The sequence below is a fragment of the Olea europaea genome, unplaced genomic scaffold (assembly GCF_002742605.1).
Source record: "Olea europaea var. sylvestris unplaced genomic scaffold, O_europaea_v1 scaffold279, whole genome shotgun sequence".
NCBI classification, from domain to species: Eukaryota; Viridiplantae; Streptophyta; class Magnoliopsida; order Lamiales; family Oleaceae; genus Olea; species Olea europaea.
Window position 1 is genome coordinate 229,281 of NW_019246376.1, and position 72,089 is coordinate 301,369.

The window sequence follows — 72,089 nt, forward strand, 5'->3', positions numbered from 1 at the left end:
TGCCTGGAGGCTTTTGACTAACATGTCATCCACGTAGACCTCCATGGTTTTCCCAATGAGTTTGGCAAACATCATGTTTACCAGCCTCTGATATATAGCTTCGGCATTCTTCAATCCGAAGAGCATAACTTTGTAGCAGTACAGATCTCTGTCCGTAATAAACGACATAGCTTCCTCATCAGGTCGGAACATGGGTATCTGGTTGTACCTTGAGTATGCATCCATGAAACTCGGCAGTTCGTGTCCAGCAGTGGAATCCACAAGTTGGTCTATCCTTAGAAGTGGGAAGCTATCTTTAGGGCATGCCTTATTCAAGTTTGTGAAGTCTACGCACACCCTCCACTTTTCGCTGGGCTTTTTCACCAAGACCGGGTTGGATATTTACTTTGGGTAGATGACTTCCTTTATGAAATCGCTGCGGCTAAGTTTGTTTACTTCGTCTTTCAGTGCCTCGTACCTCTCTGGATTGAGGGCACGTCTCTTCTGTCGATGGGGGGCACAAGAGGGGTTGATGTTAAGATGGTGGCAACTGATCCTTGGATCTATTCCCACCATGTCTTCATGCTTCCAAGCGATGACATCCAAGTTCCTTTTCAGGAAGCTTATCATCTCTTCTTTTGCTTCGGGGGACAGTGCATTCCCTATACGCAAGACCCGACTGAGGTCTTCTGGTTGGCGGAGAAAGTTTCCAATTCTTCCATTAGGGTTGCATTTGGTTTAGAGTTAATTATTCAGGGATCTAACTCATCAAGAGGGTGTCCTTGTTCAGGGGCCTCTTCCATGTCGACGTCTTCTTCTTATTCAAAGGTATGCCTTTGTTCAGGGGCATCGAGCATTTCCACGTCTGTACTGGTTTCAGTGGGAACCTCAATTAAAATTACATTAACAGTTCGGGGCTCTGACTTTCGCAGCGAGTTTAAGTAGCATGCCCTGGAGCCCATCTGATCGCCTCGGACCGTTGCAATCCCATAGTGTGCTGCGGGTCCTCGACCTACCTGCCTCTGAGGCGGAGGGAGTCCCTCCGTGGCATAGTTTCAGTGATCAATAATTTCTTCACTCACGATTTCAACTCTCATCATTTCCATGAGTTCGTCATAGGTGGAAGGATTCTTGCTGCGCACGTCCCTCCAGAATAAAGTTTCATGTTGAGGCCTTCTTTTAGGGCTGAAAGGGCTTCTCTGTCAGTGACCTGTTCGCAGTATGTGATTTTGTCCGTAAACCTGGCGAAATAGCTTTTCAGCGTCTCTCCAGGGGATTGCCTCATATCTTGCAGGCGTTGCACTGGGGCCTCTCCTCCTCTTTGCGAGAAATACTGATTCAAGAATGCCTTCTTCAAATCTGGCCAACTTCTAATGCATAGGGGGAAGCCTGTTGTTCCACACTTCGGCGGCTCCACCTAGTGTTAAATGGAAGGCTCTGCATTTCAAAGCAGGCGAGGCTTCCCTGAAACTTATTTGTGTCATATACTTGGTGAGGTGCTTCTCCAGGTCCCCCTTTCGTTCATACTTGGGGATCTTAGGGGGCATGAAATTTGCTGGTATTGGGAAGCTTCGAATCTCTTTTGAGAAAGGGAGGTTATCATCATCATCGTCAATCTCATAAGACCGACAGGGCCCATCTGACCCTTCATCATCTTGCATGTTCTGGGGAGGTGGAGGTGCTTCTCTTCGACTCCCCCAATCGACTAGGTTCCTCCTGTCCCTTCTATTTCTAGGAGCAGGAGGAGCCTGTTCTTGTTCCTGATCTGGACGAACTGATCTTCTCACTGGGCGGACCCTATTGCTAGGATCCTCCCCTATCTGGTCAAAGACGCTTACCGACCTCTATTCCTCATATTCTTGAGGGAAATTGTCCCCCAAGTGTGGTTCTGATGGCTGGTTCCCTTGCACATAAGATGTGGCTTCGGCGTCCATTTCTCTTTCGAGGGGGCGTTCTCTGTGCTGACTGGTGTGGCCTCAGGAACAAGATACTGGGGCTTCCTGTACTGGGTAAGATCCTTGGGGCATTTGAGAGCCTTGGTGACCTCGGGTTTGCATGAGAAGTTCATGCATTACCATATTCTGAGCTGCGATATCTCTTATGCCCGCAGCTATTTGAGTCATTCTTTCAATGAGCATGGCTGTTCTTTTACCTCGGCGACGTCGGTGATGGGGTCTCTGGTGAGTAACATTGTTATGGAGCACCTCCTCTTCAGAGGCCTCTCTCATGGGGTTGTCGTCTTCATGGCTATAACTCATCCTATCTCCTTTTTCAAGGGTGGTGGGAACTTGGATTATAACTTGACTTTGTTCTTTTTCAAGAACGTGCATTTTTCAGGGTTAGTCGCTAGTTTTTCGGTGATTTCTCCGGTGGAGAATGTAGAATTTTGAACGAGAAGTGGTTCCCACAGACGGCACCAATCTGTTGACCTCGAAAATTGGATTTTCTACGTGACCAACCGAGAGCTACTCCACATATTCCTAAGTGTTGTCCACTCAAATATTCACTCGTCCATATATTCCTAAGTGTTGTCCACTCGGATATTCACCCGTCCCACATGGGACGACACATTGGGAGATGGTTAAAACTTTATAAACCACTTCGGGTGGGTGTCTAGCAGATCGTAGTGTATGGTGGTGGACATTCCGAGGTGGTTCAGATAGGGACGTAACAAGTGACGTGGTCAAATGTAGTGATTATCTAACACTGAATGATAAAAGTGATAATGATGGCGATGGTGGACATAGTCCAAAAAAATTGTGTTATACAATGTTTTACAAGTAGGGACGACTACGATAAAGTTGGAAGATAAGATTCGTGGGGGTAAATTACACAAAAATTTTAATTGTGGGGCAAAATTGAAAACTACAAGGACGTCTTTGAAAATCTTGAAAAAAAAATTGGCAAAATATTGAATTTTCAAATATAGCTTCCATTTGGCCCCCTTTTTTTAAAATTAAAATTAGTGGAATAGTATTTTTTGAAAAATGAGTGATTTAAAAAGAAAGAAAATTTTTCGATTTACGTGTAATATTATTTTATGAAAGATTGTTTGATTGAAATAAGAGAAAAAAAATGAAATTTAATTTAACGATGGTCAAAACGAGGCCATACTGTGGGGCAAGTAGCTTCCCACCATAAATATGTCCCTAGTGACAATGATGATGGTGGAAACAAGTGGTGAAAATGTATGCACTATAATATCACAGTTATATATATATATATACCAACAAATGATGTGATAAGATTTAAATGGATCAAAATTTTATCAATCAAATAAATTTCCAGCATACATCTTGACAAATCATCATTATGCTAAATATTATGAAAATAGTTATCTACAAAAACTATTTTCCTCACGTCAATTGGAAGGCCATACTGTGGGGCAAGTAGCTTCCCACCATAAATATGTCCCTAGTGACAATGATGATGGTGGAAACAAATGGGGAGAATGTATGCACTATAATATCACAGTTATATATATATATATACCAACAAATGATGTGATAAGATTTAAATGGATCAAAATTTTATCAATCAAATAAATTTCCAGCATACATCTTGACAAATCATCATTATGCTAAATATTATGAAAATAGTTATCTACAAAAACTATTTTCCTCACGTCAATTGGAATCTATTATATGGGAGTTTTAGGAATGGATAATACTACTTAGTACATTAAGCCCCCGTTTGATTCTCATTAATTGGTCACAAAAAATAAAAAATATGATCATTATTTATCACATTAAGTCACCATATTTGATTTTCTATCTCTTATGTAGGTTCTGTAACGATTATATTTTTCATTCCCATTCTCACAAAAATGAGTACCAAACAGGGCCTAAGTGTTGTCCACTCGGATATTCACCCGTCCCCCTCCATGTGAGAGCGTGAATATCCCGATATACATGTAGCATCACCTTCTAGTAATAATATTCCCTCATAGTTAGGTGTGGGCAAAACTCGACCCAACCCAAGTGACCCGACCGGGTTGGGTCAATTTTTTGTTATTTTTTGGCGGTTTTAGGTACATGGGTTGAGTAGGCGGGTCGAGTTGCGATTTTACAAGGCAAAACCGACCCGACCCGCACACATTAAAAAAAAAAAGAAGAAGGAAAAACGCCTAAAATGAGAAAAGAAGCCCTAAAAGTTCTCACTTCTCACTCTCGTCTTCCTCATCATGCCGTCTCCCGTCATGTTCTCTCAAATCATCAATGGCAGATTTTGGTCTTCCAGTTGCATGTCTTCACACTCCAGTGCTACACATCTTCTCCTGTAATTTTTTTCTCTACTTTTCATATTTTGCTCAACTCTTGAGCCATTGTCTTGTCCACGAAATTGCTGCCTGCTGCAATATTTGAAACTTAAACTGCCTTAGCCTTCACCCTTCAGGTCCTGTAATAGTTAGATTTCAGAGCTCGTCTAGTCTTGTTATTTTTCTTAAACTTTATCAATTAATTATTCGTTGTGTTTTTTATTTTTTTGGGGTTTATTAATAGATTCAAAATCTGTTGTGGCCTGCGTGAATTCACAATACTTTAGCCATTATTCACCGGCATATTAACTTTAGGCTTGTCTCACTAATTTTTATTTTTATTTTTGGTACTAATGTTGTTGTAGACATGCTGCTGTTACGACAAATATCTCAGGAAATACCTACATGGGCTGCATTTCGTGCTGGTGCAATATTGGAGGTAAGGGTCCCTGCATGCATTTTACTTTGTTACTGTCATTCTAGAGTGTTTCTGCAAGATGAGTGGCGGAAGTATAGATTGGCAGACGTATATCTCACTAATTTTACTTGGTTATATATCTCAGGAAATTCCTACATTGGTTGCATCTAGTATGTCTTTTAAAACAAATGTAGGTATAAGAAGTATAGAGTGGCAGAAGATACCCAAATGACCTATATTCAGTATTTTTGCAAGATCACCTCTTCGACTAGAAAACAATTGCACATAAAATTAGTAGTACTAGAAAATGTGTTAGTTTTTCACTAGCAAATCGGCACAGTAAGCCTTGGTTTTTTGTGTCTATATTATGTGTTGATTTTTCACCTATATGTCATGTAAAACAACGCGAATCAGTTATGTTTTTACGTCTTATGTAATAAATTACAATTTGCTCAAACCGACCGACCCGACCCGACCGACACTTGATTGGGTTGGGTTGGGTTGATTTTTGCCCAAACCGATCATGTTTGGTTGGGTTGGGTTGGGGTTGGGGCAAAAACCGACCCAACCCAACCCTACTCATAGTAAGTCTCACATCATATAAATTCTTAAAAGTGCTCCAAATTCACATACTTGGTATGCCATTTTAGGTTTTAACAGTAATATTTTGACACAATAAAAATGAGAACATTGTATATTAAAAAAAAAAAAAAAGCCTTGAACCCTATCATTTAATAATTCATTTTTTTCATACTCATTTCCAACCTCATATTTTTGCTAATAAAATAATTTACACATAAACCTAAAAAATTTGTTCCTATTTTTTAATCACACATTTTCAAAAAATCATTATTACATTACTCATTATAACCCTTGTTTGACCCCCATTCGTGTAAAAAAAAAATAAAATGTATTTTTAAATAGTGTATTAATGGAAAACATGTGATTAAAAAATGAAAAAGAATTTGAACTTACGTGTAATATTATTTTAATGAAAAATATGTGGTTGAAAATAATGGAACTCAAATAAGGCATAATATAAAAAATGGGGCTCAAACCATTATACTCTCTGAGGGGTTTAAAGTGTTAATGGGCCAACAAACACTTTCGAGACCAAAAATTCCTAGTTAGGGTTTGTTTGGTCAAGAATAATTTTACATGCCATTAAGACTTCTAGGATTTTGTTTATAGTCAATTTTAATTATAAGTAAAAAAAAAGGAAGCGGAAAAAAGAAGCATAAAATAAGTAGAGGCCTGCTAATGCAAAGTGATCAACCCCAGTAGCCAATATTGGAGTCAAATAGACAATCGCAAATCGAGATTTTACTCAAGGTAGGATTGTCATAGATTTTACTCATTAGTTTCAAGTAAAGGCTCTATAAGAATTCAGACCTTTACTATAATCCTTTTAAATGTTGTTAGATCTAACAACACATATTTATATAACTTATTTAGAGGGGGTTTGAGCCCAATTTTTATGAAAAAAATGCATTTTAAAATCGTAGATTAATGGAAAATGTGTAATTGAAAAATAAGGTTTTTTTTTTTATTTATGTGTAATATTATTTAAATGAATTTTATATAGTTGAAAAGAAGGAAGAGAAAATTATATTTTTAGAGGAATGAGAATCAAACAAGGATTTAACATGAACTATAAACAACACCATAACCCAAAAAATAAATAAATAATAATAATAAAATCTTTTCCATTGTATAATCAAATACAATTTAACTTTGCCTCTATTCGAGCCATGTTTTGGTAGAAAAATGTATTTTATAATAGTGATTTTTTGAAAAATATGTTATTAGAAAAAAAGAAAAAATTTCGATTTACGTATTAATTATTTTATGTATACTAATCTTTGACACGTGCATTGCACGAGTTTTGTATTTATTATATTTTTATTAGCGTCAAAATTGTAGATTTTTTACTTATAAGTAACTTCTTACATTTTACAAATATTTTTTGTCTGTATTTTTATTTGTTAATAACTTCTTACATAAAAGTGATTGTTGAAAATAAAATAGTGATAGAAAAAAATATCAACAAATAAAAATATTACTAATAAACAAATTCAAAGAAAAAATTAGTTTTCATGCTTGGAAGTCTCAATCCTCCGTAATACGGAGACTTGATCTCTCCATAATAAGAGACTTGATTTCTCATAACAATCCTCCGTATCACGGAGGAAAATCCTCCGTGATACGGAGGCTTGATCTCTCCATAACAAGCCTCCGTGTTATAGAGAAAAATCTTCTGTGATACGGAGGCTTGATCTCATGGAGAGATCAAGTCTCGATAATAAATATGGAGAGATTCCTTTGATATTTTTTTATTTAAATGATATTTTATTTATAGATCATCTATTTAACATATAAGTTAATATTTAATTTTAAAAATTAAATATATCTAAATATTTACTCCAAATTTTTAAGTTAATATATTGTTAAGTTACAAGTAATTTTTACAATTATAATTTTTTTTTTACTTTTAAATAACTTTAAGCGAATTTTTTTTACATATATTTATGGAATTCACACTTTTACTCTTGAATTAACCCCCTCAATTAATTATTATTTAAACGGTTCGTAAACATTTTGATTGATATTATTCTTTGATCATCCAAATGATTATATTATACTGTTTACGTACATATATAAAAATAATATTTTTATTTATTAACAAATGAATATATTTATTTTTTGAAAAATGAGTTGTTATTATCATTTCATTTTTATCATAAAATGATTTTAATCTTAATATGTTAAATTGTATTTCAAAATTACATAATCTATCAAATATAATTTTTAAAATTAATTTTTATAAAGTAATATATTTTTATGATTTTTTTTTTTTTAGTAAAGTAATAGCCTCCACTACATGGAGGCATTATAGAGCCTTCGTGTAACGGAGGCTCCATAATGGAGGCTCATGTCTTGAGCCTCCAAAATGAATCAGCATGATGCCTCCGTAATTATGGAGGCTCATACTTGAGCCTTCATAATTTGTTATGCATATAATATTAAAAAATTAATTATTTTTTATTTTATAATTGTATTTTCGAAAAAAAAAAGTGGTTATGAAATTACTAATTTTTAAATGTGTTTTTTTGTTGAAAATAAAAATAATTTTCATATTATTTGTAAAAAAAAAATTTATTGTAATTTCATTAGCGTAATAAGAAGCTTTATTATGCATTTTTATTTTTTGCATTTTGTGAAAAATTTTGTTTATGGTGATTGACAAATATTTTTCCAAACACACATCATGCCAACAACATTTAAAAATAATAATTTTAGTATATATTAAAAAAAAATTACGGAGGCAAAGCCTCCATAATACGGAGGCTTTTCCGAGGGCTTGCTTCCGTATCTACGGAGGACAACGTGCGTAAAAGGTATATAATAACCATTTGGATGACAAAAAAATAATATCCATCAAAATGTTTACGAACCGTTTAAATAATAATTTAATGAGGGGGTTAATTCAATAGCAAAAGTGTGAATTCTATAAATATATGATTGAAAATATGTTTGAAAAAAAATAAATTTTAAAAAATGAAGACCAAACATGTTAACAAATAAATATATTTGTTTTTATTACCATTTCATTTTTATCATGTAATGATTCTAATATTAATATGTTAAATTGTACTTCAAAATTACATAATCTATCAAATATAATTTTTTAAATTAATTTTTATAAAGTAGTATATTTTTATGATTTTTTTTTTGAAGTTAACATATAATAGTACTAAAAAATATAAAATAATTAAATTTTTATTAATTTTAAAAAATAAAATGTTTTGGAGGTTCAACATGGAAGCCTCTATGTTAATTATGGAGGTCTCATGGCCTCCAGAATTATGGAGGCCTCCATGTTACGGAGGCTTCCAGAATTACGGAGGTTCATGCGGTCTTAACACGAGCCTCTATTTACTTTAATAAAAAAATTACTTTACTAACAAAAAAAATTCATAAAAATATATTACTTTATAAAAATTAATTTTAAAAATTATATTTTATAAATTATGTAATTTTGAAGTACAATCTAACATATTAAAATTAGAATCATTTCATTATAAAAATGAAATGGTAATAAAAACTTATTTTTCGAAAAATAAATATAATTGTTAACATGTTTGGTCTTAATTTTTTAAAATTTATTTTTTTAAACATATTTTCAATCATATATTTATGGAATTCAAACTTTTGCTCTTGAATTAGTGTGGAGAAATAGAGAGGCATGACTGTAGCGTGTAAAAATGGAGAAAGAGTAAATAGGGTTCCTCCATGCTGCGTAAATTGAGGAAAAACAACAAAGTCACTGTATCTAACACGTAAGATAAGCGACGTCGTTGCTTTCTCTAAAAAAAAAAAGTTACAGTGAGACAAAATGGAAGAATCTACTGTTCTTTCTACAGTACTGAATATTGCTCTTTTTATACACACACACACACACAAAGAGTGAAACTTGAATTGCGCAATTGACCTAAATCAAACCTCGCATTTTCTCGTGACACCCGACCTGACCCAGTTTATTTCTCCTCATGAATCCATGATGTACTCTAATAAACTCAAAAAAGGTATTCCAAGAAAAAACAAAGTTTGTGTATATATATAGATGAAGAGTGAAACTTAAATTGAGCAATCGACCTAAATCAAACCTCGCATTTTCTCGTGACACCCGACCCAGTTTATATTGGAAAAATTGGGTTTTAATTAGTTGGTTTGATCAATTTTTGATTAATTAATTTAGTGGGTCCCGTTAATCGGATATAAGATTTTTTTGGCCGAATGTGTTCTACTCCATGAGTAGTAATATATGGTATATTTATTTTCTCAAAACCAATTTAGGGTGAATGAGAAATTAAGACCAAAAGATGCTCACTTGATATTAAAATAAAATATGTGGGAAATTGGAAAATATCAATCTCACATAGGAAAACTAGAAGAATATAAACCACCTTATATAGCTCAAGTTTGGGACTTGGGTTTGGACCCCAAGGAGTACCAATAGTCTTTGAGGGGGAGAGAACCTACATGCTAGTAGGTTAAGCCAAAGCCTACACACGCGCGCCGCCGCTGTCCGACCGGCCGGCACAGCACGATCGTGGGTCTTGGGCTTGGGCCAAGCTGATATATATTTTTTGGTAAAATAACATTTGAATTATATTATTTTATTATCAATATAATAATAATATATTTTATGTTATTATTTTTTTCTTCCCCGAATTTTCTGTATGTGAGACGTGGTGCGATACTTCTAGAATTTGGTGGGTTGTGACGGTTGACTGTTCAAGTGGCGGTTGACTGTCCAAACTGTTTGTGTTTTTTGAACACAACTTTTCGGCAGTTATGTCTGCTAGGACACAACCTTTCAACATTTATATATAGATCCCCATACCGCGATTTTAATTCATACCAAAATCAGAATTGATTTTCTACTCTCTCGAAATTATCCATTTGTCCCCGCATCATTTCTGCTTTTATAATTCAGTCCTCAAAAACTATTTTTCGTGCATTTTAGTCATCCAGTGTGTGTGGAGAGATCTAAACTTTACTGGTTCGTCGGGTCTTATAATTTGGAGGAGTACTATTACAAGACGAGGTCGTTGTATCTTAGGAAACGAGTGCTGCAATACCGTCAGTACCAGTGCGGGGTATTATCGTTTTAAGGAGAAAGAGGGGAACTCTTGCCTCGACCATTCAAAACCATCCAAAACGTCGTTACTCTGCCCAAATATACATTACAGTGATACTATTATTTGCATATATTTTTCAACAATCTTAAAACGATAATGGCAAGTAGTAGTACGTCTGTCGTACCCCTAACAATGCTCACGGGGAGAAATCAGAAAAATTAACGGGAGTGGATTTTAAGAGATGGCAATAGAAAATGTTGTTCTATCTCAAGACTCTAAATCTGGTCAAAATTTTGAGAGAAGATGCTCCTACTGTTGAGGAGAAGGAAACAGATTCTCAAAAACGAGCAGCATTCGATGCTTGAGTCATAGTGACTTCTTGTACAGAAATTACATCCTCAATTGCCTTGACAACACACTATACAACGTATACTGTTCCATCAAAATGACTAAATTACTATGGGAGTCATTGGAAAAGAAGTACAAAACAGAAGATGCCGAATTGAAGAAATTCGTTGTAGGCAAATTCCTGGACTTCAAAAATGGTAGATTCTAAAACAGTAATGACTCAAGTCCAAGAGATACAACTTATCTTGCACGATATATATGCAGAAGGCATGAAGCTCTATGAACCATTTCAGGTAGCTGCAATTATCGAAAAATTACCACCAATGTGGAAAGATTTCAAGAACTACCTGAAATATAAACGCAAGGAAATAAGACTTGAAGATTTGATTGCTAGATTAAGAATTGAGAAAGACAATCGAAATGCTGAAAATAAGTCTGGAAAACAACAAATGGAGGCTAAAGTCAATTTGTTCGAGCCAAATACTAGTAAGAAAAGGAAGTACCCGAATAATGGCAACCAAAAGAGCAAGGCCAAGAAATTCAAAGGAGATTGCTATAACTGTGGTAAGCCTAGTCATATTGCAAAGGACTGCCGGCAGAAAAAGTAAAACAAAAAGGACCAAGTGCACTTGACTGAAGAAGACAGACTATCTAACGGAATGTCTGAACTAATGTTCTCGGCTGTTGTATTTGAAACAAATATGGTGGATAATCTGAGAGAATGGTTCGTTGATAATGGCGCTACTCGTCACGTTTGTGCGGATAAGGAGATATTTCATCTTACACTCCTATCAATGAACGACAACTCTTCATGGGCAATTCAGCAACATCAAAAGTTATTGGTCTAGGTAAAATAGTGCTGAAGATGACATCAGGGAAAGAAGTAACACTCATCAATGTGCTGCATGTTCCCGATATTCGCAAAAACTTGGTATCCGGAGCTTTGTTAAGCAAGAATGGGTCTAGGCTGGTATTTGAATCTAACAAGTTTGTACTCACCAAAAATGGTATGTTTGTAGGCAAATGGTACTTAGCCAATGGGCTATTCAAATTGAATGTAATGCCTGTACTCCGTGATTTTGATATTAATAAAAATAAATCTTCTACTTACTTGATTGAGTCTTCTAACTTATGGCATGATAGGTTAGGACATGTAAATGTTAATACTTTACGAAGATTAGTAAGTTTAGATTTATTGCTTTCTATGTCCTTTGATCAAAATCATCGATGCGAAACATGTGTAGAGGCTAAATTAGCGAAAACACCATTTCATTCAGTTGAAAGGAACTAGAATCCTCTAGAACTAATTCACAATGATATTTGTGATTTAAAGTTTGTACAAACTAGAGGAGGTAAAAGGTATTTTATTACTTTTATAGATGATTGCACAAGGTATTGTTATGTCTTTTTGCTAAGGAGCAAAGATGAGGCTTTAGAAATATTTAAACAGTACAAAAATGAGGCTGAGAATCAACTATGCAAACGAATAAAAATAGTTCGTAGTGATAGATGTGGGGAATATGGAGCACCGTTTGATGAATTTTGTTCAGATTCTGGGATTATTCATCAAATTACAGCTCCTTATTTACCTCAATCAAACGGTATTGCGGAACGCAAAAATCGTATTCTAAAAGAGATGATGAACGCTATGTTGGTTAGTTTTGATTTACCACAAAATTTGTGGGGGAGAAGCAATTCTCTCAACTAACCACATTCTAAATAAAGTACCACACAAAGGTAGGAACGGAACTCCTTATGAGGTATGAAAATGTCATAAACCTTCGTACAAATACTTAAAAGTGTAGGGGTGTTTGGCTAAGGTACAAATACCAAAGCCTAAACAAGTTAAAATAGGGCCTAAAACCATCGATTGCATATTCATTGGATATGCTAATAACAGTAGTGCTTATCGGTTCCTCATACATAAGTCTGACATTCCGGATATACATGAAAATACCATCATTGAGTCTAGGAATGCTGTATTTTTTGAGGACAAGTTTCCTTATAAAGATAGGAAAGAAATAAGCCCCCAAGAATGAACTTATGATTCTGCAATTAGTAATCATCAAAGTAATGAAGAACCAAGACGCAGCAAAAAAATCAAAACATCTACATCTGTTGGTCCAGATTTTTTAACTTATATGTTAGAAAATGAACCTAGGACATTTAATGAAGCAATGTCTAGTCCAGAAACTCCATTATAGAAATAGGCTATTAATAATGAAATTGATTCTATTATGCAGAATCATATCTGGGAATTGGTAGATCTCCCACCTGGTAATAAACCATTAGGTTGTAAATGGATTTTCAAAAGAAAATTAAAAACTGATGGATCAGTTGATAAATATAAGACCAGATTGGTAGCTAAAGGATTTAAACAAAGGGAAGGCCTTGATTTTTTCGATACATACTCACCTGTAACAAGGATAACATCAATTAGAGTATTAATTGCAATCGCAGCATTGCATAATTTGGAAATCCATCAGATGGACGTCAAAATAGCTTTCTTAAATGGTGAGTTAGAAAAAGAAATTTACATGAAACAACCCGAATGGTTAATCACTCCGGACAGGAGAAAAATGTGTGTAGACTGTCAAGTCATTATATGGACTAAAACAAGCGCCAAAATAATGACATGCAAAATTTGACAAAACTATGTTGTCAAATGGTTTTAAGATTAACGAATATGATAAATGTGTTTATATTAAAACCACACCTAATGCATATGTAATTGTATGTCTATACGTTGATAACATGCTAATTGTGGGTAGTAGTTATGATATGATAACAAATACCAAGAAAATGTCGACAAAATATTTTGACATGAAAGATATGGGTATTGCAGATATAATATTAGGAATTAAAATTTTTAAAACATCTGAGGGACTTGTGATGTCTCAATCTCACTATATTGAGACTGTACTTAAAAAGTTTAATATGTATGATAACAGTCCAGTTAAAACACCAATAGACTTAAGTCTACATTTGGCCAAACATTAAGGCGAACCCGTATCTCAATTATAATATTCTGGATAATAGGCAGTCTAATGTACATTACCAACTGCATTCGTTCGGATATTGCATATGCAGTAAACAAATTTAGTAGATATACAAGTAACCCAAATAATGACCATTGGAAAGCACTGTTAAGGGTTGTTAGATATCTACGATACACCTCAAATGTTGGATTACATTATACAAGATATCTAGCTGTATTAGAAGGATACAATGATGTTAATTGGATATCAGATACAAAAGACTCAAAATTCACTAGTGGGTATGTTTTTACCATTAGTGGTGCGGTTGTATCTTGGAAATCCTCTAAACAAACATGTATAGCTCGATTTACAATGGAATCTGAATTCGTAGCTTTAGATAAAGTTGGAGAGGAAGCAGAATGGCTTTGAAATTTTTTAGAAGATATTCCATGTTGGCCTAAGCCTGTGCCTGCAATTAGTATACATTGTGATAGTCAGTCAGCTATCGGTAGAGCACAAAGTAGTATGTATAATGGTAAGTCTCGACATATTCGTTGAATACATAATACAGTTAAGCAGTTGATCTCAAATGGTGTTATTTCCATGATTATGTAAAGTCTAGAGAAAATTTTGCAAATCCGCTTACCAAAGGCTTACCAAGAGATCAAGTATACTGCCTATCAAGGGGAATGGGCTTAAAGCCTACTACATAAGAATCTTTGTAATGGTAACCTAACCTTGCTGACTGGAAATCCCAAAATCTTGGTTCAATAGGACAGCTAAGTTATGAAGATTCAAATAAGCACTTCGAAGTTAACTCCTACCCATTCCTATGATAAGGAAGTGCTATCTGCAAAAAGTTTTAAGTTAAGTTATACTTTTAATGATTCCTATATCTTGGGCTACCTAAGTGGAGCATGGCAGGTACTCTTAATAGGAGATCACCTTTACAAGTATGAAATGTGGCCGCTTCTATAAGAATGTTTCAAAGGCTTGAATTCTCTAAAGCACTTATGAAATCCAAGAGTTGTTCAGAGCCAAAATGAACACAACAGTGAGAACTCGAAAATGTTAGGAAGGTTATTGTGTTGATACTATTGTCTTGGTTTACAAAAACGGCTGACAGTTCAAGACACCGCGTTCACTGATTAGCCAAGTAAATCCGATAGTATTCTACTACGGAAGGTTCAAACCCATAACGTACCTATCCAGATGTGATAACATTCTGCCTGATTTCTCTATAGGGTCTGCATAGTCTATTGCATTAATTTCCATTCATGTGGGGGATTGTTGAAAAAATTAGGTTTTAATTAGTTGGTTTCACCAACTTTTGACCAATTAATTTAGTGGGTCCCATTAATCGGATATAAGATTTCTTTGGTCGAATGTGTTCTACTCCATGAGTAGATATTATGGTATATTTATTTTCTCAAAACCAATTTAGGGTGAATGAGAAATTAGGGCTAAAATATACTCACTTGATGTTAAAATAAAATAGGTGAGAAATTGAAAAATACCAATCCTACATAGGAAAACTAGAAGAATATAAACCACCTTATATAGCTCAAGTTTGAGACTTGGGTTTAGGACCCAAGGGGTACCAATAGTCTTTGAGGGGGTGAGAACCTACATGCTAGTAGGTTAAGCCAAAGCTCACACGTGCGCGCCGCCGTCGCCGTCCATCCGACCCGTCGGCACGACATGGTCGTGGGTCTTGGGCTTGGGTCAAGCTGATATATTTTTTTTTTGTAAAATAACATTTGAATTATATTATTTTATTATTAATATAATAATAATATATTTTATGTTAATATTTTTTTCTTCCCCGAATTTTCTGTGTGTGACACGTGGTGCGGTGCTTTTAGAATTTGGCGGGTCGTGACGGTTGACACTTTAAGTGGCGGTTGACTGTCCAAACTGTTTGTGTGTTTTGGACACAACTTTTCGGCAGTTGTGTCTGTTAAGACACAACCTTTCAACATTTATATATAGGCCCCATACCCCAGTTTTAATTCATACCAAAATCAGAATTGATTTTCTACTCTCCCGAAATTATCCCTTTGTCCCTGCATCATTTTGCTTTTATAATTCAGTTCTCGAAAATTATTTTTCGTGCATTTTAATCATCCAGTGTGTGTGGAGAGATCTAAACTTTATGGGTTCGTTGGGTTTTGTAATTTGGAGTACTACTATTACAAGACGAGGTCGTTGTATCTTGATAAACGAGTGCTGCAATACCGTCAGTACCAGTGTGGGATATTATCGTTTTAAGAAGAAAGAGTCGAACTCTTATTTCGACCATTCAAAATCATCCAAACGTCGTTACTCTGTCCAAATATATATTACGATGACACTATTATTTGCCTATATTTTCCAACAGTTTATTTCTCCTCAAGAATCCATGATGGACTCTAATAAACTCAAAAAGTATACTACAAGAAAAAACAAAGTAAGAGAATTTCTAGTGCAACAGCGAAACACACATAATCATGTTGACACACACACAATTGGCCTTCCTTCCAAGCAAATAAAAGCTACCTATCTGGCCCTTAAACTTTCCTCTCTTCTTCAACACAACTCCAACTCAATTCAATTCAATGGCAAACAATTTATTACTTATTTTCTGTCTCCTCTTCTCCGATACGATTCAACTCGGTTCAACATTGCCGGAACAACCGAGTCAAATCAACTCCAACTCTATCCTTGTGGCACTCTTGGACTCCCGCTACACCGAACTTGCGGAGCTCGTGGAGAAGGCCCTTCTTCTACCAACACTAGAACAGGCTGTTTACACCGGTAATCTTACTATTTTTGCCCCTCAAAATGAAGCCCTCGAGCGCGAACTCGACCCAGAATTTAAGCGGTTCCTGCTCGAACCAGGCAATATCAAGTTCCTTCAGACCCTCCTCCTCCATCACATCCTCCCCATTAAGCTCACTCAGGGAAGTTGGCCCACAGAACCCACCGAGTCAACTCGGCACTCTGCCCTTTCTAACGATCTTGTTGAATTTTCATGTAGTTTCAGTTCAAACCATTCGCAGGTTACTAATAAATATGTTGGTGCTGTGAAGGTTGTACATCCAGGCTCCATAGTTCGTCCTGATGGAATCATTCATGGAATAGAAAAAGTAATAATCCCAAAATCCGTAGAGCACGCATTCAATAACAGACGCAGCCTCAGATCAATTTCTGCCTTTAAACCAGAAGGAGCCCCAGAAATTGATCCGAGAACCCACAAAATGTTGTCAGAGAAAAAGGCAAATTCGGTACCAATCGATGCTCATGCACACTCCAAATTATCAATATACGAGGCCATGGCTCCAGCACCATCCTTAGCTCCGGCTCCGGCCCCTGGTCCAGGTGGGCCCCATCACCATTTCGACGGCGAGAGACAGGTGAAGGATTTCATTCAGTCACTCCTCCACTACGGCGGGTACAATGAAATGGCCGACATTTTGGTTAATTTGACAAATCTCGCTACAGAAATGGGGAAATTAATCAGCGAAGGCTATGTTTTGACAGTTTTAGCTCCAAATGATGAGGCCATGGCAAAACTCACCACCGAACAATTGAGCGAACCTGGTGCTCCTGAACAGATAATCTATTATCATATTGTGCCGGAGTATCAGACAGAGGAGAGTATGTACAATGCGGTGAGAAGATTCGGGAAAGTGGCATATGATACGTTGCATGTCCCACATAAGATTTTGGCTAAAGAAGCTGATGGGTCGGTGAAATTTGGCGATGGCGAGGACGCAGCTTACTTGTTTGATCCAGATATTTACACAGATGGGCGAATTTCAGTTCAGGGGATTGATGGGGTGTTGATTCCACCGGAGGAAAAGAAGAAAGCGAAAATTGCGAATCAAAATGTTAAGAAATTCAACAAACCAAGAAGAGGTACGTTGAACTTTCTATGATTATTTTTTTTTCTAGATTTTTCCGGTGGTGGAGGTAATGGTGGCCGGAAGGTTGTAATTGTGGCGGCGGTGGAGCCGTGAGGTGATGAATCGTGTGACGTGTGACGGTGTCGGTGGGCGAGGGTAGAATTGTCTATATTTGCTTTATTACGTGTTTGTTGCTGCATCACCTGGTTCATTTGTTGGGACATACAGTTGATGATGTAATAAGAAAATTTTAAAAATATAATTCATGAATAAATCAATATAGAGATTTGAGAAAATTTGTCAATTGAAACATTAGCCCATGGGGATTAAACTTGGGTTTTATAAAGATTTTGATTGATAGAAATTGACGACACTTGTGGTTGAAAAGTTATAGATCCTATAAAATACGTGGTTAAAATTAATTATTGACTTTAATTTAGATTAAAATTTGAATTTTAATTTATGCTAAATGAGATCTAAAAGTATTGTATGCCTTGTGACAAAAATCTTTATACCTCAAGATAGAATCCAAGAAATATTGGACGGCGAGTATTGTTATTCACCAATGTCTAGTGAAGTATGTTTGTAGGGACACTAAATAGTCAAACCGACTCGTAGGACCAAGAGACTAGCATACTTGGCCCATGTGGCGTCGGCTCAATCCCCATATAAATCTTATGGCATAGGCTCAGTTCAGCTTACCAAGTTGAAAAAGGAGACCTGGTTAACCTAGGCTAATTTAAATTCACGCTCAAGCCACTAGCGGTCTGAGCTCTCTCAAGCTAGCGATCCCTCCTTTAATGACCCAAGTAAAAGGTGGAAATTTTTGTATTTTCTTTTTTCATTTAAAGTGTCTTAATATATGTATAAAGTATTTGATTTAACCTCATAAGTCCATTTTCAAGATACTCTCTTTTTAAAGACCATATTCTATTATTTGAAGAGCATTTATAAATTTAAAGAATTAAAATTTTGAAATACTCCATCAAACTCTTTATATTTAACACTTATTTTTATTAATCGAAAAAAAATTTATTATTTTTCTCTATATTTTATTTTAACTAGATTTTTTTTAAATTATTTTATTATTTTCTGACATTAAAAATTGAAACACTTCGAATACATTTAAAAGAGTGGGTTTTTTGAGAGCCAAACTCATTTAGTAAATTATAATGTTAATTTAAAAACCCTTTTAGAGCATGATTTAAGATTTGACTCTTTAAAATAGAAAGCATTTCATGTTTAAATAGTCTATTGGATATGCTCTTATAAATGAAACTCACACACCCCGTAGACCTTGTAACTAGTCAAGGAATGGGGGTATGAAGTAGGAAATGGTTGGTTCAACCTTCGGGTTTGGTTATGTTCAGCATTAGTTAGAGTCTCTCTCTTTGGCGTCAGTGTGAACTTTTTACAGTATAGAATATGGTACTCCAAATATAGAATTGACAAAGGGATGGAACAATAGAAATTCCAACCACCCTAAACAATTAGAAAATTGGTTCTGGAATCTAATTGTCCAACCAAATCGCAAACATTAGTATCTCTCAAGCTGTCCTACTCTCTTACCGACGTGCATGTCTACAATCGTATTTATTTGTTAATACCATCACTGTATATGTTGACCACACAAATGTAGGGTACAATGCAATTTCTTTAATGATATTAATCTTTTTATATATACATATAGTATTTGCATGCCTGCAATAATTCTTTGGTCCATGTCCAATTATTAGACCCAAACATTGAGTCAGAAACAACACGTTTCAGAACAAGTTGGATATAAATAACTAGTAGATCTCAAACTAAAATCTTTCTCAATTCTGGCTTACAGATAACCGTCCGATCGACTGACTCTACAATGATGAATGAATCAAGGAAATTTACTTTGTATTTTGTTGCTAGTTGTGCTTATTTTAACATGTTTTCATTAAATACATGACCCATAATGGTTAATATTTTACAAGATCTCTTCGCCTTATTTTATTGGAGGCCAAGTTTTCATGAACTGGCAGTAGTTATGACATTATTCCGAGGCATTTTTTATTTACTTGGTTGCATAAATTAGTGTTGACTCATATATATATGCACTCTTGGTACTCTTAATATGCAGGGAAATTGCTCGAAGTAGCGTGCAGTTTGCTCAGGGTGTTCGGCCAAGATTCCCAGTTAATCAAATGCCAGGAAAAGTAAGCTGGCGTTCACTAAGAGCAAAAGGTAAAAAATTTACATCTTGATTTTTAGCATACAGACCCGAACTAAATTCGAATTTTCATCTGTTCGTGCGATGTTAAAACAAAACATTTATATGGTTGGATGCTTTGTCTAATTGTGTTGCTGATGCAGTCATGCAGCAATGTCATGTGAACATTATCACTCTTAATTTGCTCTCAGTATCACCGTGAACACGTACAGGTTGTGCTTGGTTTATGAACAATCACTTCATCTAAAAGTTTAAGCTAGTTAAAAAAGGGGGGACACTTATATTTTAAAACTTAATTTTCAACACGGCCCCTCACGTTGCTTCCATGTTATTTTTCATCAAAATCACAATTTCGTTAATGGGCGGTAACGAAGTAAGACTCATACCATCTTTGATAACATGCTGTACCACTTCACCCAAACTTATCTTCGACATTATACCAAAATAGCTTATCCTTTTGAATGCTCTATTCTCCACATTCATCTCATTTCTGTGAAAATTCATGAAGTTTGTTTAATCAATTATGGCTTGATCATAAACTTCTATTTATTGCAGGCAGATCAATAATGTACACAATCCTACTTCAATAATTGCTTTCTTCTTGATAAACCAGACAGAGCTGTGGATTTTGCGATGGAAAAAGATAAAGAAAAAGACTCGGCCATTGTAGTTGCACAACGTATTGGCAGCCTGTATTTTGTGTATAGTCAATAATGCCGGTGAGGGATTCATGTTGTGTGTTTCAGATGAACAGGGGAATTACATGGTGGTGGTACCTAAACCAAACTCATAAAAAGTTTTGAGAAATTCACTGGGAATAATCAATAATTAAATATCCTTTTTTATGAATAGGGGCAGTCAAATGATGTTATTAAAGCACGTGCTTCCAATATAAAAACATAAATATGATATTCCAAATAGTTATAAAAATGAAAATTGTATCAAATGGTAAGGTTTCATGGCTTAAAAAATATTTAAAAAACACATATATATCATGATTGTTTCTTAAAAATAAAAATAAATAAATAAATTCTTTTCGGAAAAGGGGAACTTGAAACAAAGTCAACCTCTTATCAATTATTAATGTTCTGTCCAATAGATGTATGTATCTTTTTCTAGCATAAACCAGATGGATGCTTGATTTTATTGGTCTTGAACATTGGTTCGGTTTCCATAACGTTATTCATCTTTCATCTTACTCATGCGTTTATCCCTTTTTTTAGAATAAATCTGATTGATGATCGATTTTTTCGGTGTAAATCATTCGTTCAGTTTTAGTAACATTATTTCTTTTTAAAGTTATAAGAAATTTTTTCTTATATATTAGTATGACTCATCGAAAACAGTTTTTAATTATTGGACGATATAAAACTATCAAAAACAAATATTAATTAATTAATGTAATATTTCAAATAACCTAAAAGAAAAATGACTCGTTTCTTGAAATTATTCAAATTATTTTCAATCATGCATTATCTCATAAAATAATTTTATACATAAATTATTTTTTTCTTATTTTTAACTACATATTGTTCAAAAATTATTATTTTAAAACATATTTTCTTCCAAAAATGAGGGTTAAACAAAGGCTAAATAAATAGTTCTTGTGAATTTTACTATATATAGTTTTGACTTTGACATTTAGGCCCCGTTTAGTATACATTAATGTAATAATGAGAACTAAAAATATAATCGTTATGAGCCTCACACAAGAGATAAAAAGTTAAATATGGCGGCTTAATGTAATAAATAACGATTATATTTTTTATTTTAATGGACAAATAATGAGAAACAAACGGGAGCTTAAACAAGCGCTTTAATTGAGCTTCAGTTATGGAAAAAATTATAAATTATTTAATTTATAAATAAATAAAAATAAGCTACAGATCATGAATATTATATGTAAATCAATTAAAATGTATGATTGAAAATAAAATTCGATAATTTATAATTAATTTACGAAATTTGTCAAAAAGGTTGAAAAGAAATTATAATCTTTAACTAATACAAGCATTAAACAATCTTTGCACTCGGGGCATAGCCTAGTGGTGCAAAGGGATAGGAGTGAGGTTATCACACGCTTTGTTGGCAATCGCAGTGTGAGGTTCGATTCCCGAAATATGGAATTGGATTCCTTGTAGGCGCAGTGTACAGGTAGTTCTTGTTCTCTGACCTGTTGAGGTACATTCCTTGATTTACTTTCTTTACAAAGCTCTAAGCACGGGACGGTGAGGGCCTCAAGGTTGGAGTTCAATTTTATTTATTTTTATTAAGTATAAAACAATCTTTCAAGCTCACACGTTACTCCCCAAAAAAGTTAGAAAGAGGGGTGCTTTTACACAGTATCCAATTTGAGGGCAGAAACTTTATAATTGCACAATTGAAGACTTTATACATTCGCTGCGGGAAGGGAAGGCAAAAACGATGAAGATCATTCGTAGAAACCTCGCACCCGATGGCCCGGGCAGTGTAAAAGTGATTTTTCCCCTGTAGTTCCTTCAAGAAAACTTCAGTTTCCAATTAATAATTTTTTTGGTTGAAATAGCAATAATTTATTTTTTCTCTTATGTTTTGGTGTCTGGGTTTTGCCGCAGATGGTCCCAGAAGAAGCAGATGATTTGTGGATGGCTTATAATCTGATTGCCGAGGGTGATACCGTCTTAGCTGTCACCGTCAGGTACCTTTTACTTTCAATTTAAGATTTTTCCTTCTAATCGTTATACGAATTGGTTTATTCCATGAATTTTGCTGTTTTTATTTGGGACGTATATGGCTTTGCTCGAATCATTGTGTACATTTTTTTGTGTTGTATTGAAAACGTTTCGAAATTGGACAAGAAGGGCCTATTAGCGCTGATTTTTGTATTTCATATAGGGAATTTTTGGCTAAACTTCAACTTGATCTTGTGAATAGAGCATCTAATTGTGGGACCTGAATATGTTGTCTTTGAAATTCGTTGTAGGAAAGTTTTAAGAGAAGCTGCTTCTGGAGGAAGAGATGCAGAAAGAGTAAAACTGAAATTGGAAATCAAAGTAGAGGTCAGATATTTTCAAGAACTTCAATAGTTTTTTTAGCCTAGTGTTGCAAATCGTTATTGCACTCTGTCATTCATTTATGCAAAGAGTGAAAGAAACTAGGACACAATCTCCTTCTCCCTGAACAGAGAAAAAAGAACCCTTGACTTCTCTCTTGGGTGATAGTCATCAATCAATAGTTTTTGGTGCGTTATTTTCTCCTATGTAACAAGAAAGCAAAAGTTATGGGTATACATGCAATTTTTTTATTTTTTTTATTGAGAGAATCTGTGGTTAAAAATGAGTTTGGGGAAAAATGAGTTTTAGAAAATGGGGCCAAACATTGCCTTATTTTACCACGAGTCGGGAGTTGGGAGAATTGAGGATTCAAGAAACATGAAAAGGATTTGAGTCATGGGATCTCTTTATATTTGCTATGACTCATAGCTCAGTGATAATCGACCAAACAATCTAGTATTTTCTCCAATTTATAATGTTATTATGCTTCAGTTTCATCATCTAATTCTTGGTTCCGTGCTTTAAGGTTGACTGTATTCAGAATTTTCTCTAATAGATCCATCGATTGAACATATTGACCAATCCAAACTTCAGATCTCATCTACTGTTTATGTTTACTTATTGATTAAATCAAAATCTATAAAACAATTAGACAAAATTGTTTTTTTCGAATGTTATAAATCCATGCAGCTGGGGGTGAGGCTAGAGTTGTGCATCTTTGACGTATCTAGAAGTTTGCATTAAGCTACCGTACAAGACTGAGGTTTTGTGACAAGACTTTCTTGAAATTATTCTTAGACTGTAGAGTATGACAAAGAAGGATCTGTCTTACGTATACGTGGGAAGAATATTCTGGAAAATGAATATGTGAAGGTGCGTAGTTTTTCAGTTTGTTCTTTTTAACTAGTGCATTTCTTTGCTCCTGCAGTAAAAACTATAGTTTTATGCTGCAGATAGGGGCATTCCACACCTTAGAAATTGAGCTACACCGACCTTTTGTGTTGAGGAAGGTACTTTTTGCTCTTAATTCTATCAAGTCTCTTGTCATTCTCTTTTATAAATTATATTCAGTTGTTTGTTAGAATATTTGGCATGCCCTTATGATCATTTTGCATTCTATGGCGTTATTATAAAGAGCACGGTCTGTGTATAAAAATATCAGTCCCTTTATAATTATCATATTATATTTTATCAAGCCCTTCTCATTTTTATCTGCTGCAGTATGTTTGATTCTGTTTATGGTCTCCCTCATCCTAACCCTCAGCAATGATAAAGGAGAAGGGAAAAGAAAATCTTTGGCCTTCCAACATTAATCAGGCATCCATGTTGGCTATCATGATAGCAAGTTGAATTATCTTTGAATTTTATCTGGAATGTCAGCCATGGTGTTTGTATTGTTTTTGAAGAATGTATTCTTTCATTTTTACCATTTTGCTCCTTTTGTCTTCTCTGAATTTATAATTTTACTATTCTTCTTGCTGAGATTAGCAAACTAGGTCCATATAAGAGACATTTATGGAACTATTGTTGATGCCTCCTTCCTTTGGATTTTTCTGGCTCTGGGAATGAGTGATTGATCTTGTTAGTGGATGTGTTTTTGATTATTTAGGCCTTCCTATTAAGGAATGGGATGCTTGTTGAAAGTCATTTTGAGGCGTATTAGGCTGTTTATAAGCTAAAAGGAGGAAAGTATTCTAAAGTGACTCATGGAAGGTAGGAGCTTAGATCTTCGATACTGGATAGATGAAAAAATAATCGTATTCTTCCTCCTTAAATTTTTATTTTGTGGTCTGGTATTTGCATTTCCCAATGTGATGATGTAAAAATCTTAGTTTCTTCTCATTCTGAATAGCTGTTAATCCGTAATACGTATCGGACTCAATTATATATTGTACTTACAGTGGGTGTTAATCAATTATGTTTTCCATATTGCCATGTTGATGGTAGCTTTATGACCAATTCTGTTTATTTGCATCTTACCCCCCACTATATCAAATGGAGTTGATTGACTAATTAGGCTTCTTATTTGAGTTTTCTGTGATGTTTGCTAGGAGTTTTGGGACTCACTGGCCTTGGAGGTGCTCCATCAAGCATCTGGTATGCAGTTATCCTTAACTCCATGTTTATGCCATTGTTATCTTCTTCTGTTTTTCACATTTTGTAATAAGTAGTTTCCATCTTCAGCTTTAGGCACAAGTGTGAAAGCTATTACATATTCTTGCTATCTCATTAAATAATTATTTTCTTTTCTAATGAATCTCCTAAAATAAACTCTTTGTTTTGATAATCTTCTTTTTTCCCTGTCAAACGCGATTTTTCAAATAACTCTTACTTTGTCCAAAATTAAAGATGAACGAACTTCACTTGAGTTTGGAAATCAAGAAAAGGGCTTAATAGTAAATATAAAGTAGGTCATATTCTCTCCCTATTTTCTTCACTTCTACATCTAAGAATATTAGAGGAGCTGAGTTTTACATGGACGGTTAATGATTTATGTTCTGTTTTAATAACCTTACAAGTTATGGATGTGGAGCACAAGCTAATGCAAGGGCTTTGGATATTTATTTATTCAATTTGACATAGCCCATAGTATTGCAAAGGCATCTATATCATCTTCATATAAAGCCTATGTTTGAAAAACATCAAAAGTAACTTAAAATTTTCTTTGAACAATCAAACATAATACCCACAACTACTACCCACTTGTCCGCTACTTATTTCTATCATTGTAACTTATAATTTTATCTAAACACAATGAAATATGTCACATTTCATTTAAGTTCTTGTGTCATGTATTTTACATTTGACTAAGCTCATGGATGATGACCTTACATGTTGCATCCATGCTTCTCTCTTTAAAGATGGTATCTAGAACATCAAGAAACAAACCAAGTACAAGATTTGACCTCATAGATAAAGAAGAATAGAATGCACAACTTAGGGAAATCAAACACTTGCAGAAACGTTTATGTTGAAGACAAAATTTAAATGATCTTTTAGATGACATGGTTCAATATGGTATTAGAGCATTTTGGCTTGAGTTAAATAATCTTCGTCCCTGATCTCCAAAAGGTGGCCTTGTACCATTTCGTTCGTCGTCTTTCATCTTGTTTGGCCACCTTTATTTCTTTTTGTTCCTATGCAATTTTCCACTACTCATCTTTACCCCCTTTATCTGCTGGTTTGCTTTGTGTTAACTTCTTTCCTGGTGGTGTACAACTCTTGCTGGCATTTAGTTCGGGCACAATCCAATGATTTCTTAGGCTCTTGCTTGCTTGGAGAGCCTTTGCCAATTATTTCCAAGGTGAAGGTAAAGACCAAAGATCCCAAATCAACAAATACTTGAATAGCCTCATGAAGCCACTCAAAATTGATGCAAAGTGCATTTGATATAGGAAATCGGTCCATGATTCCAATGCTGCTTCGACTGAAACCAAATTAAGCCAAACCCATCAACTAATCCTTGTCCCAGTACCTTTTTTAACTTTCTTAACCAATTTAAATTGTCATGGGCCTTTCTTGTCTTTTGGGCTTTGCGGATTAAAAATTTTGTCGCTAAATTTTACTTGGTTTGTTGTTTATTTGTCGAACTGTTTGGAAGAAAATCTTGTCTTGACTTCCACCATGTTAATATCCAATACGTATTTGGTCTTAGACTCGTCTGGCACCTGGATTCTTGTTATGCCTGCCGTTTTCTTCATCAACAAGTGTAGTGCTAGTACAATTCATGGACATTCGTAGTGCTTTATCATAGGCAGGCCTAGATGTGATAATCTGCACAATTATATAATTTTAACCTTGTTCATCGTAATTGTGGGATGTGTCCCTGATGGGGATTGTAATAGATATGATATTGAAGACTTGCTAACTTTAGACTACTTCTGTCTAGTTTATTATAATTTTCTATTTTGACTCAAGTTAGGGTTTTTATTTAAGTTTTTTTCCTTATTTTCTTTTATATAGACTAGTTAAAATCATATTTCAAGAGGGTTTATGAATTTTAATAGTTAGACTTGTTACTGAATAAAAATGCAATTTATCCCTCCCACTTTGTGCTTCTCTCATCTGTTCATCTTCCCTATTGTTACTCTCTCTCTCCCCTCTTTCTCCATCTTTGTGTCCTCTTCTCTTCCCTTTTCCCTTCTACAATTCTATGACATGTTTGATTGTCTTCGTTGTCTCTCGTGGATAATGATTTTCTTTTGCACCAGCTTTTGGGTTTTTGGTTGGATTAGTTGGCAAACATTACAATTATGGATCATTTTTTTTTTTAATTTCCAAACTAAAATTAGTTTCTACAACACCATAGAGTTCGAGGAGATGTTAAAGACATGTCCATGATGTTTTCCTTTTGCTTTAATCGATTTAATTTCCAAAACTCAAATTGATTTCTACAACACCATCGAGTTTGAGGATATGTTCAAGCTATGTCCATGATACCTTCCCAATTTTGTGGTATTATTTCCTTAGCAATTGATTTTGTAATTATCTCACAATATTTTCTTTTATAACATAACATTGGATTAAGCAAAGATCCTGAATTAAAGTTTCTCTGTCGTCCATTTAGCCTTGTTTGACAACCATTAAAAAGAGGTTTATAGGGAAAATGAGTTTTGGATCAGTGATTTTTTGTAGGATATCTGGTTAAAAAGTATGAAAAAAATTTGGTTTACGTGCAGATTATTTTATGGTGAGAATGTGGTCGAATATGAGTTTGAGAAAAAAAGAGTTTTGTAAAAATGGTTGTCAAACATGGATTTAATGAAATTTATGCAAATAAACTCTTATGGGAAAAAATGAAACCCAGCTACATGTGTGGGGACTTGTTAAAGGAAAAATTAAATTATGCACATGTGGCTCTCTCTAATCATTTGATGTTTTAGATGAATTGGTTCAACTTCAATTGTCTCGATAGCAAAGTGTTATCTTGACGCACATTGAACATCTTATGGAGAGGCTTGGATAAGCTCTACATCTAATGTATAATAGAAGTAAAGAGGAAGGGAAATATGGCATAATATATGCTATTCATTATCTATAATCCCACATCTGCTATTCATTATCTATAATCCCACATCTGCTATTCATTATCCATAATCCCACATCTAACAAACAATAAGAATAAAAGAGGGAAGAAAAATTTAGCTCAAAAACTATTAATTATCTTTAGTCCCACATTGACGAGTGAAACCAGACTAAAGGGAGGAAGTGGATTGTCATATATATGAGATTGCTACACTTGGTTACCACTTACTAATGTGGGTTGGCTTCTGCTGAGAAGATAGAGGATTAAGTTCTCCACTTCAGTTATGCTGTGGAAACTTTGGGCTTAAACTCAGTTTTCAATTGCACAAAATCAGCTTTGCTAATCCAATGGATCATCTAAGTTAATCTCTACCATTCCCTATCACTAGGCATGGCTTTCTGAAACTTCTTGTGTCATTTTAAGAGAGGTAGCAGAAGAACATACTTTATGATGATAAGCAGTCTAACAAGTGCGAAAGAGTTTTGGAAATATATAATGTGTGACATCTAGGCAACCAATAATCACGCTGTACTCTGGATACCCATAATAAATGTGCATACTGTGCTATCCATTATCCATTATAGGTGTGCATTTCGTGTTTTTTAAAATTTAAGTGTGTCTACTACAACCTTTCTCCCATGTGACACTACTCTTTTTTACGTAAGGAAAAAAGAGAAGAAAAAGAAATAAAGAAATGATATCAGGCTTAATTCATCTCATCTGTTTCCCTGGCAATATTCTGCCAAGATCCTGTGGGGCCTTGATGGTTTGGACTGACATTTACAACTTGTGTAGTTGTCCAGGAGTTCTTTCTTTACGTCTTCCTAAGTAGACTGATTATGCATTAGCGCATTTCCATAAACCAGTTTTGACTACAAGTTTGTTAATTATAGCATTTGAAATCTAATGACCTCAGATCCTACTGCGAGTGCTGATCTGGCTGTTGTTCTGATGCAAGAAGGTCTAGCGCATATTTTACTTGTTGGCAAAAGGTATTGCTGCACATTATGAATATATGATTATGATTTACTTTTGATTGATTAATCACAATAGGATGCCCCATTTATGTGAGATGTTTTGTAGATTGTTCACAGTCAGTTTCCAAGTTAAACTTTTGTCGTATGAATTTGGTTATTTTACATACATGTTGAACTGGACATTCCATCATTTTTGTCTGTGCACAATAGTTGTCAGAGATAGGTGGATATATCCATGTTAAAACTAGGAGTATATGTGAGCATCTGGTTCACAAAGATTTACTATGTGAAATTTGATTTTGTGGATTTATGGTTGCAAGTGATTAGGTGTTCGTTGCTTTGCTTTGGGTCTTTAACACCATGCCCACTAAGGAGTTTTAACTTTTTATTGTGTATGAGAACCTGATTAATAATTTTAGTCATTTGGTTATTTTAAGTAATATTTGGAAGGAAATTTTTTTGGGTAACCTCAGTTTTATGTTCTAAGTGAATTCAGAAGTTTTCGGGTAAGATGGTCCATTAGAGTTCGTAAATGGTTCTTATAGCTGGTTGCAAAAAGAGATAATATCATAATTTAAAACTGGAAGTAGGCCTAGAGACGGACTTTAATGTGCCAACATTTTGGTGATCTAGATTGATCCTCCCCATGGAAATGTTATTAGAGTTTGTTTATTGTACTTTATGTTAGCTCCCCTATTTAACATTCAAATGGTGGTTAATGTGTCAACAGTGTGACCACCACTCGTTCTCGCATAGAGACTTCAATACCTCGCAAGCACGGACCTGGTATAGCAGGCTATGATAAAGTATGTTTATTAGTGACTGAATGGTGTTGTTCTTTACATTGCTTGTTTAATTAAGGCCGCAAACTCTATATGGAACACTTACTGGAATTGGTTTCTTGACAGGCCTTGAACAAGTTTTTTGATAATGTCTTACAGGTTATCTCAGCCTAAGCTGTTTGTATTTACGTTTCTTTTTTTGAGATAAATACAGAATTTGTAATTGATTAACAAATTATGGTCAATCTCTTGTAGGCATTCCTTAAACACATTGATTTCAAGGTGGTTCGTTGCGCTGTCATTGCAAGTCCAGGGTTCACTAAGGTCTGTCATTTGGAATCAGCAAGCTTTGCTTAGACACTTATTTGTGTCTCTCTCTCTCTCTCTCTCTCTATATATATATATAGTATTTGAAAGTCATTATTCGAGTTCTTCAGTATTTAGCTGAAGTAATAATTAAGTTACCTGTTGTAATAATGGATTTGGAAATTATTATCATTTGTTTTCAGGATCAATTTCACCGGCACTTAATGTTGGAGGCAGAAAGGAAACAATTAAGATCTATCATTGAGAACAAGTCGCGCATAATTCTTGTGCATACAACCTCTGGATACAAGTATGACATTAGTCTCTCCACACTCTCCATCTTCTCTTGCTGTTGTATTGTTGACTTCTTATAACAGTTTGTGGTTGTGTCTGATGCAATTGTTTGAATAATGGTTTGTAATGCATGTGGATGACTTGATTTATTTTTACTAAAGGACATCAGAATCTAAGAAACAAGAAGATAAATTGACATACAGATGTTTACCAAATAACTTCGCAATCATCCAAAGAAACTTGGAAGCTTGAGCATACATACGTGTGTTGAGGATGCATTTGTGACTATCTTAGTCTTGTTCTGGAGATTCAATTTTGCACATGTTGATTTTTATGCAGTAAGGATACTGAGGTATGTGTGCTTTGGGCAAACAACGAAGTTACAAAGTGAATTGGCATTCATCAGTGCATGGGCTTTGGAAAAAGAGTTGCATGCTGATAGGATTCCACTAGAAGAAGAATTAAATCTGTTATTGATTGCTGAATGCAATACAGGGAACTACAAAGAAAACAGTGAATAGACGAGACTTCCTTTCATTCGATATTTGCCTCCCCTAATAGTTATTCCTCTACTGTTTATATAGACCCTTCAGCTCAAGTAACCGATTCTGTTTAGCCACCCTTTTCCTGCCATTTGGAGCTACCACCTTCTTATGCCTTCTCGAATAAGTGTATCTAATGGAGGGCTTATCATTACCCCTGGTTTCCAAACACACCTTGTCCTCAAGGTGGAATTCTGGAAAGTGCTGGACAATCGAGGTTGTGGACTCCCAAGTTGCTTCAGATGCAGGCAGTCCTTTCCACTGCAGTAATACTTCTTGTCCAAGTGGGTAACAGTTAGATGCCTGACGTGTTCACAAGACCACCTTTGGCTCCACTATCCATTCTAGGTTGGCATCTAAATGTGAGGGAAGCTACTGGTTAGCCTCTTGTATGTATGGAGAAACACCAAGTGTCCCTTAAGTAAGCTACTGTGAAACTCGCTTAACACGGCTAGTATCATTGAAGACGAGCGAGGAAGTACTAAGCGGCCTTTGAACAAAAGTCCGCCCTGTTCTAGTGAATAACGGGGATGTGAATCTGGGTTTGCTTGTAATTCCTGTTTCAGTTTTGAGAGCAGAGGGTCTCCATCCACTTGAGCACTGATTTTCTCTGGACATCCAGCATTTCGGGAATGGGAAGGGCAGAGAGCTCCATAGGTGAAGATATGCGGGACAGCGCATCCGTTGCTCTGTTTTCCAAGCCTGGTCTGTATTGTATGTCGAACTAGTACCCCATCAATTTTGTTACCCACCTTTGAAATTTTGCTGGTATTATGTGCTGTTCCAAGAGATATTTCAGGCTCCGTTGATCAGTGCAGACGATGAAGTGTTGACCCAACAAGTAGTGCTTCCATTTTTGAAGAGCTAGTACAATGGCCATTAATTCCCTTTCATATACTGACTTTGATTGTGATCTTGATGATAACACCTAGCTGAAATAAGCTATTGGCCGTTGATTTTACATGAGCACTACACCAAGTTTGTGCCCGAATGCATCTGTTTCCAGGATGAATGGTTGTGAAAAATCTAGCAAGGAGAGTACAGAGACTGTGGTTATAGCTTGCTTCAGTTTCTGAAATGCCGCCTTCGCCTCTGTCGACCACCCGAAAGCATCCTTCTTCAGTTGTTGTGTAAGAGGCCATGAAATGGTGCCATACCCTTCCACAAACCGATGATAGTATCCTGTCAACCAAAGGAACCCACGGAGTTCTTTCAAATTTCGAGGAGTTGGCCACTGTATCATAGCCTCGATTTTCCTTGGATTCACTGCTACTCCATCTCCGGAGACCAGATGCCCTAGATACTCAACTTGTGTTTGTGCAAACTTGCATTTCTTCGCGTTCACATACAACTAATGCAAAGTCAGAGATGAAAATACCAAGTCCAAATGTTGTCCGTGTGTCTCAAGGTCATTGCTGTAGATCATAATGTCATAAAAAAACACCAATACAAATTTTCTCAAGTAGTTCCCGAATACCTGATTCATTAACGATTGGAATGTAGCCGGTGCGTTGATTAGACCAAAAGGCATTACCAAAAACTCGTAGTGTCCCTCGTGAGTCCGAAACGCCGTCTTGCTAACATCCCTTTTTTTACTCGAATTTGGAGATACCCTGATTTCAGGTCTAGTTTTGAGAATACTTTAGCTCCATGAAGTACGTCCAGTAACTCGTCTATCATTGGAATGGGGAATTTATCTGGAACGGTGGCTTTTTTCAATGCTCTAGAGTCCACATAGAATCGCCAACTCCCATCCTTCTTCTTGACCAATAGTACAAGGCTCGAGAAGGGGCTAATGCTAGGTTGAATGATCCCAGCCTTCAACATCTCCTGTACCAACGGCTCGATCTCATTCTTTTGGATGTGTGGATAACAATAGGGTTGAACACTAACTGGCTCAGTCCCTTCTTGTAGGTGGATGGGATGATCAATGTCCTATGCCGGGGGTGGGGTCTTTGGGGCCTCAAAAATCTGTTGATGCCTTTTTAACACCTGAGGATTCCTGCTAGTAGCCCAGCCAAATTGTTATCCTTTTCGGTAGATGCTGTCAAACTACCCAATTCCACTAGCATGCCTATCTCTTCCTGTTGTAAGGCCTTCATCAGCGTTTTTAGAGACACCCCCGATTGGCTAAGCTTGAGGTCACCTTTTAAGTTCCTCACTGCTTCTCCTAATTTAAATCTCATAATGAGTGATTTCCAATTAACCACCACATCCCCCAAACTACTCAACAATTGCATACCTAATATAATGTCGGTGTTCCCAAGCTGTAGAGGCAAAAAGTCCTCAATTACAGCCAGCCTTTGCATCTCCAACTTCACCCCCTTGCATATACCCACCCCTTTTACTGATTTCCCGGAACCCAATACCACCCCCTAATTTGTGGTTGCTGTGGTAGGAATCCCCATCTTCTGGACCAACTCGAGGGATATGAAATTGTGAGTTGCCCCGTTGTGCCTTCCACCTTCATCGTCCCTGAAGTTGTCAGTCCTACCATCGAATTAATTGAAAGCTCAACCTTCTCTGTTACCTCTATTGGCGCCTCCTTGTCCTCAACGTCCTCTCTCTCTCTCTCTCTCTCTATAGTCGTCGTCCTCCACCAGCAGTACCCGTTACTCCTTAGTTTTGCATTGATGGCCCATCGGGTATTTTTCATCACATCTAAAACACCGCCCTTATCCTTTTTAGCTTGCCATTCTGCGTCAATCATTCGCTTGATTGGGAACTCTCGTCGATGAATCGTAGTTTTCTCTCCCATGGTCACAGTTCTAGTGGGAAATGTTTCTGGATTCTTTGGGTCTCCACGACTTGCTGTTAAAATGGGTTTGGAGAACTTATAGCCCATGGCCCCCTTTAATTGGAGAACCATGTTTCTATCTTCCACCTTTTGTGCAATATCCATAATGGACCCCAGCCCACTGGGTCTGAGTAATCGGACCTTGGCCCGGATTTCTAGATTGAGCCCCTATACAAAGGTGCTTTCCAGTACTTCTTCAGAGATTCTCACGAGTGGAGCTGCTAAAACTTCGAAGGAACGCCGTATTCCGCCATGGTACCCTCTTGTTTCACGGCTAAGAACTTTTCACAAAGGTTGCCGTCTTGCGTCAGCTGAAATCATGGCAATGGTCGCTGACGAAATTGCACCCAGTTCTGGAATGGGTCCCTAGCTTCTGTTCATTGTAGCCAGGATAGAGCATCATCATCATTGACTCACCCCAATTTGCTCCCATCTTTTCTCGATCTGTTAGGCTGTTCACTTCAAGCCCTAAACAGCCATGCGTCGGGTTCTCTCCATTGAATTTGGGTATCTCCAATTTTCTCACGTCGCCAGTTAATGTCTTCCTTGGCCGATTCCAAGTGGGTTGTCCCCCTTCCATAGCTGGCCTTGCCTAACCCCTCAGACCATTTCCATGCTCTTGCTTTCCAGTGTCGTCCCTAGCCCTGAGTGGGTCCTTAGGTGGCGTGGACCGCTCAGTGAGGCTTCCGGCACCGACTTCCTCTCCGGTGTTGTTTACCCCTGCTTAAGGTGGGTCAATGACGCCACCATTTTTTGGGTTGCCTCCATGGTTTACAAAATGCAGACAACATTCAGGGATAAGATCTCCATTGATTTCGCCAACTCCGGTAAGCGCTGCAGTCCAGCCTTCACCTCCTCCATGATTTCCAATCTACCTTCGGTTTTCTTTTAAGCCATCAGGATTCAGGATCAATGCTCTGATACCAAGTTGATGGGATTCCACTAGAAGAAGAATTAAATCTGTTAATGATTGTTGAATGCAATACAGGAAATTGCAAAGAAAACAGTAAATAGACTAGACTTCCTTTCACTTGATATTTGCCTCCCCTAATAGTTATTCCTCTACTGTTTATATAGACCCTTCAACTCAAGTAACCGATTATGTTTAGTCACTTGATTCTGTTACCCTTTTCCCACCATTTGGAGCTGCCACCTTCTTGGGGGGCTTATCACATGCCTTTGCTCACTATACTTGTAGTTAACCAACTTTCACATTTTAAATCAACCAGATTTTTTGCGAACTAGTTATTTGTTTTTCCTCTAAAGTGAGTACATTTTACACGATTATGACTGTATTAAACGAGATATTCTAAGACCAATACATTTTTGTCTTTTCTTTTTTTCCTTGTTCACATGCCATTTCAAAAGTATTTGTTTGTATATTTAACTCCTGTTTAGGGTAGATTAAAATTAGACTTTTAGTAGATTTTGATAAAAGTTGAAGAAATGTGGAGTTGAAAAGTTGTGGATTCTATGAAATGTATTGTTAAAATTAACTGTTGATTTTGACTTGAGATATAAACTGATTAAAATGTACAAAAAATAGGGGCATGGATTTTTTTTTTTGTCCTCAAAAAACTAGTCATTACTGTTTTATGTTGAGCGAACTCTTCTATTTTGCATGTTTAGCATTTCCTTCACAATTCAGGTTGTCTATTATTTACTTCATTGCTTTTAGCATGTTTAGAAATCCTCGAATTGATTTTTTTCCCCTTGTTTTGTGTTGTCTTTATTTTCTTTCTTTTGTTGCAATGTTCTTAGTCTCATCCTCCTAGGTCAAAGTTGCTAGAAGCAAACCATTATTATAATTTGACCATTCAATACTTGGTACACAGACATAGCTTGAGAGAGGTGTTGGACGCTCCAAATGTTATGAATATGATAAAAGATACTAAAGCTGCACAAGAGGTAGTAATGCTCTTAATTCACTTTTTGTGTTGGCTTTGTATACGTTATCTTTGACTTCTTGTTTTCTAATGTATAGGTTCTAGTGTTCTCTATTCGTATAGGACCTCTAAAATTTTTTTTTTTCTTTTTTTCCAATGCAGGTTCGAGCACTTGAGGATTTCTTTACCATGCTTTCAAATGTCAGTTCTACCCTTAATCTGTAATTTCATTTTATTTTCTTTATTTTTGCCAAATCACAATATCTATATACTGAACTGAGGGGGTTCTTGGTTGGGGGACAGACCTCTAGAGTTGGAATGGTTGATTTTGATTCCTTGTGTGTGTTTTTTTTTGCCCTGGGAATCATAGTGACATTCCTCCCGTTCAGCCCTGTTGAATATGATTAAACTTCAGATTTCTGATGTAATCAAGGTTCAAGTTCGAACTTAATTTTAAACTCGAGCCGAACTCAAGTATCTTGACCATTATCGAATGATCTCGACTAGTTTTTTTTCGTTGGTGGAGTTTTCAATTTGACCTTAGTCGGGAGCACTCTACTAGTTCAAGTTAGATGTAGAGAAATGTACTTGACCGCATACAACTATCTCGATTCGGGTCAAGCTTGGTATTCTGCTCACGATCTTGGTGGTTGAGTTAAATAAGAGAGATGCATTCAACCCTAGTCTATGCATGGATAGTGCTCATGGTATGCATTGCCTATAGTATTCAATACCTATAGCTACTATTCACCATTTACACTATAGTGACCAAACTACTCAAACACTATGATACCCCTCTCCACCACTGAATTGCTATTATATTCCACAGAAGCACGTATAGTTAGTTTTATGTGAAGTTGTCCATTGATATTTGGAGAACTAAATTGGATTATATGGAAACTTTTGAATTTAATTTCATTGTAGTTAACATGACATAGGAGCTGCTCTATTTATCAAAAAATGAAACCTAATTCTCTCCTACAATTAAGCTTACAATTAATCCTAGTCAACTACAACTAGATGAAAGCAATATTATGCCCATGTTTCACTCCCTCTTAAGATGGTTCCAAGATATCTATCATTCTCAACTTGCTAACACTTGAGAAAAATAGGTCAAGACATCCTTTGATAAGAACAACTGATAATTGTTCCCCACTAGTAACAAATGGAATACAAATCTGAGCGTTTCTAATATTCTTGATGATGAAGTGTGTCGATTTCAACATGTTTAGTTCCGTCATGCTTATCAGGATTGTGAGCAATGTTGGTTACATCTTTATTATCGCAATAAAGCTTCATTGTTTCTGTCTCAGCTATTTGTAGTTCTTTGAGCAATTTCTTTACCCACATCAACTCAAGTATTTCTTGTGCAATTGCTCTAAACTTAACTACTGGACCTAGTAACCACAGTTGTTTCTTACTTTTCCAAGCAATTAGATTTTGTCCAATAAATTTTTAATATCTGGATGCTAATCTCGTGTCTTCTATCGAGACTATCCTATTGACGTCCGTATAAGGTTCCGCTTGAAGATGATGATTCTTTGAGAAAAGTATGCCTCTTTCGAGTGTTACTTTTAGATATTGTAGGATCTTCAAAGCTGCTTCCATATGAATTTCACAATGAGAGTGCATATAATGACTAATAAAACTTATAACAAGTGCAATATCATGCTAGTGTAAGATACATTTATTAAATTACCAATCAGTCTTTGGTATCATCCTTTATCGACTACAAAACTCTCGACAATAGCTCCTAAGTTATGTTTTGGATCAATTGGAGTGTCTCTAGGTTTGCAGCCCAGTGTAGCTGTTTCCTTGAGATGATCTAGAACATACTTTTTTTGATAGAAATATACCATTTGTAGATCTTGTATCTTGAACCAAATCTCCAACCGACACTGAAAATGCCCTTGTAATGGGGTTCTCCTCTTATGTCTTACCATTTTTGTAGATTTGAGTACATCACGGATGCACTGATCCGTAGATTTAGGTGATCGACTTGTATCTCAATTGCCCACTCCTCTTTTGGTGGCATCATGCTCCTTGATCCTTAGGGGCATCTTGCGACCTCGATACCTAAAAAATATCTCAACCTTTCCAAATCCTTGATCTCAAATTCCTTGTCAAGCATGTTTTTGAGATTTTCAATCTCATCAATATAATTATTTGTAACAATGTCGTCCACATAAACAATTAGAATAATAGCTCTGACCTTAAATGTGCTTAAAGAATAAAGTATGATCCCTTTGGTTTTGAGTATACTCTAACCAATGAATTTCCTTGGTAAACTTCTCAAACCAAGCTCAAGGAGACTGTTTTAGTCTATGCCCCCCGTTTGGCCCCTATTTTGTAGAAATGAAAATGAATAGAATAGTTTTTTTTTGAAAAAATGAGTTATTAAAAAAGAAGGAAAATTTTTCGATTTACTTATAATATTATTTTATGGAAGCTTGTGTGGTTGAAAATAGAAGAGAGAAATGAAATGGGGGCCAAACGGGGGCTATATAAGGTAGGGCTGGGCAAATCTCCCGAACCGAACCGATCGAACCGAACTGAACCGAACCCGACGGTTCTTGTCAAATTAAATACCCGAACGGGTATCTGAATTGAGAACCGACGGGTACGGTTCGGTTCTCGATTCTAGACCAAGAACCGAAGAACCGAATAAGAACTGAATATTTCTAATTTTTTTTATATTGAATAAATCAAATTATTTTAATTTTAATTTTTTCTAAAGAAATTAACAATTTCTAAATCCAAATTTTTGGCCCAATAATTTGTTTCATTTCTAATTTTTTAATTTTTGGCCCAATTACCCCTTCTATTGTCTCATTTCTTAGCCTAACAAAATTCAACCCACTAAATAACCCTAAATATCTACACTAAAGTGTATAACGCTGTCTCGACTCTCGCAGCCTCGCTGACATTCCAAAACATATATAATTGTCGACCGATACTGTGACCTCCGATCGAAGCTGTGACCTCCGCCAACCGAAATTTTGATCGTAGTGATCATTTGAATAAGGTAGTCTACGAGTCTCTGACATTTCAAAACCATTGAATGTGCCATTAGTTGTATTTATATAATGATGTTATAAATGTTAAAAAATTTAATTATAGTACAGAACCGAACGGAACCGAACCCGAACGGTTCCATAATTATATTTGGACCCGACGGTTCCATTTACTAAATACCCGAAAATTTTGGTTCGGTTCGGTTCTCTTTAGAACTGAACCGACCCGTGCCCACCTCTAATATAAGGACTTCTCCAACTTGCCTTTTTTTTTTTTTTTTTTCCTTAGCACATCCTCTAAGTCATGTGGTAACTACATGTATACTTCCCTTATTAAATCCCCATGCAACATTAAGTTGCTCAAGATCCAGTCTAAATTTGCTAATAGAGGTAATGGAACTCAAACTGAAATCATTTTTGCTTTATGAGCAGAAGTTTCCTGATAGTTGGACCTAGTATGCCTATGTGAACCCATTCGCATCAAATCTTATCTTTCAGGTGTCCCATCTATCTCGTGTTTCAACGTGAATACCTATTTACATCCCACTAGCCTTTTTCCTGGTGGAAGGTCAACAAGTACTCATGTATCATTCTTTTTCAAAGTCCTCATTTCCTCATAAATAACCTCTTTCTATTTTGAAACAACAAGAGCTTCTTTTGTAGCATTTGGAATAGTTGACAAGAAGACAGATTTTTTTTGATAGGTAATCATAATTTTATTAATTAAAAGAGATTACACGGGACGTGTACAATCACTTTAAGCAAGAGAGGAACGTTATGAAATTAAGCAACCCTTCTACAGGATTTTTAGCCGCGGCATTAAACCAATTACACAAAGTCAAATAAAATATTTCCCTAATCTGCGCTATTGTCTTTGTTTGATCTTCGAAATAGCGGTTGTTCCTCTCTCTCCAAACACACCATGCAATGCATTCGGGGATAAGGTTCCATACAAGTTTGTTATCCTTATCACGAAATTTTCACCTCCATGCCTGCAATATGTCCTCTATACACCTTGGCAGCACCCAAACCATAGATTGAGAAGCTAGGATATTGTTCCAAAGCCAGCGAACACCATCACAATGAATGAACAAGTGGTCTACCGTGTCATCCCTTTTGTACATATAGCACCACTCGGTTACATAAAAGCCTTTTCGTTGAAGATTATCCATCGTTGACACCTGCCCCCTTACAATCGTCCACAATAAGAATGCTACCCGTGGAGGCAATTTGCTTTGCCACACCAGCTTCCAGGGGAATGAACTCTCCATAGGTCCCAAAAGGGATCTAAAATAAGTGCGGATAGAAAAGATACCATCTCGTGCCAACTTCCACCTGCTACAATCATTCTCTCCTACTCGAGTCTGTAGCTTATGTAGAGATGTCAAAAACAACGAATAAGCATCCAACTCCCAATCCTGTAGGCCTCTCTCAAAAGTAATATTCCAGTTGTAATTCCCATTATGAATGGCTAATACATCACTCACCATAGCAGAAGGCACTAAAGAAATGCGGTGCAAAGAAGGAAATCCTAATTTTAGCGGTTGATTACCATACCAACAATCATCCCAAAATCTGATATCATTATTATTCCCTACCACAAAATTTAATTTGTCTTGAAAATCACTCCATCCTCGTCGAATATACTTCCACAAACTCACCCCATAGGAACCGCAACCCTCAACAGTACACCAACCCCCCTCACAAGAAGACAGATTAACAATAAATGCTTTGAAAGAGGAAGATAACCTTTTGATAGGAGATACAGTTTGAAATAAGATGCATTGCACAAGATTAATACCTTTCTATGAGCAATTAGAACATCAAGATCAGAAATATCAGTCAAGTCTAGACTCTTGGAAAGATTAGAAACTGATGAATTACTGTTGTTTTCCAAAGTATCTGCGCTTGTTTCAGATGATTGGTGATGTTTCGGAAAAATGTGTATTTTTCTTTCTTGAATAAACTTTTAGTTCTGTCTCTATCTTGAACACATTCAAGTGGGGCTTGGGGAAAAAGAGATGGAGGAGTTAGGGAACTGGAGATGATGACTCAGAATTCATGGGAGGAATTATAAAAATGACAGAAATGACTGTGTAAAACATGAGAAGGGGACTTAGGGATAGTAGGATAAGTAGACCAGAGCGAATATTCTATTCAGCTACTCTTCCCCGAAAGAGGAGTTTTGGTGAAAATAGTATTCTAGAAAAAGGTAACATGGATAAAATTGTTTTCCTTGTTGGAGGATAATAGCACCCGAAACCTTTTTTATTAGGAGAATATCCTAAGAAAACGCATTAAAGAGCCCTTGGATCTAGTTTTTCCCTATTATGGTTGTGAATGTGAAACAAATGCTCACAACCACAACCCATAGTGAAATAGAAGAAAAAATGTGTGATGATGTATATGTCTTTGAGAGTGTCAAGTTGTGTTTTGAAATCCAAGACCCCTGGTGGCATCGTATTGATAAGGTAGGTAACGGTAAGAATAGCTTCCCTACAAAATGTTTAGAAACTGCCATGGTAAACATAAGAGATCTAGCCACTTCAAGAAGATGTCTGTTTTTCCTCTCTTAGCTATTCCATTTTGTTTTAGTGTATCTACACGAGCTATGGTGTACAATCCTATGATCACTTAGATACGAACCTAGAATCAAGGAATAGTACTCTCTCCCATTATGTGTTTAAAGAGTTTGAAGATTGGTTTTAAATTGATTCTTAATCATATGGTAAAAATTTTGAAAAGTTTTGCAGCTTCAGTTTTTTTATGAGCTAATAGACCAAACTCACACGAGCATGATAATGAACCACCCAGCATCAGATATGCTGTGGACATGTGAAGGCCCCCCAAATATCACTACGTATTTAGGAAAAAGGTTGTAACCTTTTATATATCTGTGTTGGAAAATGAGCCCGATGATGTTTGGATAGTTAAACATACTTTACATTGAAAATCATGGTTATTCTTATTCTTTAATAGAGTAGGAAACAATCTTTTTAAATAAGGAAAGTTTGGGTGACCTAATCTTTTATGCCAAAGTTGATTTTTAGTATTTTAAGTTGACTGAAAAGAACTAAGTGAAGTGTGTATAAGATGGATTACCTAAACCTAGGTTCACCCTCAAGTTAATAAAGTCCATCAATCTCCTTTCCTGTATTCAAGTCCTGAAATTCACAGTAATTAGGAAAAACTTGGGGACACAATTAAGACTTTTGGTTATTTTACTAATTGAATGAAGATTACATTACAATTTGTAGAGCATATGGAGTGGTGTCTAATGAAAGATATTTTGAATTAGGAATATACAATTGTTTTGGAATAGATGACAACGAACCATTTGTAACTTTGACTTTCTGTCCGCCGGAAAACGGAGTGGTGGAATTAAACAAATTTGAATGGCTAATCATGTGATTTATGGGATCCAGAATCAATGACCCTAGAATTACTCGAAATGCTGGTGACACTCAAACAAGTTGAGCAAATGAACAATTGACTTGCTGAAACTGATAATAGGGTTATTCGAATTGAGCATGGCAAACGAGAACTCAACTGCATTGAAATTATTCGAATTGAGCATGAAAGAGGCAAGGGATGATCGAAACCAATGTAAAATGCCAAGAATAGAAAGAAGAAACCAGCATTGAATTGGTATAAATCTGCCAAAAACAATTGAACCTGGTTGAGAAAAATCTGAACCAGCATTATATGCATTTTAACTGGGCTGAAAATAGGCTGAACCAGATGAACAACTGCTGAACTGGCATGAAGGATAAACTGCTTTGAAAAAGGATGAACTGCTCTGAAAATAGGCTGACTGCTCTGAGAATGTAAGACCGTACAGTCTTAAACTTCTTTTCAGCAATTAAGAACACAAAGAACAGAATTCCGGCATAATCAGCCAGTAAGAAGACTGAAATTCTGGCAATTTTAGGCGGAAAACAAATTAGCAGGAAACCTGCTCTATCACCATGTGGAACTTTCTGAATTTTATTTCATTGTAGTAAAAGTACGAAGGTGCTGCTCTATTAATACAAAAAATTTAGCCTAATTCTCTCCTACGATTCACATATTATATAGTCTATCTTGATATATCTCACTAAAATAGTTGTGTTTTATTTTGTTTTATTCCCAACTCACCCAGATCAATATTCATGGATATATATCTTGGATTTTAAAATGGATTGTTGATGAATTAACATACCCATTTGACACCAAGAAATATTTTTTTAGTTTGCATTCATGCCTATGAACATGTATGTTTGGCATGGAGGTGAACCAGTTCTTCATTATTGAATTTACTTTGGTTTGATTTTTCCAAGATGATGTAATTGTATAGAATCCTGATCGTGCATGCTATGGACCAAAGCACGTTGAAGTTGCCCATGAGCGGATGGCTATCCAGACACTTCTCATTACTGATGAGCTATTCAGGTAGGCAGTCTTACTGCATGTTTGGTAAATATTAATTTGGCTTATTTTTCTTCCTTAATATTGTCCAGTAGTCTCAAATCTACCTTACCAAAAATTCCCTTGAGTTTATTGTGTTGGCTATACCATTTTTCATCTTCTCAAGTCATTATTCATCAAGTTGTTTTATACATCTGATGTCGTGCCGAAGTTCGGAGTTCTATTTTCACTTGTGTGTGGTACACACGTTTAGAAGTAATGGCACGAACAATTGCGATAAATCATTTTCTTTTGGCACAATCAAGAGAGATGTTGATATCACGCTTCCTATTTGTTTATCAGGAGTTCAGATATAGCAACAAGGCAAAAGTATGTCAACTTGGTCGATTCGGTCAAGAATTCAGGCGGCACTGCTCACATCTTCTCATCCATGCATGTTTCAGGAGAACGTGAGTATTTTTGTACTCTTTTCATCTCTACAACTTAAAAACCTTTATGGCTGACTTGTATCCTCAACTTATGGCAATTTATGAATCTGTGTGTCTGTAAAGGGTTTTTCATTCATAAATTTATAGAATTGGTTTCAAAAAATCATGCTAAAACACATTTTCATTTTTTCCGTATTTGTTTCCTTTCTTTGATACGTGCATGCATATTTATTTGTGCTTATGGAATAATTTTTACGTGGAAGAACAGAACTGGCTCAGTTGACTGGTATTGCTGCAATTCTTCGTTTTCCTCTTCCTGATCTGGAAGACATAGAAATGTAAAAGAATTTCAGACTGAAGCTTATTAAAGTAGGTTTTTCCTCTCGATGTCGTGTTTCGTTAGTTAATTTAATTTATGATTATAAGTGTAAGGCAGTAAGCAATTGAGTCACCATGTATTATAAATAGATAGTATGGTGTATTTTAGAGACCACAGGTCATTGTTCATCATCTCCACCGTTGATATTAGTGGTATGCGTTGAATAAACTGCCATAGTTTCCAATTTATCATACTTTTGAACTCTGAAGGAAATAAAAGATGAAAGGTAGGCGCGTTTATTCTTTCATTGAATGGCTTTGGTGCTGAAAACAAACACGATGTTTTTTCATTTCACTTGTTGGCGCTCGTGCTTGTGATTATAACATAATCGACTTGGCGGTCCCATAATGCCATGATGCCGCAAACCACTCGGGTATATTTGGTACTCTATACTAGATACTTGACAATCCAATGGACTACCTTGCTTTTTTCTTTTTTTTGTAATATTGTCCAGTCACCATACCAGGCATGCTATCCTGGATTAGGGCCTTGTGCAATTGCTGCATGCACCTAATATATCCTATAATTTATTAAATCAGTCGTTTAGGCCAGAATTTGCTGAGTTCGATTGGTGTTCTGGGAATGCTCGACTTATCCTATGTTAAAGGGCATGATAAATACTTCTGAAGTCTAGAACTTTGCAAGAATTTGCTGGGTTCGATTGGTATTCTGGGAAAGCTCGACTTATACGTGGAGCCCCTGCTGAATAAACATTGTGCTTTGGTAGTGTTTCTTTCCTACTAGCTTTGGATTACAATCTTGGCCTCGTAAGTGCTACTACATCGCTATGAGCTTCATGGACCATGCTGGGTTTCTATGATATATAAAAATTGTCACGTTTAAATTTAGACAGAATAATATTGGACGATATTAAGAATAGTAATAGAAATTTTTTGTCTTGGCTATTATAACATACTGAAAATATCATTCAACTCAACTGAGTTACTTTAGATTTTTGATGATTCGACAAAAATAATATTTCTTCTTATCGAAAAATTAATTTGTTTTAACACATGAACAACTATAAGGGGAAAGAAGCCTTGTGGATGCTTAAATTTGAACCAGGCGACACATAAAGAGTAATAGAAATGGCAAATTTCTCATGTTACATTAGATCTGGCTGTGTCATTGATAGAGTGATTAGATCCACCATTTCTTCAAATTCCCCTGATTCAAAGTTGTGTTGCAATTAATGCAGACTAGTGCATGGTCAACTCATTAATGGGTTTGAACCAATATATTCAATGTGCTCAACTAATTTCTGTTATTTTAATTAAAATATGTTGGTAATTTTAACTTTTAAATAAAAATATGTTCTTGCAATGCCGGGAATTCTCTTGTTATACAAGTTACTTGGAGACGATGAAAAATATGAATAAAAACTATTATATCTCATGTATAATGATGCATGCTTATATTTTTAATTCTTTTACTTCATAATTTTTCACCTCTAATAAAAAACCCGCTTTACAAATGTTAAACCTAGAACAAAATGGATTTTGTATCATGATGAAACACTCGAATATTGTCTCGCGGCTTTGTTTATCGAGCTAACATTGGCATGGTAGGTAGAAATTGAAGAAGGCAAGCACATGGTAGGAATTTTGTTCAACGAATATCTTAAACTTAATGACAAGTAGAAGTACAATGGAGCAGGTTAAAATAAATGTTACGCTTCTTTTTTTTCTCTCCCCCCCCCCCCCCCCCCCCCCCCCCCCACGGGGCATTTTCCCACCTCATACTTGCCTTCGTCACCCATTTAAGGTAGGGTTGGACAAGGTAGGTCGGGGTGGGACGGGTCGAGGTGGTTGCCCTGTTTACGTACCGATTTAATTTATTTTTATTTTTTTAAAGTTTTTGATAATTCATTTTAATGTCCCTATTCATTCAAGTGAGACAATAATATATTTATTAAATTTTTTAATTTTTAAAAGTTAAATTATTCAAATATATTTGGTAAACTAAGATTTTTATTGTTTATCGTATTCTTTAAATAATCTTAGTTACCATTTTCTATTAGAATTAATGAAATTTCGTGAAGTTTTTCTATTAGGACTTGTTTAAACCTCATTATTTCCTAATAATGCATTTTAGAATAATAGATTGATGAAGAATGCGTGGTTAAAAAATAAGAAAAAAATTTAGATTTACGTATAATATTATTTTGAATTAAACTATTTGTACACAAAGATTTACACAATCTTTTACACACACAACACGTGGCGGCCCCCTACCCACCAGCCGCCCCTCCAATAGGGGGCCGCCACGTGTTGTGTGTGTAAAAGATTGTGTAAATTCTATGTAGGAATTAAAAATTTTATAAAGCACTCCTTACTGCAAATTCACTGCATTATAATTTTTGTTGATTGAATCTGTTCAAATTCAACTCTTTTACTACCACTGTTCCCACCTCCATGGCCGTTCACACCGTGCCCCTATATCTAAGAAGGTTTTAGTTATTCCTAGGAAAATATTCTTTTGCTTCTAAGTGTATATTAATATGTGCTTATTTCAATTTTTTTTTTGTTTCCTGTTGTTTTCATAATTTTTGGTTGCAGTAATTACAAATTATTTTAATTTAGATTTATTTTGGGTGTATGAAGTTTTATTTGGTGTTTGCGGCTTCACATTCGTTTTCTATTTTATGTTAGGCTTAATTTCTTGATTTCAAATAATTATAGATGTGTTTTAACTCTAATTGGTTTGAAGCTAATTGAAAATATGGGATTTTTTTTAACCATTGAGTGCATTCTAGAACTTTGTTTTGTTTGGCCATTCATTGGCATGAAATTGACTATAATTTCTTATTTTTCTCGAAGGGATCAAATGAATTTCATTTTTTTGAAGCATAGTTTCTTATTTTTTGGGGGAGTTGGTTTTTATACTAGATATTATAGCTTAGTATACACATTATATTTGCTTTGTTTAAGCTATAGTCACTTGTTAATTGCTTCTTAATTTTTCATGGTCTATGATAGGGTGTTACAAAAGAAAGAAACTTAGGAATGAGTGAAAATGATTCAAAGAATAACTTAGGAATGATGAGTATATGTTATTCATCGTAAAGAACAATTTGCAGTCTGGTTCTTTACATTAAATATGTATGTTTGTGGTGCCTTCTCCTATAGCCAACTAAATTCTTTGCGAGGCAATGACACTAACCATCAATCTTGTTTTTATTTTTCTTAAATTTTCAGATGAAAGTGGATTCAGACTATGTTTGGTCTTCTCTCATCCCGAAAACCACGTGGTAGTAGTTTTTGAAGCTATATGACATTCTAGGTTCTTCGATTTCTGTTGGAGATTCAAAATATAATCAATTATGTTTGCCTTTCATCTAGTAATACTACTTTGGAAAGAGTTTGTTCAACAAATTTGATGGGTAGAAAATTGGTTAGTTCAGTTATTTTGTGGAGGCTAGATGTAGCTTAAGATTCATCCATGTTAAGTTTTCAACTATCAGTTTCACATATTGTACAAATTAATATTTGGTTTGTGTTGTATTGTTATCAGGAAGTTTTATACATTAAGTTTTAGAGGTATAGTTTTGTTTTCTTGATGTAATTTTGTTTTTGAGAACTTGAAGATTGAGATGAGATGTCAATAAATGAAAATGTGCATAGAGGGGACTTGGGAATAACTATTTTCTACCTCGAGATTTAAAATGAATTTTGAGAAAAATGTAGCGGATGTTCCCTACGTATTTTATGTGTCGTATCTTTGTTTTCAACGTTTTAAAATGAAAATTTTTTATTCAAACCATGATTCTGAATGATGGTTTTGATTCAAATGATCGTTAAAATTACTTGAGTCATACAAGATATGGGGAAAGAAATGAGAGTATAAAAATGTTGAAAAATTGATGTCTTTTTCTTGTATGAAAGTGGTGAGCAAAGTTTGGCTAATGTGTTCTAGAACGAAACGAGTCAATTTTGACCATTGAGGCTTTACATTGAGAGAATTTAGGGAAACGAGTTGAATTTTAATTATTTTATATTTAGAACCTTGCTCAATCAAAAGTTGTTACTTAGAGGTTGATACATTGACAAGCAATTCAGTATATTTATACTAGTAATGAAATTGATTCGAACTTTATTAAATTCATCAATGCAAGATAGTTGAACTATTTAAAACGGCACATAGCTGTTTAAAAAGACTTTATGCCGTATTGGGTTCTAGAGTCTCTATTTCACTCAAAAAACTAGTCGATTATATTTTGGAACATCTTATAAGACCTGTACAAGTTAAACGAGTAGATTTGTTGAATATCTTATCTCATAATTAAAATATAATGGAATTTACTTCCTTTTGTTCGTAGTTAAGTCTAATTCAGTTTACTCACGAAACAATGTATTGTCATTATCACTTGAACTTTATACCGATAATCAAGTCCAAATATAATGAAAACTTCCATTCGTTCATTTTCATGTGTATCCAAGTGAAAATAAAGTGAAGTAGATACGAAATTAGTTGAAATGATACTCAATCATTTAAAATGACACCATGACATTTTGGATTATTGGGTCTTGATTTCACTCCAGAGCGAGTGATCATATCTTAGAACATCATATAAGACTTATACAAGTCAAATGATCTAATTTGTTGAGTATTTTATATCATAATTGAAATTCGAATTATCTGCCTTTGTTCATAGTGACATCTAGTATAGTTTACTGACAAAACATTATTGTTAGTCTCTATCAGGTGAACATTTATATTGACCTTAATATTCAAATGTAGTAAAAACTTGGATTCATTCACAAGGATGCGATTGAACATAAAGTGAAACGAACACAAAAATAGTTGAAATGACACCTAACATTTTCATTGACAAGATGTTATTTTCGGGTCACGGGGCCTTGATTTCAGTACAAAAAGAATCGATTAGACTTGGAACGTCATAAAAGACTTGTACAAGTTAAATGCAGTAATTTATTTAATATTTTATCTCATAATTAGAATATAATGGAATTTACATACCTTCGTTCGTAGTTAAGTCCAATTCAGTTTACTCATGGAACAATAGTGTTGATCATTATCATGTGAACTTTATATCGTTACTCGGGTCTAAATGTAATGAAAACTTCCATTCGTTCATTTTACGTGTATACGAGTGAAAATAAAGTGACACGAATATGAAATTAGTTGAAATGATACCCAATCATTTAAAATGACAGCATGACATTTTTTATTATGAGGTCTCAATTTCATTGTAAATGTAGTGAAAAAATTGTCTATATTGGTTACAACATCACCAAACCGTTTATAACGACATCATGCCATTTTCTATCGAGACACTCAATTTCACTCAAAATATAGTTAAAACTTGTTTTCATTAATTTTTATGTGGATACGAGTAAATATAAAGTGATACAAACATGAAATTAGTTAAAACGGCGTTCAGCCATTTAAAAAGGCAACATGCCATTTTGCTGTTTGTTTTAAATTGTGTATGAAAAGTTAGAATGAAAGTGGAGATTTATGTTTGGGAGATTTGGTAAATTTTTGTTTCAAATTGGATATTTTAGATATTTCAAATAAAGGGTTTTTAAGACTTTTAACACATTATGAAGTAGACTAAAGGCTAATTAACCAAAAAGTATTGACATAGCCTATTTTACCAAATATTATTGTTGACTAGGCTTTTTAAACAAATCCCCCATAAAAAAAAGACTATAAATGTTGAAAAATTAATCGTCAACCACACATTTAAACCATATATTCGAAACCTTAAGCCTGAAACCCTAAACGATAACCATACGTTTAAAACGATCAGATGCCATTTTGGGTCACGAGATATCGATTTCACTTCGAAACTAGTAAAATAGTGTTTGAGACATTATACATGTCTTGTACACATTGTATGGCTGCACATGCTATGTTTTGCATACCATACTTGCGACTTACGTTTTTCTTTATTGTCAAGTGTAGTGTAGTATAATTTCTAATCGATTATAGAGTGACTCACTATAGTTTGAACCAATGTGTCGACAAAATGTAGTTAAAACTTTCATCCCTAAACTTTTAAGTAGTTACGAGCATGAATAAACCAAAACGAACACGAAATGAGTAGAAACGTGGCTCATATGTTTAAAATGACCAGACGTCTTTTTGAGTCACGAGGTATCGATTTCACTCCAAAACTAGTAAAACAATGTTTGAAATATCATACATGACTTGTACACATTGAACGACTGCACGTGCTATGTGTTGCATACTACATTGTTACTTACGTTTTTCTTCATTGTCAAGCATCATATAGTGTAGTTTCCAAATGGATTATAGAGCGACTTGCTATAGTCTAAATCAATGTGTTGACGGTAACGTTGAAATATTGTTGAAACTTTCATCCTTAAACTTTGAAGTGGTTATGGATGTGAATAATCTAAAAGAAAGATTTTTTAAAGCTAAACGAACTAATTTATTAAGTATTTTAACACATAATAAAATATAACGAAATTGGAGTTCCTTATCTTCGTTCGCAGTAAAGTCTAGTGTAATTTTCTTATGAAACAATATTGTTGGTCACTATTGTGTGAACTTTATATCGATACTCAGGTCCAAATGTAATGAAAACTTCCATTCGCTCATTGCCATGTGCATACGAGTGAAAATAAAGTGAAGCGGATATCAAATTAGTTGACACAACACCCAATCATTTAAAACGAAAGCGTTTTAGATTACGGATTCTCGATATCCAAATATAGTAAAAAATTGCATTCATTCATTTTATATGGATACGAGTGAACATAAAGTGAGATGAATACAAAACTAATTGAAACAACGCCTAATCTTTTCATTGATATCATGTTGTTTTGGGTCATGGGCCTTAATTTTAAAACAAGTTGATAATACTTGGAACATTTTAGACGATTTATACAAGTTAAACGAGCCAACTTTATGGAACAATAGAATATAATATGGTTTACTCATGGAACAATAGTGTTGGTCATTATCGCGTGAACTTTATACCGATACTTGGGACAAATATAATGAAAACTTTCATTCGTTCATTTTCATGTGCATACAAGTGAAAATAGAGTGAAGCGAATACGAAATTAGTAGAAACGACACCCAATTATTTAAAACGACATCATGATATTTTGGTCTCGATTTTACTCCAAAATGAATCGATCATGTCTTGTAACATCATATAAGATTTGCACAATTTAAACGAACTAATTTATGGAGTATTTTATCTCATAATTGGAATTTAAATTATTTAGCCTTTTAAAGATATCATGTTATTCTAGATGACGGAGCCTTGATATCACTACAAAACAAGTCAATTAGACTTGGAACATTTTAAAAGACTTGTACAAGTTAGACGAGGTAATTTATTGAATATCTTATCTCATAATTAGGATTTAATCGAAATTAACTGACTTACGTTCGTAGTTATATCTTATTCAGTTTATTCACAGAACAATAGTATTGATCATTATCCTGTGAACTTTATATCGTTACTCGGGTCCAAATGTAATGAAAACTTCCACTCGTTCATTGTCATATGTATACGAGTGAAAATAAAGTGATGCAAATACGAAATTAGTTGAAACGACACCCAATTATTTAAAACGGCAGCATGGCATTTTGGACTATGGGATCTCGATTTTACTATAAATTAGTGAAAAATTGTTTACTTTAGTTAAAACGTCATCAAATAGTTTATAATGACAGTATGTCGTTTTGGATCACGGATACTCAATAGCACTCGAAATATAATTAAAAGTTGTTTTAATTAATTTTTATGTGGATACAAAGAAATATAAAGTGATACAAACATGAAATTAGTTAAAACGGCATTCAATCGTTTAAAAGTCAGTATGCCATTTTCCCCGTTGGTTTTAAATTGTGTACGAAAAATTAGAATGAAAATGGGCATTTAAGCTTGAGGGATTTGGTAAATTTTTGTTTCAGATTGGATATTTTAGATATTTCAAATGAAAGGTGTTTAAAACTTTTAATACATAATAAAAATAGATTAAAGGCTAGTTAACCAAAAAATATTGACCATAGCCTATTTTACCAAACATTATTATTGACTAGGCTTTTTAAACAAATCCCACAAATTCAGAATAATAATAGGAAACTTATTTCTTGTCTTAATTTCTATCGCTTGCATTACATCCCGATATGGAAGATACGAAAAGCCCTACCAATACCATAACCCTAAATTAATTGTAAAGCAATTATAATTAACAAATACATGTTTGTTTGGTATTGCTTTTAAATTTTTATAAACAAAATGAATCTTTTAAAATTAGTCAATAAAAAGTGAGAAGTAAATTGTAAAACCTAAAATAAAAAGGTATATATAATTTGAACTCTATAACAGGAGCGGACCCACATGGGGTCATGTGGGGTCAAATAATCTCACAGATTTTTGGATTTTTTTTTTCCATTGCTTAAAATGTAATTTTCTATCAAAGTAGCGAGTCAATCCAATTAATTTCCCTATCCCAATGCCCAAAAAGTCCAAACCCAAATTTTATTGTAGTAGCATATAGTCTTATTTTCGTGAATGATACGTTTTTCAAAAGAAAAATTCATTTTTGACCCCATAGTCCAAACTCTCTTAAGTACGCTCCTTCTCTACGATATCCCCAACGTTTGAATTCTCGAAGCTAGAGACTTGATGTTGAAACATCCGACAAAAACGCGTTTTCTATTCGAGTCTAAATTTTACAGCAAACAACTTCTTCCTATCCATGCAGATAATTACACATATAAATGCAGATAATTACTCGATTTGCTTGATTAATTTAATACTAATTTAATATTTAATAGGGACCAACTCAGGAGTGTGACCAGTTCTCATCAAGGATCTCAATTTCTTCTTCTTTTGCAGTGTATAGCAGCCTCTTCATATTCTTTGACCCTTCTTCTAAAGTAGAATTTTGCTTTGAGATCTTAAAGCTTGTAACTTTCTTCTTGGCCCTTTTCGTCTGTTTATTTCTGTTTACCTTATTATTAATTTTGCCAGTTCATGTTCAATCTATGCATACTTTTCGCCTTTGACTTCTTTAACTTGACATTCTTTCAATTTTTTCTGCTTTCTTGATTGCTCATGTGAATTGTAGTTGAAAGTAGAAGTATTTGTACTCTAATATGATTAGTTGATTTGAAAATCGGTGAAAATCACTTGGAACTATTGATGTGTTTGTGGGTATTTATGTTTGTTGTAGTTGGTTTTCTGTGTTAATTACAAGGTTCAGTACTGAATTTATTCTTGGCGATTTGAGGTGGAAAAGAAAAATTTTGACTTTTGAAGGTGATAGTCTTTTGGGAACGATCTTAGGATTGGATCTTCGTTACTTATAAAGCAATATTTAGTGGTAGAGTTAATTCTTAATGCTGCAAATTAAGGGGTTGTGGGAGAATTGATTGAGTTTGGGACTAGATGGGTAACACTTGTGTTGGACCAAGCATATCGAAAAATGCTATTTTTGAATCAATTTCAGCTGCCATGTGGGGATCGCGAATGCCTGATAATAACGATCCTTCCGTAGATGGTAAGAGTGCTAAAAACGAGACACCGACGTCTGTTGGAGAACCAGAGTCACCTATGCCAGTCCAAAACACACCACCGGAACGAGTGACAATTCCAAAGCCGGAAACTAATCAAGAAGAGCCGGTTAAACCTAGAAAGCCTCCTCATATGAAGAGGAGTAACAGTGCAGGGCTTAGGGCTGATTCTGTTTTGCAAAGGAAAACTGGAAATTTGAAGGAGTTTTTTAGATTGGGGAAGAAATTAGGACAAGGGCAGTTTGGAACAACATTCCTTTGTGTGGAAAAAGAGACCGGCAAAGAATACGCTTGCAAATCTATTGCCAAGAGGAAGTTATTGTCTGATGATGATGTTGAGGATGTTAGAAGGGAGATTCAGATAATGCACCATCTAGCCGGGCATCCTAATGTTATATCTATTAAAGGGGCATATGAGGATGCTGTTGCCATTCATGTTGTTATGGAGTTATGTGCAGGTGGCGAGCTTTTTGATAGAATCATTCAACGAGGACATTATACTGAAAGGAAGGCAGCTGAGCTTACTAGGACTATAGTTGGAGTTGTAGAAGCTTGTCATTCTTTGGGCGTTATGCATCGTGACCTTAAGCCCGAAAATTTCCTTTTTGTTGATAAGAAGGAGGAATCACTCCTCAAGACAATTGATTTTGGATTGTCGATATTCTTCAAGCCAGGTAAAAAATTCTAATCTGTTTGTATTTTTCATGTGTCACATTAATCCTTATTCACACTCTAGAAAAGTTTGCTGTTTGATCTGTGATTGAAAGAGCATGTAAATATTTTTTTATAGTACAAGTGTCTTTCAATACAAGCAACTTACTTACTTAGAAGTAAGAGAAAAGTAAAATATCCAAACATATGTGGAAGCAAAGGTAATTTTTTACCTTTACCTTTAAGCTCAGCCAAACATGCTTTTAGGATGAAATTTGATTAACAGGACTACCATGGTGACTGATCCCTGTGTGTTAAAAGCTTTTTCATTTGTTAAACAACTGGATCCTCCGGTTCTTTGTAATGAGTTTCAAGATATGGATGGACCTGCCCTCTTTAATGAAACCTAAATAATAATGATTCATTCTGAATTGAATTTGTTTCCTTCATTGAACCGTCATCTTGGTATTTGCTTGAGCAAAGCATCCAGATTTTTTAATCTATTAACTGTATGTGTTTTCTTGATATCATTATCATTTTCCATTATGTAATATTTCTTCACATGGTTCAAATCATATTGAAATAGAATAGAATTAATAGGCCATTCTCCATATGGTTTTTTATGTTATCATTAATAGTTGGTTCATTAGAACTTATATTATAGCTGCCTGAATTTTATTTCTATTTTTATTTGCGGCATTTATTTGTTGTTTCTGGTATCTATTAGATAGTCATTAATGGGGGCCAAACGGGGGCTAAGTTTCTATTTGGTTTGACTCTCGTGGGAGGAGATTGAAAATTTTGCCCTATCCCTTGGGACACCCCCCCCCCCCAAAAAAAAAAAAAAGAGGAAGAAAAATGCCAAAATAGTTGAACTGCCAATTATATTCTACATCACTCAAATTTTTTTTCTTGCACGTGTATAGCAGGGTGCAAGACAATAACTACGTTATAATACATTAAGCTGAATGGATTAACTAGAAAGCATTTATCATATTACTATGCTATTTAGACTGTCTTATCATATCAAAACTGTGAACCTTTCTGTTATAGTGTATTTTACGTAGGATACAAAGGACAAAGAAAGGGACTTGTAGAAGATGGGGAAAGAAAGGGGAAGAGAGGGAGAAAGAGAAGAAGATGGAGATAGAAAGGGGAGAAGTAAGACAGAGGAGCAGAGAGAGAAGAGAGAATTATAAGAGGGCGAAATTATTTGTTTATTCAATAATCAAGTGTAATTATTACAATGCAAAGACCATCTTTATAGGGTTTAAACTAATCTAGTTTAATTAGGAAATAACTAATAAAATAATAGAAAAAAGTATTAAATAAATCCCTAATTGATTTTCCTAAAATGTATCTAACTTGGATAGTCTTCCATATAATATATCTAATAGTATTCCCATCAGTATTTCTTGGTTGTACAAACCCTTTCCGTGTTCGACTATATTACTCTTGGCATGAATTGATCAACTAAAGTGGTCGGATCTTGTTAAAACCCTGCTAGTTCCAAAGACTAGTCTTTTGGCTTTTTAACCTGTTATCCTGTCAATTGGCTCTATTATATATCGACTACCAAAGTTCTAATCACAAACAAAAGCAAATAACCATTTTAAAATTGATGATATATCCAGTTTAGAGCCTTTTTTGAAACCTGATGAAATTAGCTTTGGAATACGACAACTAACTGCTAAATGTTGCTGCTCAACATTATACTGCAACTGGTTACTATACACACAAAATCACAAAACTACCCAAACATCTGATACAAGTATATTTAACTCACCCTTAAAAACTGACTTGTAAAAAGAATGCCCGTTTAGGTAAATATCTAATAGGTAAGTAAGCTCCTTTAATACTAGTAGGCTGAAAGCTTTAGTCAGAGGAAAAAGCCAAACAACCCGCGCTGTTGACACTCTGGGTGACCGCACCCTCATAGGGCCGACGTGGGTCCCCCATGAGTAAAATAATCTCAACCCCCCATATGTGTGTATTATGTCAACCATGCGGTCATCCACGCGGGCTATGTAGCTCGATCCTTTTTCAAAAAAGGAAGTCAGGTCAGAAGTAAGCTCTCGTCCTGTAGCTGCTGCTTATATCTCCTCTATGGTGGGAGGTTTCTTTCGTATCAGTAACAAGAGATTATTGGAATGAGAGAACAAGAGATGGATAGGGGGAATGGCCACAAGGGCTCTCCATCCCTTAGTGGCATCAAAACTGGCATGCTTTCTATGGACTATGAGCAATGTAGGACGAACAAGCAATCACTACATTCACCGCTCTCCAAAACAAACATTGCAGCTCATTTTCTCCGGCTGGGTAGCTTCATAGAACCAATCTTCAACCAAAAGTAGCCCTTTCTAGATCATCGCGTCCTCAACGAGGGTCCTCCTAGAAGGGGTGTTTGCTCAGACGCCACTCTAACAAGCACATTGGGTAGAACCACCGTTATTAGCATTGGCCTGTAATGGGAAGGTGCCCAAATTGCTCATAAGCTCACAAGATAGAAGTTCCATGATAAATTTTGACGACATTTCGTTATCCGAGGTGTCAACTTGCGACATGACCACCTTTTGTGTGTTGGATTCTGCTCAACTTGGCAAAGTATTAGAAAGTCAACCAAGTTATGGACTTCAAATTGAGGGCCTTTTCTGGGTTCAGGCAAATTATAGTCCGTTTCAGGAACATGAACTGAATACAAGTATGGTTTGGCTGACAGAATTGTATTAACATCAATATATGTCATAAGAACAGCGGTTAAATCTGCAAGTTTTTTACTACAACCATTGTACAAATATAAATGCATTCAGTTTTTACATTCACATTCTCATCCGTTCTCAAGATCGCTTATGAATTATTTGTTTAGATTAATGCTTTAAGATATTGATTCATGTTGATGAAATATATTCAAATACTTTGCATCATTGAATTAGAAATTGATACAACTTTTTTGTTTAACGTGTTGCATGATTTTTTCCTTTGGTTTATTTTCTTATCTGACGATGGACATGTATTAATCAATTTTCAGGAGAAAAATTTACTGATGTGGTGGGCAGTCCATATTATGTTGCACCAGAAGTTCTTAAAAAGCACTATGGAGTTGAGGCCGATGTTTGGAGTGCTGGAGTAATTGTTTATATTTTGCTCAGTGGAGTTCCTCCTTTCTGGGCCGGTGAGAATTGTGAAAGTTTCTATTCACTAAATATGTCAGCGTCATGTCTACCTCTGACTATTAGTGCATGTTTTATATACTGTATTAAACCGTTCAAGATAGTAGTACGAACAGGATTTTAGCCTCTTTTCCTTTATTAATATTATCTAGTACTATTCAACACCTGACCGAACAATACATTAATGTCATAATCTGTACTGATATGAGTGAAGCCTCTCTATTCTTTAATGACTATAGAAAATGAGCAAGGAATATTTGAACAAGTCCTACATGGCGAACTTGACTTCGCATCGGATCCCTGGCCTAGTGTATCAGAAGAGGCAAAAGATTTGGTTAGGAGAATGCTTGTTCGAGACCCCAAAAGGCGTTTAACTGCATATGAAGTCCTGTGTAAGTATCTGTGATGGAATTATTTTAAATTAGTTTATATATTATGATATGGAGAGTTGTGGTGCAAAAACTTTGGCTAAATAAGTTAGTACTCTATTCTTGTTTTGAGATCCCTATTCCAAGTCTAAATTCTGAAATGTGCAATCTATGCTAATAATTGTCTTGATGCGTTTTTTGTTCCCTGAGGCCTTCCTTGCGTGAAGGTCATAGTGTCAATAATCTATTGTAGTGGCAAACAATATTTAGTTACATTTTTGCTCTCCCAATGCTTAAACATTCTGCAGGCCACCCTTGGGTTCAAGTTGATGGTGTGGCTCCTGACAGGCCTCTGGACTCTGCAGTTTTGAGTCGCATGAAACAATTTTCAGCGATGAACAGACTTAAGAAAATGGCTCTTAGAGTAAGTATTGGGGTTTTAAATCTATATTGTTTAAAGTTGCTGCTATTGGAGAAGTATAGATCTTACAAAGATATTAAGTTATATATTTTCAAATTCATCTATAATGAAATGGAGCACTTAATATATTAGATATACATACTTTGCAGGTAATTGCAGAGTCTTTATCAGAAGAAGAAATTGCTGGCCTGAAAGAAATGTTCAAGATGATAGACACTGATAACAGCGGCCATATAACTTTTGAAGAACTCAAAGTGGGACTAAAGAGAGTTGGTGCCAATCTGAACGAGTCTGAGATTTATGATCTAATGCAAGCAGTAAGTACACGATCAAATGTATAGCTTTTGTCCTTTGTAACTGCTTGCCCAAATTTTCGTACCACTTAAGAGCATCTTCAAGAGACTCTAAATACAAGATGCTCTCTTTTTAAAGAGTCGGTGCTTAAAAATAACCTCCTAGTGATTCTATTTTATTTTTATTTTTTAAATAGAGAGTAAGTTTGGCTTTACAGGTTTCAGTACTCTACTTAAAATATTCAAATCATATTTGATTTGATTGGCCATTGATCTATAAAAAAAATATGTTAAATAAAAGATGAGGAGAAATCAATAAGGGTGTGTTCTTTTTCCCATTTTCGAACCGTTTTCGGTTTTCGATTTTTCAAAACGGTGAAAACTTGTTTTCTTACCCGTTTTCAAAAACACAAAAAAATTTTGTGAAGAAAACGAAAAACGACCAAAGTGTCGTTTTGGCTATTTTCTGTACAAAACTCCAAAAAATTACAAAACACGGGAAACGCCTTTTGAAACACAAAACCAAATCTTCATCCACTTTCTTCAAATCCATTCTCAGCCTTCTCTCTCTCCTGGACGCCGGCTGTGGGTGATCGACGCCGGCTATGGATGGTCGCACACTTCAGTCGGCGACGAAGGAGATGTGCTGGTGTCGACACCAGTGTGGGGATGCGATGCTGCTATGAACGCAGCGTTGCGACCTATTCATCGCGACCTAGGGGAGGCGATGCTGCTGTGGTTTGGGGCCTTCTCGTCGGTGGTCGAAGAGAGAGAAGCTGCAGTTCATCGCGATGGGTGTTCTACACCGCAAATATGTCCAGAATATGCCTTCTCTCTCTTTTGGGGTTTTTTTATTTTTGTTTTTGTTTTTTGGATTTGGGAGGCGATGGGTGTTGATGGTGGTTGTAATGGTCTGTTTATGGTGGTAGTGGTTGATGGTGGTGGTGGGTGGTGTTGATTTTGGCAGTGGTGAGTTGTGAGTGGTGGTGACAGTGGTGTTGATGGTGGTGGTAGTGGTGTTGATTTTAGTCGATGGTAGTGGTGGTAGTTGTCTGTGCCAGCGGTGGTTGATGGTGGACTCGGTGGAAAACACTTTTTCCAAAATTTCAAAGAATTTCATGGTGAACACGTTTTCTATTTTTCTGTTTTCAAAAACGTTTCTCAAAATGTCAAATAGAACGTAGTTTCAACAATTTCAAAATACACACTCAAAATACAAAACTCAAAATGAATTCAAAACTCAAAATTATAAAACTAAAACACGAAGAGAACACATCCTAAATATTTCTTGAAGTAAAATGAAGAGCTAAAATAGAGATTATTTTTGGAATGTATAAAAAATTTTACTATCTAAATTTAAAGATGCTCTTTATAAATAGAGTCTCTTGTGTTCTAAGAAATATGTTATACTGCATTTGACTTAAATAGTAGCAACAACAAGCCATGTCAATTTTCATCTACCCCTTCCTCTTTTCTGTTTTACTCTACCAAAATCGAGTCGCTTTTATGAACAAGAGCCTCGTTTAAATGTCAAACATGAACCAACCACCTATTTAGCCCTTAAACTTAATTTATCGTTGATTGGCACCACCCCCACTTGGTTAGTGTATATTCTCAGCTCGTCATCTTTATTTTGTGTGACTATACACATCCATCTTATATTCCTCATTTCTCCTACTTTCCCTCTCTGGATATTCTGTCCTTTAATGACCGAACAGTCAGAACCATGAAGCATAGCCGGTCTAATCACTATTCTATAGAACTTGCTTTTAACTCTAGTGAAATGTTCCATTACATGGAAGTAACAATTTCTGTTTCATCCAACTTGCTCTTATCCCGTGCATAACATTCTCTTCGTAAATGTTTCTTTTATTTCGTTGACCACTGTAGAAGAGGATACTATATGTTCGTTTTCTTCTCCAATTCTCTGTAATTGCAGGCTGATGTTGATAACAGTGGGAGCATTGATTACGGGGAGTTTGTAGCTGCCACATTGCATCTCAACAAAATTGAGAGAGAGGATCATTTATTTGCTGCATTCTCATACTTCGATAAAGATGGAAGTGGCTATATTACCCCAGACGAGCTGCAACAAGCATGTGAGGAGTTTGGCATGGAGGATTCACGCATTGAAGAGATGATCCGAGAAGTTGACCAGGACAATGTAAGTTCATCCTGTTGCAATATTTTGATGTTTTATGATTTAATAACAAGATAGAAAGGGCATCGAGTTCTAAGCCCTGAGTATCTTTGTATGATATGACGATGTGCCTAATAGCTAACAATAATGGAGGAAAAATTCTACTATGCTTTTGGACAATTTATCTTTGTTGTAGTTTTTCTTTATGAATGGATCATGTGTACTTTAATGTTTAGAACACATGACAAGGTTCTTTTGGTTTCTTTTGCAGGATGGACGTATTGATTACAATGAGTTTGTTTTCATGATGCAAAAAGGGATTCCAATTGCTGGTGGTGGTAAGCGAGGCCTAGAGACTAGTTTAAGCATAAATTTCAAAGATGTGCTTAAACTTTAACACAGGCTTTCAAGAGGTTTTTTTTTTTTCCTTATTCTTTTCATTTTCTTTTTCTTCCTCGTTCTACTCAAGAGTTTATGATGTTAGAATGGTATAGTAAGAAGTCCTTGTGGTTAATTCTTGCATTGCAAAATCCACTTTTCATTTGTTTTTCTTGCTGTTGTAATGTGAAGACGGCACAAAACTAATTTTTGCTGTTAAATTCACTTCTTGGTGTGGGAGCAGTTAAAGTTATGATGTAGCGTGTCAGCCTTCACGGTTCGAGGAAGATCGAAGAATAGATTATCACTTGAAGGGCCTTTAACACATTTGAGGCTTTTTAGTTACACAACCACTTTGAGAGTTGACAACTAAATTTTTTCAACAATCTCCACATAATCTACCATTGAGAATCTCTTAAGACCTTTGGTGTAAAAGTCGAGCAGTGAAGATATATTCACCTTAATATTTGAAAGTAGGCTAAGTGGTTTTCAATGCTGAATACAAACATGCCGTGCGAGTATGACACATACATTTTTTATAAGCACATCAAATTCATGTCGAGTAAGAAGCCCAAAATAAATTTTTGCAATGTGTTTATCCATGAACACATGAAAGATTTCATGGCTTTACTATGACAAAAAACTGCAGTCCATATCAAAAACACATCAGCTGGAAGAAACAAAGATTTAGGTTTTAAGGGATTTACACCACTACGGTAGTTTCAGACGAGAAAGAACCACGAGTCAAGGTAGAAAAGACGGTATAATTTACATAAGAAACTACAAGTCTGAAAGAGGACTTCAAACCAAAAATCGACATTACTTTGACAGTGTATAGGTCCGAACTGTGGGTTCCAGCAAGTATCTTCGCGACTCTAAGTGCCAATTCTGAATTTGTAAGAAATAAAATCCCTAATAAGAACGACCACTGGAATTGCCGTAAACTCGACCCTGAGGATATGGAACCCGTCCTTCAGTTCCTTGGTTTCCTCCCACACTGAGAAATGGTGATTGGCCATAAGTATTAATATGATCCCTGTGATCAGTTGGGTATGGTTGTGGAGGGACAGCCGGAACATAACCCTGAGGGTTGTTTGGGCCGGTTCTGGCCTGGAGGTGGTTCGTTCCAGCTTGCTGATACTGTTGTAGTCTTGCCTCTGATTCCCTGCGAAGAAACTCCTCTCTTCGATTAGCTTGTTGTGCTCGAAGAACTGATAATTTCTCCTGGTACTTGTTATTGATCTCCATTATCTTCTGAAGAAGGTAAGACATTGTAATGTTGGTAAGATGAAATAAAAATTAATGTACTTCATGATAGAAAAATATTTCAGAAACCTTTGTTTTACATTTTAAGTTAATTTAGTGCAGACTGCAGAAAAATATATTTTCTTGGTACGGGTGGTCAATAAAGCTGGTTAATGCGAGTTTATTACTAAGAAGCGGTCAATGAGAGATTGAGCGAACATGTGGCATTTATAAACTTCATAGAAAGTGAGAGGTTAAAGAGATCACGCTTAGGTGCTCCCACTTAATTAACGTGTCACATATAAACATTGCATTGTTACATTTTTGCCTATCATGCAGTCATTAGCCGAGAAAAGCAGATTTTAAACTACAGAAACATATTCAGTTCATCTTTGCTAGAACAAATCAAAATAGCTTTCCAGAAAATATTCTCATATAGCAGAATAATAAGTAAGAATTATTATGGGAGAGAGAGGAGGGCAGGGTATATAAACTTACATGAATTTATAAATTTGTGCAACAATATCAGGGATTTGGATTATGGCTTTTTAATTAATTTTTCGATTTTTCAACAATTAGATATTTTGTTATTTAACTGGAGATTATATCCACATTCCTACTGTGTAAGGTGATGAATTGGTGATTAAGATAGAATCGAGTTCTCGTCATTAAGGAAGTGATACCATAGAATTTATTTTCTCTGTCCTACACGAATTATAAGTCTTAATGTCGAGAAAGGAAATACGAAATGTAAATCAACCATAGGAAAGGAAATGAGAAGCTCTTAACAAAATTATGATGATGTTTACACCTGAGTTCCTAAAATATACCTCTCTGTGCCTAGCATTTTCTGCGTTTTCTGCATCAATTTGTTCCTTTATTAGCTTCAAGATTTCTTCTTGGAATCTCTTCTCGAGACCTTCAAAATTCAAATGAAAAGGATTGTCTTCATAACCGATTTCCATGTCTACCTCATGGGCCTGCTGTCCAATCTCTGTATTGGCATGGTTTCCAAAATCACTATTTGAATCCATTACCGGTCTCTGGTGATAAGACTGGATGGAATTGCCTCCTTTTCCTGTTTGGTCATGACAAAAAAACAGATGGTTGTAACCTAAGGCTAATACAGAACATCCACTGCAACTTTCATCAAATTATTCACTTTCATACTGAGCTTCACTCAACTTTCAAAGTCATATAAAGCATGTAAATCTGCCTTTGCCACTCCTTGTTACTTCTGAAGAACCTCCAAATTCTACAGAGATAGTGCATGCCACGTTATATATACACACACATGAATAACTTGACTTAAAACCATCAAATCATAATCATTTGTAAACTGCAGATTCATACAACCTAAATAAACCAACATCTCTAAATTAAGAAATGACATTTCTGCCTAATAAGCACAAAAATAAATATGAAATTTCTTAAGCGTAAACAATATGCAACATGAAATAGTATACACTTAGCAAGGAAACAGTATATCAAAAGTTAAAAGCCGTGATAAACCAGAGGACAAAGAGGAGTATAAAATATTACTTGGGTCAGTGTGTGGATGAATCTGCATCTGTTTTGAATTTGACACTTTTGGTGCATCTCTATCCCACTGAGATGGAACACTAGAACTATTTCCTTGCTCTGCCGGTAAAGAATCAAGACGTCCTGCCGGTCCTGGAAAATTACTCATTGCAGCATTGTGTTGAAATCTCTGTGCAGCTATCTGCTGCATCTGAGACGGAACACCAGAATTATTTGCTTGCTCTGCAGGTAAAGAGTTAAGTCGCCCTGGAAAATTACTCATTGCAGCATTCTGCTGAATTCTCTGTGCAGATATCTGCTGCATCTGCATTTTAGAAGCAGCATATGGATTGGCACTAGCATCAGCATACGAAGCCTGCCTATTCATCACTGCTGTTTAATGGGATACTAAATTTTTTACTTAACCTAACAACAAAAGAACCAAGGTAATAACAAAATCAGATATTCAATAATAGGTGAGTATATGAATTATATCAAAAGCATACACTTTAACAAGGATAATGTATGTAAAATCTATCTTTTCTTATTCTTTCCTTCAGTTCTAGAAGGGGCTCTGATGGTTAGAGAGAGTCATAAAAAATAATCACTATCCTGAATAAAAGCTTCAAGCTGGAACAGAAGGCATTAGAAACTCAAAAACATTTCGAAATCACGGAAAATAATTATTGCACTCTCTTTATTTAAACACGCAGATCTCTCTTAAGGAAGCAAAACACCAAAGAAGTTTTATTCCTGAATACATGTACCTATATACATATTCATACCTGCTGATGAAGAAAGGGATCAACATCTTAGGTCATCAAGGCTACATTGAAACCATAGAAAGTTCACTTAAAAACTAAGCTGAACCTATATACAGGGTGAACACGACAAAACATAAAACAACAGTCAAGATACAGGTTCATGCTGATCCATTTGAGGTCCAAAACGAATGCCAAAAGTATGTAATTACATATCCAGAGTCCATGCCATGGGTTTCTCAAAAAGTCCCCTAATTTGAATCCTAACTCATACATAACCCTCATTTCGTTTCTTGTACAGCTCTTCCTCTCCTCCCTACTCGACTCATCATCTACATCACTAACTTCAGACCTCAACATCTCAGACTCTTAATCACCCTCAGAGCTTTGCTGCTTCTTGTGGCGTTTGTCATTTTTCAGACTAGCCTTTTGCAGTTTTAGCTTCATATGCAGCCTTTTCAGCTTCAGTCACCGATTTCCACTTCTTTGCCTCTCGCCAGCTTTCCCAGCAGCAACAGCCTTGACATAAAGATTTCCCTTTTAAGAGTCTTCCCATCATTGGATTCAACTCTTGTTTTCTTTCCTTTCTGACATCCCTTTAACCCTTGCTGCCTCTCTTCATTTCCACACACAAAAATCCTCTTTTATCTACACGGAATTATAACTACTCCCAACCCCCAACCCCACTTCTCACGCATATACACATCCGGCTGAGAAAATCAACGAGTAGGCATTCAGTCAAGAATAATTCTTGAATTGAAAATCTTGATAACCCCAAATCCGAAAAATGAAAAAAAATGCTGATCTGATTGAATCGAATAATAGTTAATTTAAGAACTAACTACAGTAAGATAAACAATCAGAAATGAAAGAATTCACAAATATAAATATACTCACTTGTTGTTTCCGGAAATTTACTTCGGGGGATTTACTGATTTGATTTGATTGTTTGCTGCTTGCTATTAAGCGAATTGATCTGTTTAAGGACAGAGCCCCGCTCTCGGGTATTGAAAGATAGACCAGCAGTGCAGTTGTGTGAATAATTTTTAGCATCCCAATTATTGCAGGAATAAAATTTGGATGGAAGGAAAATTAGGAAATTAAATTGTCTAAAAATTAATTTTTTTGAGAATTATAAATTTCTTTTACAATTATTTATAGAATTTAGTTCCATTGTCAAAAAAACAAAAACAAAAAAAGGAAAAAAAATTACATCAGAGCCTGGAAAATGAATTCCCATTTTCCTCAAAAATCAAGAAATGGGACGCGTCAATTACAACCCAAGAAAATGTTTTTCCTATAAAATTTAGGAAATCAAACATGCAAAAGTTGAAAAATAGGGATCAAATTCCATTTTCAATGGAAAAGCACAACCAATCAAACAGGGCCAATGTTTTTTTATAAATAAATTTATATCTATCGAGAAATAGAATCTCTAAATATTTATTTTATTATTTCATTACAAGTCAATGAAATTCTTGGTTAGGCATTTTTAAGTAATTGACTATCTGGCTCCTGTTTGTTATCATTTTTAAATTCATTTTTAATTATATATTTATATAATAAAATATTTTGTACATAAATTTAATTTTTTTCTACTTTTTAACTACACATTCTATAAAAAATCACTATTTCAACTCTTTTTTTTCTTTTTTTTTCTTCAAAAACATTCATTTTAATGAATGTCAAACAGGGGCTTAATCTTGCTGCCGTCATTATTATATTCATGACAATAAACCTCAATATTTTTCAGATTCATAATTAAAACTTAAAATAATCATTTTATTGTTGCTTCAAAGTTGTTGTGTGTAATTTTGAAATGAATTTTTTTACCTGTCAAAGTTTTAGAGATTTTAAGTGATTTGATCAATTTTTTTTTTTACAGGTTTTGGAAGCGAGCACAACTAAAACCTACAATACTTCACAATTTCTACCGTCACAAATATACTACAATCAATAGTAGCTTAAAATTCAAATTTTAATTTAAGTCGAAGTTAACAATTGATTTTGATCATATATTTCATGAGATTTACAACTTTTCATTTATACATTTCTTCAATTTTTATCTAAATCTATTAAAAATTTGATTTTAATCTCCATAAAAAGGGGGCTTATAGTAGTCGTGATTGATGTCACATGATACTTAATGTGACAATACGTTTTATATAGCATGTCACATACAACCACTTAATTTGACATCAATTATCTCACTAATATGAGGTGATCGAGTCTTTTAAGGGTAAATTGTAATTAGACACTGTTACAATATGAAAATAAACAGAACAATAAGCCCATGTTCGACAAATATTATTTGAAAACACTTTTTTCTTTATACCTATTTTTAATTACGCATTCATACAATAAAATATTTTACATGTAAATTCAAAATTTTTCTTTACTTTTTAACCATACATTCTCTTATAAATTGCTATTCAAAATATTATTTTTTGAAAATAATGGCCATAAAAAAGGGACTAAATATAGATATTTAATCTCACCTCTCTCTCTCTCTCTCTCTCTACATGTTGCCATTCCTAGACCCTGTAAATGTGAAAAGTAGAACTGAACAAAACTCCCAAATGAAACTGATCGAACTAAACCTGAATGGAATCGAGCGATTCTTCTTAATTAAATAGCCAAACAGGTATCTAAATCGAGAATCAACCGGTTCGATTCGATTCTCGATTTTAGATCAAGAACTGAATAAAAATCAAATCTCTCCAATTTTTTAATTTATTTATTTTAAAAAAAATCAAATTATTTTATTTTTCTCCTAAATAAATTTACTAACTAGTTAACTTAACTCAAACCCAAAAATATGATTTTCTAATTTCTAATTTTCAGTCCAAACCCAACTTAATCACATTGACCTAATTTTTACCCAAATATGTTATTATACTGTAATACCATTTCTCTCATTTTAAAGAAATCGAATTGAAACTCGACAGCGTCTCTTTTAATTATTGTGAGCACACTATCTTTATTTTCCTGTGATTTTAACAATCAAATTTATGGAGAACTCAAAAAAGAGAGACGCAAAAGACACATGAGATTATCGACTACGTTATTTTATAAGAGTTAAGATTAAACATGTCATTAGTTGAATTAATATAGTTTTGCAAATATTAAAAAAAATTAATTACATTACGGAACCAGGGAACCAAATTGAATCGAACCGAATCAAATCAAATCCGAATGATTCCATAATTAAATTTGTACCCAACGGTTCCACTTACTAAATACTCGAAAAATTAAGATACTGTTCAATTCTTGTTAAAATCGAATCGAGTAGGATCATGCCTAACCCTAATAAAAATAGATACTCTCTTTCTTAAGAGTTTGAGAATAAAATGTCTAAATTAGGTGCTAAACTGAAACTCTATTTAAAAAATAAAAATAAAAAATATATAGAGTCCAATTTAGGGCTATTTCCGTCTATTGAATAATGCGACTGTGCAGTATTTTACTTGTTGGGCTCATTATTTGAGCAGCAAGTCCATCAATATAAATCCACGGTGGATGCTTCAGAGCGTTCTTTTCCCATTTTTAAACTAAAATCCTCAGAAATTTAGATCACAAAGTGTTCTGTTAAAAGATTCTAACTTACCATTCCCACTCCCATCAACGCTTAATATCGATAAGAATAATTCAAAGGACATTATCTCAGGTATAATTTATGGACGTATTATCCATGACTAAATGAAAAGGATTGGTAAATAACCGAAATAACTTAATTACAATTTTAAAATTTCTATTGTTATATCCAGTGTTTTAAAAAGCGTAAAGTGTGACAAAACGTGAAGTCGAAATTTCAAGCATTACAAGTTTAAGTGAGCCTAGGCGGGGATTAGGCGTAAAAAAACGTTTTCTTATTTATAATATTATTTTAAAATTTTAACTATTTTAAAAAAAATATTTAAAAATTAAAATAATACATGTTAAACATCTAAAATTATAAAATATAATATTTACTTAATAACTCTTACCATTAGTCAATAATACAATTTTTAAGTTTTAGAAATGCAAAAAATTAGAATATTTTTTACAATTTCAATTTTCAACCAGACAAGTGATAATGAGCCTCAAGATCATAATTACATAATGTAGATAACACCAAAACTTATATCTTATTGAACCGTGCTGCTCTACTAGGCCTATAAAAGACATGGTAGAACACTTCATCTCACATTTGAGGGGTCAAGTGGGTATTTTGGGAGTATTTTTTTAACAATAGGGTACCCATTGAGGTGAGAAAATGTGAGAGGAGGGCCTCTTACAGGCCTGGGCGAGGAGCTTAATTGAATCTTATTTAACTATCTAGATAAAGTCATTTTTTACTTTTTTATGGATAAAGTATTTTAAAAACTTGAAATTAAAGTCAAATGAAATTTTTTTAACAAATAATAATAATAATAATAATAATGAGCTAAAATCAAATAAAAAGACTTACAAAAAATATTAAAAAAACTAATAAAGCGCGTCTACGGAAAACGGAAGATATGAAGGAAAAAATTCTGCTATTTAAGAATTGGAAAAAAAAAAAAAAAGAAGAAGCTTCCAAACGTGAATTGAAGCATTTTGCCTGAGTTTCGAGTCTATGCGAGCCTTTTAGAATACTGGTTATATTCGCCAATATCGCCTAAACGAGTTTTTTAAAATACTGGTTATATCCGCTTTATCTTATGCTGATTGCTATTTTATATTATAATTATTCTTATATTACCACCGATCATGACACTTCACTAGGCTTTTTTTTGCTATATCATTAAATTTTACAAGTCTTTACAATTTTAACTAAATTCTATAAGCAAATAACTTTTGCTTCTTCCATCAAAATACTACAATATTTGTTTACTAGATTTTACATAATGTGAAAGTTGAATGAATTTAATAATTAACACACCATCAAGATTATATTAAAAAGTCAACTAAATAATTATTTTCTTAAAGAGTCAAACTTTTTCATTCACACACAAGAAATGAGTGAGAATAATGGGCCACGGATGGTCCATAGCATGCAACAAGTCTTACCATGTTTTAAACCACGCATTTTGGCTTTGCGCCCAAAATAAAAATGATAGCAAAGCAAAAAGAAGCTTTTGCAAATGCTAAATGGAATAGTCAATTTTTGACTCACAAAAGCCTATTGTATTAATGGTCGCTCATTGTTTGGGCCACATAACCAATCATGTGGTGCTGTGTTAAAGATCGATAGCTATAACGACTGTGTGGATAATCTCGACCATACTCATAATATGTGAATCAGGGCCGGTCCTGTGATAATGGAGGCCCGAGGCGAGGTCCGTAAATTGGGCCCCCGGACGAAATCAACGTAAAAATTTACGTAAAAATCTAATAACATTTTCAATTATGTACGCAAAAATTTGAGCATTACAAGTTTACGAAAACAATACAAAATTACAATAACATCCAAAATCCAAAACTATCCCAAAAAAAAAAAAAAAAAATTGAAGCAAAATTGGGCCCCCTAAGGGTTTTGGGCCTGAGACTGAGGCCTCAAATGCCTCAGCCCAGGACCGGCCCTGATGTGAATCTATGAATAAATTTTGGTGTTGATATTATAAATTTCAAATGAATAAAAAAAAATTAATGTTTCTTTCTTTGTGTTGCATTGTACATCATTTTATGTGCTCGGTTGTCTAATCTTAGAAGAAGTTCGTGATTTCATAGGAGTCTAAATACCATGGATTTAAGTGAAACTGTTCTTTTATACATAAAAATAAAACTTTGCGTGTCAGGTCTTTGATATATGAAACAAAATTAATCTTTTTGCAACGTTTTAGGTGACTAAATTCATTATGTTGTAAAAAACTAATTTTTTTTATATAAGGTAGATTTTTAATTGCAATTTTACGGGAGGTGACTATTAATAAGAATTACATTATTAGTTCGTGAATAAAATGGTATTGCAAATAAAGTTTTTTGTGGAGTTTCATAATTTAAGGGCCTGTTCTGTGGTGATTATAAAAATTGATTTTTTGACCATTAGATAGAAAAGTGAGTCTCATTAGTGAGTGGAAAAGTCTAAAGTGACGGTTGGAATAGTAAAGTAATGGTTAAAAATTTGATTTTGTAGGGTGAAAAATTGCTACCAAACAGGGGCTAATACGATTCTTTTATTGTTTAATTACAATTGTAAACTATTCGTAATTCTTTTTTCTATTTGACAAAAAAAAAAGATATATTTCATAGTCCTATCCTGCCCAATTAGGCGACTCTAAAAACAAACAAACAAGAAAATCCTACACAAGAAATCAAATTGATCTCTTGTACATGCATGATGTAATGACCTAACTTAGTTATACAAATTTGGTTATGAGGGGCATACTATTTCATTGCTTCTCTTTCTTCAAATTCATCCACATACATTTGCTCTTTATGGAGAAAATCGGTTATTAGAGAACAAATAAAGTTATTAGTTATTCGTTCACATATTAATCCTCTTATGTGTAATTTGGATTTACATGTGTATCGTTTTAGTGACTCGGATTGTTCTTAATTCGACTTATAAAATATTGATCTATTTGATTTACCAACTTTCTCATTTCCAATATATTGATCTCTCTCACTATTAAGAAATATAATATCAACCACTCATTTGTTATACTAATAAATTTTTATTTTTATTTTTTTAACTTCCATATTTATTGATGTTTTGAGATAATTTCATGACATCATGGGAATAATAATTCAAGTTCAAATTATCAAAATAAAAATAAAAATATAGCATTAGCACTCCTTACAAATGTAACCACACCTTCCCATATGGTTACTTTAGTATTAGTTCACTACAATAACTAACTTAGTCTTCGGCATATCACTTCTCATAGTTAAGGTAATGATTTTGAGCACGACCAATTCTCATAGCGTGATTTATGCATGTCATTAGTAGCCTACATATCTTTTCGACAAAAGAGTAAGTAGTTTGTAATCTGTATCCCATTATAAGAATTCAATTTTTTATCCGATCAATAAAATTAATGTCTTTATCTGTTATTTTTAATATTGTGATTTTTTTATCAAGGGGGTGGGATTGGGAATAATCGTTTAGTGGAATTGGTCGGCCGATTTTTGCGTCTTATGGTTGGCCAAAAATGATAAAAAATGAATCGCATTTGACATTTGGCTAAACGTTGTCGCTTTGGAGGCACACCAACGCACGTGCATGCATTTGCACTTTGTGGCCCTTAATTTTCTTTCTTTCTTAAAATACTTTTACCTAAAATTTAGGCGCTGACCTAATTATTCACATTTAATTAAGAAACAAATCTTAATCAAACATTTATTTGGATATAGTTTAGATCAATTTAATAGTTTGTGTTTAAGATTGAGATTTTGTGTTTAAAATTTTATTTATTATACGATTCAGTAAGGTATGATGGCTTTAATAAAGAAATGCTTTCTTTATTCCCATAAAGTCATGATTTCTTAGGACCAACATAGGAGGGTATATATTTAAAAAAGGTTGAACCCCAATTTTAAGGGTTTCCCACCGTCCCTTCCCTGGAGTATCGTGAAAGAGGTAAATCGCAAGTTATGCCTCCAAAGATATAGGGTGGAAGGCTGCTTGTACACTTGCACTTACCCAAAAGTCAAATCTATATTTCAGGATTCGAACCCTTGACGCGACAGCCTCAAATAAAGTTGGATTTCTCCACCCTTTCCTTTTATCACTTGCAGATGTGCCCTGGGGGCTAGGAGGGTATATATTTTAGGTTTGAGCTCGTGCGAGTCTATGACAGAAAACCTTTGACAGAGGTGGTGATAGCTTCTCACATGCCGCTAGACCTCTTTGAATTAAAAATTCGAAAAAAAGTGGTCCCTCGTGTTGTGAGTGTCGGTCATCTTGTATGTCAAAGATTTTCTGTCACGATAGCCTTGTTCTATAACTTAACTATATGTCACCTTCTGTCACACTATACTTTTGATTTTTTTGGTCTACCTTATGAGATATTTTTAAATATTTTATATTAGACATATAATTGGTGGTTTATTTTTATTCAAAT

At 34.8% G+C, this 72,089-nt stretch overlaps 4 protein-coding genes across 7 annotated transcripts; 3 read left to right on the top strand and 1 right to left on the bottom strand.

The window, feature by feature from the left end:
* The first annotated feature begins 16,085 nt into the window (after positions 1-16,085).
* On the top strand, positions 16,086-20,565 carry LOC111383913 (fasciclin-like arabinogalactan protein 17). Its single transcript, XM_023008110.1, has 3 exons — positions 16,086-17,526; positions 19,627-19,730; positions 20,272-20,565. Exons 1-2 carry the CDS (start codon positions 16,224-16,226, stop codon positions 19,704-19,706), a joined length of 1,383 nt encoding a protein of 460 aa, XP_022863878.1. The 5' UTR covers positions 16,086-16,223; the 3' UTR covers positions 19,707-19,730; positions 20,272-20,565.
* A 1,463-nt stretch (positions 20,566-22,028) lies between these two features.
* Positions 22,029-43,833, top strand: LOC111383907 (protein PELOTA 1). 3 transcript variants are annotated; one of them, XR_002700819.1, is made up of 16 exons: positions 22,029-22,191; positions 22,311-22,393; positions 22,679-22,754; positions 23,547-23,621; positions 23,702-23,758; positions 24,800-24,845; positions 28,691-28,766; positions 29,482-29,557; positions 29,660-29,692; positions 29,789-29,857; positions 30,043-30,149; positions 35,308-35,380; positions 35,521-35,579; positions 42,709-42,803; positions 43,122-43,228; positions 43,476-43,833. XR_002700819.1 is itself a non-coding variant. In XM_023008095.1 (16 exons), exons 1-16 carry the CDS (start codon positions 22,141-22,143, stop codon positions 43,547-43,549), a joined length of 1,137 nt encoding a protein of 378 aa, XP_022863863.1. In that variant the 5' UTR covers positions 22,031-22,140; the 3' UTR covers positions 43,550-43,833. The 3 variants fall into 3 exon arrangements, 2 of the variants coding, with proteins under 2 accessions (XP_022863863.1, XP_022863864.1); XM_023008095.1 differs by having other exon boundaries at positions 22,031-22,191; positions 35,521-35,559; XM_023008096.1 differs by having other exon boundaries at positions 22,060-22,205; positions 35,521-35,559.
* Positions 43,834-52,253: 8,420 nt separating this feature from the next.
* Positions 52,254-60,791, top strand: LOC111383904 (calcium-dependent protein kinase 1-like). The gene is made up of 7 exons (XM_023008092.1): positions 52,254-53,788; positions 56,794-56,937; positions 57,175-57,327; positions 57,612-57,727; positions 57,874-58,041; positions 59,957-60,181; positions 60,429-60,791. The coding sequence occupies exons 1-7, from the start codon at positions 52,990-52,992 to the stop codon at positions 60,552-60,554; spliced, it is 1,731 nt and encodes a 576-aa protein (XP_022863860.1). The 5' UTR covers positions 52,254-52,989; the 3' UTR covers positions 60,555-60,791.
* Positions 60,792-61,129: 338 nt separating this feature from the next.
* Positions 61,130-65,094, bottom strand: LOC111383905. 2 transcript variants are annotated; one of them, XM_023008094.1, is made up of 5 exons: positions 64,960-65,094; positions 64,087-64,772; positions 63,323-63,727; positions 62,611-62,858; positions 61,130-61,789 (listed from the first exon to the last, which is right to left on the bottom strand). In XM_023008094.1, exons 3-5 carry the CDS (start codon positions 63,687-63,689, stop codon positions 61,448-61,450), a joined length of 957 nt encoding a protein of 318 aa, XP_022863862.1. In that variant the 5' UTR covers positions 63,690-63,727; positions 64,087-64,772; positions 64,960-65,094; the 3' UTR covers positions 61,130-61,447. The 2 variants fall into 2 exon arrangements, with proteins under 2 accessions (XP_022863862.1, XP_022863861.1); XM_023008093.1 differs by lacking the exon at positions 64,087-64,772.
* Positions 65,095-72,089: the final 6,995 nt, after the last annotated feature.

Excerpts from the sequence above, each read along its gene's own strand:
- LOC111383904 (XM_023008092.1), top strand. The coding sequence starts at position 52,990 with ATGGGTAACACTTGTGTTGGACCAAGCATATCGAAAAATGCTATTTTT. Across the intron at positions 57,728-57,873 it reads TTAAGAAAATGGCTCTTAGA|GTAATTGCAGAGTCTTTATC; the intron begins GTAAGTATTGGG and ends CATACTTTGCAG. Across the intron at positions 58,042-59,956 it reads TTTATGATCTAATGCAAGCA|GCTGATGTTGATAACAGTGG; the intron begins GTAAGTACACGA and ends CTGTAATTGCAG.
- LOC111383913 (XM_023008110.1), top strand. The coding sequence starts at position 16,224 with ATGGCAAACAATTTATTACTTATTTTCTGTCTCCTCTTCTCCGATACG. Across the intron at positions 17,527-19,626 it reads ATTCAACAAACCAAGAAGAG|GGAAATTGCTCGAAGTAGCG; the intron begins GTACGTTGAACT and ends CTTAATATGCAG.
- LOC111383907 (XM_023008095.1), top strand. The coding sequence starts at position 22,141 with ATGAAGATCATTCGTAGAAACCTCGCACCCGATGGCCCGGGCAGTGTA. Across the intron at positions 23,622-23,701 it reads TGGAAAATGAATATGTGAAG|ATAGGGGCATTCCACACCTT; the intron begins GTGCGTAGTTTT and ends TTTATGCTGCAG. Across the intron at positions 29,693-29,788 it reads TTTTTGATAATGTCTTACAG|GCATTCCTTAAACACATTGA; the intron begins GTTATCTCAGCC and ends AATCTCTTGTAG.
- LOC111383905 (XM_023008093.1), bottom strand. The coding sequence starts at position 63,689 with ATGAATAGGCAGGCTTCGTATGCTGATGCTAGTGCCAATCCATATGCT. Across the intron at positions 62,859-63,322 it reads TCATCCACACACTGACCCAA|GAAAAGGAGGCAATTCCATC; the intron begins GTAATATTTTAT and ends ATGACCAAACAG. Across the intron at positions 61,790-62,610 it reads AAAATGCTAGGCACAGAGAG|AAGATAATGGAGATCAATAA; the intron begins GTATATTTTAGG and ends TACCTTCTTCAG.